The following is a 72,089-nucleotide window of genomic DNA, read 5'->3' on the forward strand; positions in this document are numbered from 1 at the left end:
TGGTCTCAGGCTGACCCCCTGGGGAGCACCACTTCTGTCCCCCAGTTGGAACTGGCTCACTCTAACCTTTCAACCAGTTTAATGATAATCATATTGAGTGGGTCCCAGGAATCAAAAGTTTCGAAGCCAACAAAGATAAATTCCAACTATTGTTTTCCCCCTTGATCTACTAGGTCTGCTGCTCTGTCACAAAAGATTAGATTAGCTTGACCAGGATTGAACTACATAAAGCCGGACTGGTTTTGGTTTTTTTTTTTTTTAAAGTATCTTGTTTCCTTGAAAGACTATAGCTCTCAAATTTTTCCAAGTTAAGAAGTCAAATGTCTTTTTCAAAGTTTTCTTTTCCAACAGGCAGAAATAATTCTAAATTGGGGTTGACCTGAATCTTGGAAATGTGCTTTGGCCTCCAACAAAATTTAAAATCAGTGGGGGTTGGGGAGGAAGGTTGTTCTTTCCATGGCGAATGTATTGCCTGTGTCGGGTTGGGAAGAGGAGGAGGGGAAGTGAGGCTGTGACCGGCCAAGAGGGCTGGGGCACACAGTCAGCATTCGCCCAGTCAGCTTAGCAACTACATCAGCCATCTACAAAACCCAAGGACCTATCCCAGAGACTCAAGTAGCTTGCCATTGACTCAAGTTCAAGTCCCAGTACCTTTACGTGCTTGTGTCACAAATGAAGCCTCAGAATGTGATGAGGTCTCAGCAAGATGGGGAGGCGAGAGGTGGCAACTGAGACACGCCTTGAAAGTTGGTGATGCAACAGATGGGGAGGAGAACGGGAGCTTGCACAGTCCAGAAAACTGATTATCAGGAAAGGCCCAGAGGTTAAAAAAGGAAGATTCTACTCATTGTGCCTGAAATAGGACAAGTAAAGAGGATGCCCTGCACTCCCTGAGAAGCTCCCATCTTGAGAATAGCCTTCCTTCTAGGATGAGGCTAGAGAAGAAGGAAACCCTAGGAAGTTTCTTAGCAGGAAGGGCCGTGAGTGGAGTTGTGAAGTTAATAGAATCCATCAAGCTACTATCAAGAATTTCAAGACACAGGAAGCTGGGAGACTGGTTAGGAGGGAACCTTTTATGGAAGTCCAGCTGAGAGGTGATAGGGCCTATAAGAGAGCCTGGCTGTGAGAATGGAAAGGAAGACAGTGTGGAGGGAGAATTCTGTGAGGCTTAACAGCTGATTGCACCGGAGCTTAGCTTTTAAACTTGAAGGTTGTTTTTAATCGGGAGCAGCAGAGCAAATAGTGAATCTGATTTTAGAAAGTTGCATTTGAGATGCCAGGTAACAATAACCGGCAAAGACGTGGACATCTAGATCGGGTCCTCAGGAAAGAGGTTGGTGCTAGGATTCTGGAGTCATCTCCATGGAATCTGAGGAGTGAAGGAACCTGGGACGGGGCAAAGCACAGAATGAAAAGGTCCGTGGACCAAAACTTGGGGAGCATGAGGCAGCAGCGGAGGAAAAGTCATAAAAGGTGATGTTGGAGCAAACTTCAGAGGAGAACTTCCTCCTCCCAAGGAGAAATCAGACTAGAAACATTCATCTCCTGCTTGGACCTAATCTCCAGTCTGACTCACACTTAAGAAACCTCAGGCTGGCCCAAGAAAAAGAGCCTGTGTGGCCAGCCCTGGGGCAGAGGCTGGAAAGGTGAAGGGCAGTGTTAACAGATAGCACATGGAGTCTTCAACCGTGCACTCGGGTTTCTAGTAACTGAATCCATTGTTAAAACTACCAAAGGAAAATTTCTCAGTGAAACCTGGAAACTGTTGTTCGTTGGCAATTTTGTTTGCTTGGCCTCAGAAGCATGACTTGCTTAAATGTACAGGCAATGTTTCGTGAGAACCCTGGGGAAAAACAAAACGCATTTCAAGTGTCACCAAATGGATATGTGTTGGTTCAACTGAACCATCGTTATGCACCAGAAAGATGGGACGGGGCCAGCTTCCATCAGTCTGCTCAGGGGGACAGGCTCCTATCTGGTTCCCTCAAGTACTAAACTCACATGGGGCCAAGAACTGCTCCAGGCAGGTCCCCAGGTCAAGACGGATGTCACTGCCCTCCCCAGCTCTCCCAGAAAACATCAAGGCAGAGCTGGGTGTGACCGCAATCCTAGGTACTATTTATTATGACTCTTCCTGGGGCTTGTAGTTCCTACGTTACAAGAGCTACTTCAGAGCCACTTAACACATTTTCTTGACTGACTATCTCTTCGGGAAAGCATTGAGAATGTGCAGTCACATAGTCCAGAATCCTACCCACGGAGTAATTATTTCTCATTTAACTTGCTCCATTTCTGTAGAGCACTTACATGATGTCTTCCAGGAGCTTCTAACAAGCTTTTTGCTGTAATCGTTGAAACCTTTCTAACCACTAGCCAAAAGCAAGAGAATTGATTAGCAAGAAAAACAAAGCGTCTTCAGCCCAGAATCTAACTTTCCTGTCAGGGTGATTTAAACCATGCTGCAGGGAGAGATGAGTGTTCATAGCAGCCTTGAAGAATGCCCCCTTGCCTTGCCCACACGTCCTGGGTGGTCCACCTGGACGCCGCTCAGCAGGCCTCCCCGCCCCTGCAGAGGAGGAGCCTGGTTCCTCCATCCTAGTGGTCTGCCTGCACGGATGCTGTCACCCTAGCCAGCCTGGCTCTGTAGGGCCTGCGTGGTCCAGGAGGCCAACAGGCAGGTAGGGTCCTGGCGCTGACCCAGGCACACAGCGTCCTGCAGCTGTAGGGTTCTTGTTTAAGCGCTAAGTGTCATGGATTGAATTATGTCCCCCAAAAAGATAGTGTTGCAGTCCATTAATAGGCATATTCCAAAAATGTGACCATATTTGGAAATAGGGTCTTTGCAGATGTAATCATGATGAGGTCATATTGGATTAGGGTTGGCCCAAAGTTCAATCACTGGTGTCCTTATAAGAGAGACGGAAGAACACAGGGAGAAGACCATGTGACCACAGAGGCAGAGATTGGAGTGATGCACCTACAAGCCAAGGAATGCCAAGCAATGCCTACCAAGACAGCTGCTCGGAAGAGCCGAGGAGCAGATTCTCCCACAGAGCCTCCAAAAAGGAATCAACCTTGTCGACATCTTGATTTTTGATTTCCAGCCTCTGGAGCTGTGAGAGGATAAAGTTCCGTTGTTTTAGCCACTCAGTTTGTGATACTTTGTTGAGGCAGCCCTAGGAAACAAACACACCCAGCGTCTGCTGTCACGGCCTGAGCTCGAATCCAGCTCTGCCCCTCACTGGCCCTATCGCCTGGGCCTTTTTCTTAACCTCCAGAAGTCTCAGTCCCCTCATGTGTACACTGGGAGTACTAGCAGTACCTATCTCAGGAGTACTGTGAGGAATATATGGGAGGACACACATAAAGCATAAGTACTGTGCCTACTACATTGTAAATGAAGAGATTGCATTAGGTTGAATCATATGAACCTGCTGTTACTCAACTGTTTGTGACCTACAAAAAAGGCAATTTCCTATGGTGGTAGCAGTACCAACACCAGAGTCTTTGTTTATAATATGTTTGGTTTTTCCAACAACAATTCTCAATTCTGTCACCAGTTGGTTGTCCTACAATTCAATTCAATTCTGACACCACTCAGAGTTAGCACAGAACAAACAGGTTAAGGGCTCAGTCCCACAAGACTACCCCCACTTCAGGGGCCAGTTGCAAATGGGGGCCCCAGGCTACCCACACATCTGCTCTGCTCAGCTGACTACAAATTTAGGGGTTCCCGCTACACCCCCACTTAGGTTTAATAATTCACTAGAACAACTCAGAACTCAGGTAAACGCTACATTATGATTACAGTTTCTTATAAAGGATACAAATGAACAGCCAGATGAAGAGGTACATAGGTCCAGGAGGGGGCAGACGGAGGTGGCACACAGCTTTCCGCGCCCTCTCCAGACACATCACCCTCCCAGCACCTCAATGTGTTCGCCAACCCAGGGGCTCTCCAAATCTCGTAGTAGTTCTAGAGTTTATGGTGGTTTTATTATGCAGACGTAATCGCTTAAATCAGTGGCCACTGGTGAATGAACTCAATGTCTACCCACTCTTCCCACCTTGGAGGTTGGAAGGAGGGTGGTTGAAAATTCCAACCTCCAAACATGGCCAGCCCCTCCCTTGAAACTATCTAAATGCCCACCCTGTGTCACCTCATTAGCATAAACTCAGGTAGGGTGGAAAGAAACTTGTTATGAATACCAAAAGATACTCTCACCGCTCCAGAAATTCCAGGAGTTTTAGGAGCTATGTGCCAGGAACTGGGGGCAAAGACCAAATATATTTTTTTTATTATACCACAAATACCTACTGTGTTGCAATTAATTATTTGTACATCTGAGGACAGAAGTCCTGCTTTATCCATCTCAGTAGTCCTAGTCCTAGCACCTCATACAGAGCCAAGCACACAGTAGATGCTCAATAAATGTGACCTGAATGACCTTTGTGCTCTTCACATATCGCCTGGTGGTCATCTCATCTGTGAAATGGAAAAGGACTCTCCCAAGTCTTCTGTGCACTAACGGGTTTTTTCCCCTGCTCTATTGCTTCTAAAGGAACCATGAGGACAAAGGAATTTTCTTTTTTTTTTTTTAATTTTTATTTATTTATTTATCTTTTTTCCCCAAAGCCCCAGTAGATAGTTGTATGTCATAGCTGCACATCCTTCTAGTTGCTGTATGTGGGACACGGCCTCAGCATGGCCGGAGAAGCGGTGCGTCAGTGCGCGCCCGGGATCCGAACCCGGGCCGCCAGCAGCGGAGCGCGAGCACTTAACCGCTAAGCCACGGGGCCGGCCCAGACAAAGGAATTTTCTAGTCACGTGCCCTTGGACCCTTTGCTTTGATCAACCTCACCTGTATGCAAAAGTTACTGGACAGACTAGAAAAGTTTGTAAGGCACCTCGCAGATGCTCATTCTCCCAATCTCAGAGTATCTGGCCAGTCTTGGAAAATCAAGAGAGAAAAACAAAAGTTAGCCGTGTGCAAAAGGATGAGCGTTGAGGCAGACACAGAGAACTTTAATCTGACCCCTATAACACCATTTTCTTCTGGCTTGAAGTGACAGTGGAAAGCTTATCCTTTCAGGAAAAGAAAACAAACAAACAAAAAAGAATCAATAGAAGTTTTTATGGTTCAGAAGTTGCCTTTTATTTTCTACCCCCTTGCTCTGACTTCAACCACGGCATTGTCAGATTTTCTGGGATTTACCAGCAGGATGGATGCTAAAGGGTCTTTGCAATTTCCCTGGAAGTGGACCTACGATGCTCTTCTCATGACGGCCTCTGGAGCCCAATCCGCTGCCCTCAGCATGTCTGAAGTGGAGGGAGGCCCTCGTGGACGGAGAGCCGGGAAACACAGAGCCTGGCCAGGGAGTGAAGAAATGAATACGGCTGTCACGGAAGGAACTAGATGGAGCAAACGCTGCAGCCCCCGGGGAGATTCCCTAACCACAGTTCCTCCAGCTGCTCCAACTTCCTGCTCCACCACCGCCTGCAGTCTGTCCCCGAAGACGTTCCCGCAGCCAGCTGACAGCCCAGGAACCGTTCCTCCTTACCTGCTACAGACGCGATAGAGTGCATTCTGGAGAAGAGGGATTGGCCGGATTCCCCTTTCCGGGACGGAGCTTTTGGGAACGAGTTCCACTCACACCTCCAGGTTTTAGCTCAGTGAGCCACAGAATAAGAAGTTTGTGCAACTTGGGCATTTCTGGCCTTTTCTCAATGAAGCAATGTCCTTTTGAAATGATTTATCTTAGAGGGGAAGAAGTAGTATTTTATGTATGGGAGGGAAAAAAATCAAGTACCTTCTAAGATCAGTTAAATGTCAGCTAAAGAGGAAAGGGTGAGGTTATGGTGGACTAGAGAAAAATGCACAAAATTGTAGGATTCGCCAGACCAGTCTACTTTGCTCTCCTTGGCAGCGGAGGCTTGTAGGCTAAAGTAAATTTCTTAATCAGCCTTAGGGTTTCCAGTGTTTTATCATTGTATCAGATCTGTAAAGCAGATTCTGTTGCAATCAAACCAGTTACACACTGGAAAATTTGAATGGCAGGAAGATAAAAAAGGAAAGGAGAAGAAAAAGGTTCTATATTTTTAACTTCAAGTGAGATCTATTTAAAGAACATACTCCAACCTTAGGAAAAAATTATTTAAAAGACTAGAATCCTTGTGCACTGTTGGTGGGGATACAAAATGTTGCAGCCACTATGGAAAACAGTATGGCGGTGCCTCAAAAATTAAAAATAGAACTACCATATGATCCAGCAATCTCACTTCTGGGTATATATCCAAAAGAATTAAAAGCAGGTTCTCAAACAGATATTTGTACACTCGTGTTCATAGCAGCATTATTCACAATAGTCAAAAGGTGAAAGCAACCCAAACATCCATTGACAGATGAGTGGATAAAGAAAATGTGGTATATACATACAATGGAATATTATTTATCCTTAAGAAGGAAAGAAATTCTGAGACATGCTGCAACATGGATGAACCTTGAGGACATATGCTAAGTGAAATAAACCAGTCACAAAAGAACAAATTCTGTATGATTCCACTCATATAAGGTACCTAGAGTAGTCAAATTTATAAAGACGGAAAGTAAAATGGTGGTTGCCAGGGGCTCCTGGGGGGGCCAGGGAGAGGGGAAGAGAATGAGGAGTTATCGTTTAATGGGTACAAAGTTTCAGTTTGGCAAGACAAAAAAGTTCTGAAGATTGGTAAGATGGTGTTCCATCCATAAGTAGCCATAGCAGAAGGTCTCTTTACCTGATGTCATCCTTGCCTGTGTCAAGAGAAGAAGAATCACAGGAAAAACACTATGCGCTGATGCCACATGCTGGGCACTGAGGATGCAAAGGTGACCAGGACATACACATCCTTTCTCAGGGGACTAAAGGCCAAACATTCCAATGGAATAATTTGTTTATGAACATGCCAACCTAAAAGGCAAATTCACCAGTTATTTTACCCTCAAAACGAGTTTCTTCGGGAGTAGCCAAAAGAATTGCAATTCAGGATTTGCAGGCTATAGCGGACCACAGGCAAATCTGGAAAACAAAGGAGGGGAGCTGCTTTTATAGAGAAAAAGGGGGAGTAGGGAGGGGCTGCTAAATGACAGTCTATTGCCGGAAAGTAACAGTTCAGGGCGCCAATGGCTTCTCATTGGCTGAGCTGTGGCGTTTCTCATTGGCTGGGCTGTTGCCGGGTAGAGAGAGAAATCTTCCTTCAGTAGTAAAGTAGTTTTACTTCCTACAAAGTAGGAAGGTAAATCTTCCTACGAAGATGCAAGACAACTCTCTTTCTGTTTGGTGTAATTGACGATGTGTGATGCGGCGTGAGAGCTCCCCCTACAAGCCTTCCCAGCTCAAATTTAGTTAAGGTTTCTTTATTAATTTCCACAAACACTACAAAGATTGTTGCCACACGTCCCTTCTAAGTGACTAGCAGTGCCTGCTCTGGCTTACCACAGTCTCTCCAGCTCCCAGACTGCACCCCATACATAGTGTCAAGCATGTTCACAGGGAAATACGGCACCGTTTCCCCAGATGTGTCCTTTGGAACGTGAGATGCTACTAGAAAAGTACTCCACGGCCAGAGACTGTTCCCAGTACACCATTAACACCCCTCAGTACTGACGAGTACTCAGTTCTGAGCAACCCTGGGAATGCAGCTGCTGTTTGCTTCACAGTGTGTTTGATCTCGGCTGGACCAGGTGCTCTTCTTGAATCAGGGTTGAATCTTGGTTTTCTTCCTCCCCCTGGAGAGCTTGACGCCCCCTAGGTATTCAGAGCACATGCACATTTGTCTTCCTGCCAAAGTTAAGGGAGGAGTTTACCCAGTCGAGAACCAGCTTTCTGACTGGCCTGGGGTGGAAAGTAATGGAAGCCAGAAAGATTTTTCTCTAGTCTTCTGGTCCTTCACCTCAGTCATAAATGACCTGAGATATGACAAGAAACCACAAGGCTGAGGCCCTGGTGGGGAACTGCCAGCCCGCAGGCAGCCCAGAGTCAGCTGTGGGCTCAGACAAACCTAGTGGAGACTCCAAGGGCAGGCGGCAGGCTACCAGTAGTCCCAGGCCCTGCACACGGGCCCAGGTGCTAACATGGATGTCACCTAGCAGGAAACAGGACACCTCTGAGCTCCAAGATCTTCAGGCCGCCTATTCACAGCCACACTGACACACCTGAGTAATAGCAGTCCAACCACAAATTGGTACAACCGCCCTGTTGCTGTTTCTACCGACTATTCTTGCCAGGTCACAACGGAGGTTCCAGGCACTTAGAATCCTCGGGTGAAACCCCATTCTTCTTCTTCTTCTTCTTCTTCTGTAGCTTTATCTTGTCAATCTTTAATTGTGTATCATCTCATTCATGTATTTTCCTCACACACACATGCCTTCCCCCATCTCCATTCCCAACATTCTCCTGGATTTACTATCTCCCTGGGGATCTTTGAGCTCTGACCAGGTCATTCCTACTGTTTTCCCACCTCCAACATCAGCTCCCAACCTCATTCAGCCCCCATTTCCCTGGGACCCCTCAGGTCTAGCTCTCTCCACAGGGCCCCAGAATTGCCCTACTGAAAGAGCAGTCTCCTTCCCACCACTGAACACTCAGAGTGCCAGGTCCCTGTTAGGGGCACTCACCATTCACGCCACTACTGGAAGCAATTGGAAGGCAAGGATCTTATCTATTCATCTTTGTATTTCTCCCCCCAAGTGCCATAACCCCATTTTGTGCTCAGAAAATGTTTATTGAAAAAAAATACACGCAACTCAACAATAAAAAGCCAAACAGCCCAATTAAAAAATGAGCGAAGAATTTGAATAGACATTACTCCAGAGAAGATCTACAGATGGCCAACAAGCACATGAAAAGATGCTCAACATCATTAGTCATTAGAGAAATGCAGTCAAAACCTCAATAAGATACCACTTCACATCCACTAGGATGGCTATAATAATAATTTTTTTTTTAAACAGAAAATAAATGTTGGTGAGGATGTGGAGAAGTTGGAGTTGGACACTTGGGCATTGCTGGTGTCCATTTATATGGAATGTCCGGAATTGGCAAATCTGTAAAAACAGAAAGTACATCAGTAGTTGCTTAGGACTAGGGGTAGGGATGGGAGTGTGATAACTAAAGGGTACAGAGTTTCTCTATGGGGTGATGAAAATGTTCTAAAATTGACTGTGGGGATGGTTGTACATAGCCGCGAATATATTAAAACCATTGAATTGTACACTTTACATGGGTGAATTGTATGATATGTAAATTTCAATAAAGCTTTTTTAAAAAAAAATAATAGATGAACATATTTAATAAACTTTTCACACTCAAGTTTTTGCATCCGCGTCTGTGAAAGTCATGCAGTATCCCAAAAGTCCATGGCGTATCATCATTTAAAATTTGCTGGGGCCCAATTTGAACTCCACAAGCCAAGAAGTCTGCCTACTTGGAGTCTTTGGACCTGGTGGGAGACCAGACGCCAGCCAGATTCCCTCACCTACGTGGCTTTAGTGCTCTTTCTGCATTAAGAAAAAAGGGAAGTGTTAGAAATTCTAATACCGCTGTGTTGCTTTGTGAACAAAACGGTCTCGGTCAGGGGGCAAGGGAGCCATAAAATCAATCGGTATAAAAATATGATGATGATGTTTACTAGTTAGAGTTCCGTGAAAGGCTTTGAGTTTACAAGGGAAATATTGAGAGTCTAGTGTGTTTAGAATCCTGGCTTTTGGGGAGGAGAAGAAGTCACCACGAATCTAGGGGCAGGGTGTCCAGATTTGCAGTGCTCTTTTCACAAAAAAGTGCCTCCAACCTGCTATTGGTACCCAAAGAATCACATTGGCCGGAGATAAAGAACTTTCCATACAAGTACCAAGCCTTCGGGGTCAAGGATAGCCCACCCTGGTGAGTGAATGTCATCTAAGACTCCTGGGGTTGGCTATGGACGATTAGGGGAGTGAAGCTTTGCTGGTGGGGACAGTGTTGGGCTGATAAATTTGGGATAAGCAAGAGAAGCAACGTGATGGCAGTGGTGATTGGATCCTCCCACAGCCGCAGGCAACACGGTATGTTTACAGAATAACAAAACAAGTCTTCACTCTGTATAGTTGTTGACGCTATTAGTTCCTTTCCACTCTTGTGTCCATCCCCCAACACACACACACACCTTAAAACAGCTGTTCCCTGCTCATGAGTGCAGGGGAAGGAGGCCACAGACTAGAAAATCTTTCAGTAAAGAGTCTGTAAGCAAATGCTCAGTCTCACAGGTAATAAGGGAAATGCGAATCAAATCGCAAAGAAATACCATTTCATGCCTATCAGATTGGCAAAAGGTAAACAAATCTGACAATCCGAATGGTTGTCCAGGGTGTGGAGCAACAGGAACTCTCATAATTGCTGGTGGGAGTGTATAAACTCTGACATAACCAGTAAAATTGAAGCTGCACGTGGTGCATGACCCAACAACCCCACCCTAGGTAGAAAGCCTGGAGAAATCCTTGCACATACTCACGAGAGGATGGGAACAAGACCGTCCACTGTAGTATGTTTGTAGAAACAGATTGGAAATGACCAAAATGTCCATCAAGAGGAGAATGGATACATTGTGATATTTTCCTTCAGCGGATTATTACAAAGCAGTGAAAAAAGGAATGAATTATTGCTACATGTATCAACTTGGATAAATCTCACAATGTATTGTTGAATACAAAAAGTAAATTGCAGAAAGATGTATTATATGATGTCATTTATTTACAGTTCAAAAATATGTAAAACTATTTTATGTTTATTTATGGATGCATATATTAAATAAAAGTATAAAAGCATACATGAAATGTTAAGCACCAAATTCCAGATAGTGTTGACCTCAGAGAAGGGAAAAGAATAGGAGCAGATGAGGGCTGAGTACACAGGGGCTTCAACTGTATAATGTTTTCTCTTTCTTTCTAAGTTTATATATCTGAAGGAAGAATGGAAAAAATGCTAAGATCTAACAGAATGGGTGGTAGAGAACTGGATGCTCTTTATATTATCTTTTTTTTGTTTTTTGCATGCTTGAAATACTTTATAGTTTTCTAAAAATCAAAAGCTAAAAGAAAAGAAAAGAAATGCACGAATCTCTTCTTGTCTTTGCCTTCTAAAACCCTATGAACTTAAAAAATTCCATAGAGGACAGGAGAGGCGTAGAAAAAGAATTTGAGATCAGAGAGTTTAAGAGGGTGAAGTGATCGCCCTCACCCTTGCACCATGAAAATACTTCCAGGGCTGGGGCCTGGTAGGAGAAAGACGGAGAAGCCATGACAAAGAATATAGATTCTGTGGTCCCTGGATAAAAAGCCCTTGACCCTCCCCCATGCAGGTGCCTGGGGAGGCAACAGCCAAGACAGTTTTTTGGGATTTGAGTATAGAAAAGACTTGTGCCCCTTTCCCAGGGACAATGTCCCTGGGACAATGCTGCCTCAGCATGGCATGGAGGCCATGAGTGGGTCCAGGGCTCTAGTCGGTCTCCGGCATGATTATTGTGATCTGAGTATGGAGCTAGGCAAAGCCATTAGAGAAACAGAGAATGCAACTGGGTGTCATCAAATAGCTATAAGAGTAGTGGTCCTACTAGACAGGAAGAATATACGGGGTGGAGGATTCCAGAATCAGGCAATAAATAAAGTGAAGCAACCTAGGCATCGGGAGTTGCAGACTCAGACCAGATGGGAGACTTGGGCAATGCTATACTCTGAACCCCGGAGATTCCAACGCCCTCTACAAGGATGGAGTTCCTGTCACCATAGTTCAGTCTGTCTGTGAGTGTCACGAGGAAATCTGGATCCTCTGTCCACGGTAAACCCTCTGCTCGCTGTATCACCTCGTCTGCTGAAATGGAAACTACAACTTGCTTAGTTCGACTTTACTGTTTCCTCCATGAGTAAGTGTCTTTGGACCTTGGGAAGAGTTCAAATTAAGTATTAATACTTTTCTACGAGCTTTTGCAACAATTTGTGTATATTGGGCATTTCGAGTGTTTGTAATGTTTAAGAGGAGTTGGCATTAAAGAATCTAATATATTAGCCTCGTGATTCCAATTTAAAATGTGTAATTGAGTAATTATTTAGATTTGTGATTTTACTAGATTTGTAAACAATACTGGAATGTTTATGAGAACTTGAGATGCACTATATTTTTAAGTTTAATTCATTGTACTTGTTAGAATTGTTTTAGTATTTGGGAATGTTCTGGTTGTGAGGTGTTTGAAGTGCTTATAAATAAAACCAAATATATTAAATTTATAAATCCAATTTAAAATATATAAGGGATTTAATTAACAAAATGTAAAAAGCCCCTTTAAGAGTGATTGTTAGAATTTACTAGCTTTATAAATAAAATAATGAGAGTTGTCAGTTGAACTTAAAAGCTTAAGGAAAATTAGGGGTTTTTTCAGTGTATTACTTAAATAGAGTATAATTTTTAAAATGTAACCACAAACAGTGTCTCTTCTACACACAAAGCTCCCTTCAAGGACATTACAAAAATCAACTCACACTGGCCATAGCACTTTACAGAAGTGGCAGAGGGGCTGCCCAGGGCCATGTGGTAAGGACAGAGGACATGTAGGGACACCAGAGTGTGCTGACGTCAAGGGCCGTGTATTCCTCTCCCTAACCCCTGCCGCTGCATAAGCACAGGAGCTCCATGGAATCTTTTGTCCACCTTTTTATTATGAAAATTTTCAAACGTACAAAAATTTGAAAAACATATAGTACAATGAACACTCGTACACCCACCACCTAAATTCAGCAGTTGTATACTTTTTGTAATATCGGTTTTATTTACCTCTATCTATCTATCTTACAGAACCATTTCAAAGTAATTTGCCAATATCATGACACTTTATCTCAAAACGCTTCCGTATAAATCTCCTACAAATAAGGATATTCTCTTATATAACCATAATACCGTATCACACCAGACAATGTTAACGATGGTTTCCTAATGTCGTCTAAATTCCGAGGCCATATTCAAATGTTCTCAAATGTAGGTGCAAATGATTTTTAGAGATGGGCACAGATTTGGAGGGCGAAAGGTCAGAGCTCTGGGGCCAGCGGCATGGAGGGGAGCTGGGCTACTCTCTCCTCTCTTCCCCTCTCTAAGGCTTCCAGATCTCCCTGATGTCCCTCAGATCTCTGAGGCTTTCAGATCTCAGCCCACAGCCTCTTATCAGCAATTCTTGTAGACAACATGAGGAGCACAGGGACTAACAGGCTGAACAACCCACTAGTCCAAATCAGTCAGTAGTTCGAGGTGAGGCCTAGTAGAGGAGCTTGAATTTGAAGCGGCGGAAAACTCGAGTTTCCAGTCTTTGCAGCCCCCACCCCTGATTTACCCAACTGGAAGCTGGTGGACACTGCTGAGCATCCCCAGCAGAAGCTCTGGAACTCCTCAGGGAGTAGAGCAGGGAGCCCTGTGTGTGTCTTGGGCCTGTCCTGGAACTGCCAGGAATCTTCCTGCCTTGGGCTTGGCTTCTCCACGCTGGATTTCTACACGTATCCATTGAATGACGAGCACAGGCTGGCCTCTCTCGCGTCAGTCGCTGAAAGAGTCTGCTTAAAGATCTCATGAAGCCCATCAAAGCCTGTGTGCACTGTGCTGGCTGCAGAAAGTGTTCATTCACCCACTATGCAGATGAGGGCACAGCTACAAGCATGTAGCCAGGATTTGGACTGCAGCCCTTGCTCCCAGGGCCAGCCTAGAGTTCCTGCAGCTGGATGAAAGGGTTATCATAAGTGATTAACCTGTCCTGCCGTCAGCACGAATGGCTCCTACCAAACACCCTAGATGTGTCCCTTAGACTGGAACCAGCTCCCCCTGCCCTCCTCCTCATACTCCACTCAACCCGCTTCCTCGCCCTGGCTAGAATGTTTTCCACGATCTAAAATAGTTTTTACTCATTGGGGCAGGAAAAAAGGCTATAAAATGGATAAAGTAGAAGTTCAACATGACTTTCTTCTTGTCCCCAAAGTAAGAGACTTCCTGCCTAGGAAGGAAGACTTGAAATGAGGGCGTGAGAGAATCAAGGGAGCTGAAGAAGTCGCGGATGTGGAAGAGGAAGCCATCCTTAGGAAAGGTTTGAGGCGGATTTCTCTAGAAAGATTTTCTGGAGTGTTGGGTTAGGTTGAGCAAGCCTCATGCCAAAGGGGCTGAGGTCCAGTGTGGGACAGGGCAGGACTCAGAGATGGTGTGGGCCAGCCCGAGTCTGGTTTTCCTTTCTGCCCACAGTGCCCAGGGAGCTGTGGTCTGGGGGACTAAACTGGGCTTTCGGATTCTACTTCTTCCATTCTGTGTTCCCGGCCCTGTGTCTGATGATCAGAGATGCACAGTTTCTAAAGAATTTCATCAAAGTCTTGTTGGACACGAGAGGAGCTATTAACTGAGACCACACTCCTTTTGCTTTGGAGGCTGATGAAGGCAAATAACAGATAAGAGAGATCTTATGTAGTTCAAATGGAAGACTGTCCATAAAGAACTCTGAGGAGGATGGTGAGCAGAGCAGAACAAACACGAGCTTGACAGCCCGCGTCCAGCTGAAGCCAAAATACAGAATGCCAAGGATAATAATAGCAGACCCTTACTGAGTGCTAGCTTTCATATATTAACTCATCTAATCTTCACAACAACGCTGTGAGGCAGTTACTATTATTAAACTCAGTTACAGGCAAGAAACGGAGGCACAGAGACATTGACTCATGTAGCCCAAGGTCGCATAGATGGCGTGGAGCCAGGATTGGAACACCCATAATCTGGTTTCAGAGTCTGCAGTCTTAGCCACTTCTCTCTCTCACTTGCCCTCCCTCTGAGTCAGGGGCCCATGTCCCTGTTTAACAGAGGAGGTGGGCTCCAATTCCTCTCCCACACTTGGAAGTAAAATCGGACCCAGGAAACTAATCCCAGAGATGAAGGGAAAACCAAGGGAAAGAATCACACTTTCCAGATGCATTTTCCCGTGAAGCACAATCTCAGACAAGGCAATCAAATCAAGTCCTACCTCTGGTTCAGTGACATACAGTGACTGAAAAGATGCTCAATGTCATTAGTCATTGGGGAAATGCAAATCAAAACCACAAAGAGATACCACTTCACACCCACTAGGATGGCTATACAGTAGTAGCCCCTTATTCATGGTTTCGCTTTCCACAGTTTCAGTTACCCTGTGGTCAACCGCAGTTCGAAAATATTAAATGGAAAATTCCAGAAATAAACAATTCATCAGTTTTAAATAGCACACCGTTCTGAGTAGCGTGATGAAATCTCATGCCATCTCGCTCCTTCCTGCCCGGGATGTGAATCATTCCTTTGTGCAGTTTATTCACATGGTACTGTGTAGGAAAAAACATAGCATACACACAGTCTGGTGCTATCGGTCATTTCAGGCATCCATTGGGGGTCTTGGAACGTATCCCCCGAGGGTAAAGTACACATTGTAATCAAAAAGACAGAAAATTAGTATTGGCAAGGATGTGGAGAAATTGGCATTCCCACACATTGCTGGTGGGAATATAAAATGGTGCAGCCATATTGAAAAACAGTCTGGCAGTCCCTCAAAAAGTTAAATATAGAGTTATCATATGACCCAGCAATTCCACTCCAAGATATACACCCAACAAAAGAATTGAAACCAGGGACTCAGACAGATACTTGTTCACAAATGTTCATAGAAGCTCTGTTCACCATAGCCAAAAGGTGGAAAGAACCCAAACGTCCATCAACAGATGAACGGATAAACACCATGTGGTATATCCTTACGATGGAGTATTATTCATCCATAAAAAGGAATAAAGTATTGACACATGCTACAGTGTGGATGAACCCTGAAAACGCTATGCTAAGTGAAAGGAGCCAGATACAAAAGGTCATATATTCTGATTCCATTTTATGCTATATCCAGAATAGGTAAATCCACAGAAACAGAAAATAGATTAGTGGTTTCCAGGGGATGGGGGGAGAAGGGTCTGGGGAGCAATTACTTAATGGATACAGTTTCCTTTTGGTGTGATGAAAATGTTTTGAAACGATACAGAAGTGATGGTTGCACAACATTGTGAATATATTAAATGCCATTGAATTGTTCATTTTAAAATCATTAATTTTATGTTATCTGAACTTTACTTCAATTTTTTTAAAAAAGCAAAAACAAAACATCACGTGTAGAAGAGGCGAGAAATGTAATTTGGCATCTGTTCTTCTGAAAACCTGGCGGTTTGCGCCGAGCGTGGCTGAGCGTGAGCCACAGACGCCGCCGTAATGACCACCAACGCGGAGTGGGCTTCCTCTGCCCCAGCCCTGCCCTGGGGCTTCATTCGGATCAACCCTTCTGTCCTCACCGCCCTGTGACGGCCAGGCCCAGGGGCTGGACCGGGAGGAAAGGGCAGAGCTGGGATGTGAACCCAGGCACTCCGCACTAGAGTTCATGCCCTACCCCAAGGAACCCTGCTCTTCCCTGGTCACAATGATAATGTGGAGTCGCAATAGCCAGCATTTAAGGGGTCCTGATCGTGTGTCAGGTATGTGCTAAGAAACTTGATTACTCACACCCGCATTCCACAAATCTCTGTCCAGTGCCTACTCTGTGTCTGTTGCTTTTCTAGGCACTGGTCACATCAGTGGACAAGACAGACGAGGTCCCTGTGCTCATGAAACTTACCCTCCAGGAGGGAGAGACAACGCACGAAGAAATGTGAGTATTGCGTCAGGTAAGGGATAATCGTGGAAACAAAGTAAGGGATAGGGAGTGACAGGGTGCGCTGGAGGGTGGCTCGCTTAGCAGGAGATCTGAGGAGACTGCTCTGAGGAGATGACATCGAGCAGATTTGAATGAAGTGAGGGAGAAAGACCGGCAAAGACCTAGAGGGGGAACAGCTCTGGCCAAGGGACCAGGAAATGCAGAGGCCCCGAGATGGGGATGAAAGCAAGCTTGGGGAGCAGCAGGCAGTCCTGTGTGGTTGGGTTTGGGGGCGTGGGGTGAGGGGGCAGAGGCCATCAGATTAGTACACAGAAGTCAGAACACGTGGGGACTCACAGGCCATGATGAGAAATTGCCTAACGAGAAGCCAGACACTCTCTCAATTAACTCTGACAAACAACCGTGTGAGGCAGGTACTGTTATTATCTCTGTTCTGTAGAAGAATCTGAGGCACAGAGAGGTTAGGTAACAAAGTCAAGATTCCACAGCTAGTAAGTTTGGAGCTGGGATTTGACCCAGGTCCTGTGACCCCGGAGCCCTAAACTATAAACAAACAAACAGAAACCTTGCTACAGACCTTCTACAACGCCAGCTCTGCCTCAGGCTGTGTGGCTTCAAGCTCCCAGTAGAAGCACGCACATGGTTTGCACTGCATCTTGGGTAGAACTTGAGAAGCTAGGAGATGCCCAGAGAAGGACAGTGATGTTAGCCCTCGGCACCCACCGTCTCAGCTTAATCCTCTCACAGCTGGTTGGTTTCCCAGCCCCATTTTACGGGGTAGGAAAACTGAGACACACACAGTTCTTTAAGTTGCCACAAGTCCTAAGGGGTGAGGTAGCGCGGAGCTGGAATTTGGACCCAAACAGCATCAGACCGGATTTGAGGTGTCTACCCACAGGCCCACATTACCTTTATCCCTGGCCCTGTGGGCATTAGACTCCACGAACTTACAATGCCGTCTCTTCTCGTCCCCCCCGCACCGCCCACCCCTGTGGGAGGGCTGAGACCACCCAGCCCCCAGCTTTTCCTCCTGTACCCCTTTGCTCCAGGATGGGTCTTCCCTCTTCCCCGTCAGGCTAAATCCTCAGAGCTCTCTTTCCTCAACACATCGCCTGTTGCCTGATCTTGCCAGGCTGCCTCGAACCTATTCACGCCGTCTTCTCCATACCCAGAGCCCCACTGACGCTTATGTTCTCTCACTCACAAACTGGGAATGCAAAGCTGATCAGACACGGCCCCACCCTCACAGAGCTTACTGTCCAGCAGAAACCGATGAGTAGACAGTTCGTATATGGTGAATAAGTCCACGGGAAAGGAGGGCACAGGGTCATGATTACAAGTTGGGGAGAGGGTGAGGGTGGACATCTAGGGAACCTGAGGAAGTCAGGGAAGTCTTCCTGGAGGAGGTGATGCATGAATTGCAGGACAGCAGGGACAACAGACACTGGCCAGCTCATTTGCAGCTCTCTGCAGTTTGGCTCTGTGTATCAGTCATATCTCCCCAGTCCTGATCCCCCAAGAATCCTGTCGCTCTGCACACTCTCTACCCGAAAACTTGTGCTCAGACAGTAACTGGCAGAGCACGAAGCAAATGTTGACAGACCTGAGTTCAAATCCCCATTCTGACACAATCCAGCAGCCTTGGGCTTGTTGCTTAATCTCGCTAAGCCTTGGCTTCCTCAGCTGTGAAATCATGAGAATAATGCCTACTGTGTGTCACTGTTGAAAGAATTAGCAATAACCTGGCACATGGCAGCTATTTAACAAGTGGTTGCTCTTAACATTATACCGTTTGTTCTGCCTGAAATACCTTTTCCCCCGAAACCTCGATTTCTTTAAGAAATCATCTGCGATCCAGGAGTTGAAACTGATATCTCCATCTCCAGACCCGTTGCACTTCTCTTAGCGCACATCTCAGAGCGCGTCAGTGATGTATGGCACGTCTGAATCTCCTACTAGAAACTCAGCTCCGGAGAACAGTAACTGTGTTTTATTCTTTTCTAACCTCTCAGTGCTTTGCCCAGACCCTGGCTCATCACCAGTATTTATAAGATTGAAATATAGACCAAACCCTGTCCTGGGGAATGTCTGGAGCAAGTGGGGGTGGGGGTGTCATGGTGGCCACAGGCCAGAGCAGGAACAGGCCAGGGAACCAGGACCCAGGGGTTGAATGTGCAAGGAGCTGGGGGGACAACATAGGTTGGATCCCGAAAAGGTGGAAAAGACAAGAAAGAGAAGGTGGAAATTAATAAAACTAACACGCTTCCAATTGTCTGAACTTATAAATTGAAGTTACTTTGCTTCACGTTAAAAAAACCTCCCACGGAGTGGGCCTGGTGGCGCAAGTGGTTAAGTGCGCGTGCTCTGCTGCAGCGGCCCAGGTTTCGCCAGTTTGCATCCCGGGCAAGCAGCGACACACCGCTTGTCAAGCCGTGCTGTGGCGGCGTCCCATATAAAGTGGAGGAAGATGGGCACGGATATTAGCCAAGGGCCATTCTTCCTCAGCAAAAAAAAAAAAAAACAAAAAAGAGGAGGATGGGCAGATGTTAGCACAGGGCTGATCTTCCTCACACACACAAAAAAGAAAGAAACCTCCCACAAATAGGCAATCCCTAAAAGAGAAAATTTAAAGAGACGTTAAATATATGAAAAAAATGGCCAAACTCATTAGAAGTCAAAAATTAAAATTAAAATAAGACACAAGATCTCAGAGTGGTAAAGACAAAAAATACTGTGTATGACCCTTGGTGGCCCTCCCATCCACTGCTGGCAGGATGTGAATTGATCTAACATTAAGATGTGCATACATTTTGATTCTAAAATCTTACTTCTAGGAACTTCTCTGGAGGAAATTATCAAATAAGTGTGTGATAACATGTATGAAAAGGTTTTATTACAGCATCATCTATAATAATAGCAAAAAATGGCAAACAACTGAATGCTCAATGATAGGATGCTATTAAATAAATTATGGCAGAATATTATGTAGCCATAAACATGAATGCGGCAAATCCGTATTTCTTAACATTGAAAGATGTCCATGATATAGTAAAAGTAAAAAAAGCAGGTTACAAAATAATATGATCCTATTTTTGTATTTGTATGTACATCTACAAATACACAGAGAATTTTAAGTCTGGAAGAATATTTCCTGTGTACAGTGATTATTTGTGCACACTTTCTAATTATTCTGCAGTAAAACCAAAGAAAGTTGGTTTTCCGCGCAGGCCATACGTGGTGAACGAGGTGGCCGCTTCGCTCTGTGCTTTGAACACTGACAGCCCTGGTGCTCCTCAGAGATCCAGGTTTCGTGGTCCCCATCACAGCAGGAGTCTAAACACCAACAGAGAAACTCTTCTCACGCCAGGGCAGGTCAGGCAGGGTGGAGGGCCCTTTTCCCCTCTCTTGTCTGCAGCTCTGCACTGGAATTAGGGGTCACACACTCCCACGAGCAGTCAGTGCAGCCCATGGGCCTACCCCACAAAGCAGGGGTGGGCCACAGGGGAGGAAAGAACGTGAGACCCCTTCTCCCAGGAGGTCGAGACCTACTTGTCATGACAAGTTGTTACAGGGTCAGGCTTCCCCTGCTCAGATAAGAGAAACCTGATATCGGCTTTGGTATTAACTGTTTATCAGCCAGTGTTGGAATTCCTCCCTGCCCTGGGCACATCTCTGAGCATGGCATCCCTAGGAAGCTGGCTCCAGGCACCAGCATGTATTTGAAGTAAATCCTTGGGTTGAACTTGCTCCAGGCTGCAGGAAAGTGGAGATCTCTCTGGATGAACGGAGAGGCAAAAAGGATGGAGTTTAGAGGAAAAGGCAGGAACACTGTGCCTAGGGATATGTCCTACTCCCTCTAAGAGTCCATCAGAACTTTTTCTCCTATTATTCATTGACGGGTAACACCTCCTGCTTGGTACTACAGGCATACCTAGTTTTATTGAGCTTCACTTTATTGCACTTTGCAGATAGCGTGTTTTTACAAATGGAAGGTTTGGGGCAACCCTTCATCCAGCAAGTCTATAGGTGCCATTTTGCTCACTTTGTGCCTCTGTGTCACATTTTGGTAATTCTTGCAGTATTTCAAACTTTTTCCTTATTATTGTATTTGCTGTGGTGATCTGTGATCAGTGACCTTTGATGATACTATTGTAATTGTTTTGGGGCGCCACAAACCGTGCACATATGAGACAGCAAACTTAATCGATAAGTGTTGCGTGTGTTCTGACTGCTCCACTGACTAGCGGTTCCCCAGTCTCTCCCCCTCTCCTCTGGCCTCCCTATTCCCTGAGACACAACAATATTGAAATTAGGCCAGTTAATATCCCTACAATGGCCTCGGAGTGTTTGAGTGAAAGGAAGTCACGGGTCTTTCATTTTAAACCAAAAGCTAGAAATGATTAAGCTTAGTGAGGAAGGCTGGTCAGAAGCCAAGGTAGGCTGAAAGCTCTTGCACCAAACAGTTAGCCAAGTTGTGAAAGCAAGGGAGAAGTTCTTGAAGGAAACTAAAAGCGCTGCTCCAGTGAGCACATGAATGATAAGATAGCGAAACAGGGGCCGGCCCCGTGGCTTAGCGGTTAAGTGCACGCGCTCGGCTACTGGCGGCCCGGGTTCGGATCCCGGGCACGCACCGACGCACCACTTCTCCGGCCATGCTGAGGCCGCGTCCCACATACAGCAACTAGAAGGATGTGCAACTATGACGTACAACTATCTACTGGGGCTTTGGGGGAAAAAAGGAGGAAGATTGGCAATAGATGTTAGCTCAGAGCCGGTCTTCCTCAGCAAAAAGAGGAGGATTAGCACGGATGGTAGCTCAGGGCTTATCTTCCTCACAAAAGAAAGAAAGAAAGTGAAACAACCTTATTGCTGATATGGAGAAGGTTTTAGTGGTCTGGATAGAAGATCAAAGCAGCCACCACATTCCCTTAAGACAAAGCTAAATGCAGAGCAAGGCCCTACCTCTCTTCAATTTTGTGAAGACTGAGAGAGGCGAGGAAGCTGCAGAAGAGAAGTCTGAAGCTAGCAGAGGTTGGTTCATGAGGTTTAAGGAAAGAAGCCATCTTCATAACATAAAAGTGCCAGGTGAAGCAGCAAGTGCTGGTGTACAAGCTGCAGCAAGTTATCCAGATCTAGCTGAGATCATTGGTGAAGGTGGCTACACTAAACAACAGATTTTCTTTTTTTTTATTTATTTATTTTTTTTTAATTTTTTTTAATTTTTTTTTTTTTAGTTCTTAGGTGGTTTTTTATTAATTTCAATTTTGAGATACTTCATTCTGCTGAAGTGGTAGCAACTGGCTTTGTCAATAAATTTCTTTTTTTTTTTGTTTTTTTGTTATAAAACAAGTTTTTAATTTTGTTTATTGCAGTAACATTGGTTTATAACATTGCAAAAATTTCAGGTGTACATCATTGTACTTCTATTTCTGCATGGACTACATCATGTTCACCACCAAAATACTAATTACAACCCATCACCACACACATGTACCGAATTATCCCTTTCACCCAAAACAACAGATTTTCAACGTAGACGAAACAGCCTTCTATTGGAAGAAGATGCCACCTAGGACTTTCATAGCTAGGGAGAAGTCAATGCCTGGCTTCAAAACTTCAAAGGACAGACTCTCTTATTAGGGGTTAATGCAGCAGGTGACTTTAAGTTGAAGCCACTCACTTACTATTCCAAAAATCCTAGGGCTCTTAAGACTCATGCTAAATCTACTCTGCCTGTGTTCTATAAATGGAACAACAAAGCCTGGATGACAACATATCTGTTTACAACAAGGTTTGCCGAATATTTTAAGCCCACAATTGAGACCTACTGCTCAGAAAAAAGATTAATTTCAAAATATGGCTGCTCACTGATAATGCACCTGGTCACCCAAGAGCTCTGATAGATATGTACAGTGAGATTAATGTTGTTTTCATGCCTGCTAACACAACATCCATTCTGCAGCCCATGGATCAAGGAGTCATTTTAACTTTCATGTCTTATTATTTAAGAAATACATTTTGTAAGATTATAGCTTCCACAGATAGTGATTCCTCTGATGGATCTGGGCAAAGTCAGTGGAAAATCTTCTGGAAAGGATTCACCATTCTAGATGCCATTAAGAACATTTGTGATTCATGGGAAGAGGTCCAAACATCAACATTAGCAGGAAGTTGGAAGACGTTGATTCCAACCCTCATGGATGACTTTGAGGGGTTCAAGACTTCAGTGGGAGAAGTAACTGCAGATGTGGTAGAAACAGCAAGAGAACTAAAATTAGAAGAGGAGCCTGAAGATGTGACTCAACGGCTGCAATCTCATGATAAAATAATGGATGAGGAGTTGTTTTTTATGGATGAGCAAAGAAAGTGGTTTCTTGAGATAGAATCTACTCCTGGTGAAGATGCTGTAAAGATTGTTGAAATGACAATCAAGTCTTTAGAATATTACATAAACTTAGTTGATAAAGCAGCGGCAGGATTCGAAAGGATTGACTCCAATTTTGAAAGAAGCTCTACTGTGGGTAAAATGCTATGAGACAGCATTACATGCTACAGAGAAATCATTTGTGAAAAGAAGAGTCAGTTGATGCAGCAAACTTCATGGGTGTCTTATTTTAAGAAATTGCCCACCGCAGCCTTCAGCAACCACCACCCCGATCAGTCAGCAGCCATCAACATCGAGGCAAGACCCTCCACCAGCAACAAGATTACAACTTGCTGAAGGCTCATATGATGGTTAGTATTTTTTAGCAATAAAATATTTTTTAATTAAGGTATGTGCATTGTATTTTTATACATAATGCTATTGCACACTTAATAGACTATAATGTAGTGTAAACATAACTTTTATACGGACTGGAAAACCAAAAAAATTTGTGTAACTCACTTTATTGCGATGTTCACTATTGCTGTGGTCTGGAACCCTGCAATATGTCTGAGGTATGCCTGTGTTGTCTTTTCATGTATTTTCAGGCATTTCATTGCTCACCTCCTTTATTGGATCCACCACGTCCTGAGGGAAGGACCAGTTTCACTGATCTCCTTATCTCACACCTTCAGTATGACTCACGGTGCCTCGTGCAGTGAAATCATTCCTTCAATACCTGATTATTAAGGGCCTTCTAGGTGCCAAGCATGGTTATAGGCACTGGAGAGTCTGAGGTGAACAGGACAGACAGGCTTCCTAACTTACTGAATACACACTCTGTTAGATGAACACCAGAAAACACAAAAAATAAGCATGAGAATATGGTGCTAGATACCCATTTGATTTACATAATTTCAACTACATTTGTTGCAATTCTCAGTAAGAGAAAAATAATTTCAATAAGGCTAACAATTCCACCTGCCCTTGGAGCCCATGAGCCCACATCCGGAGAAAGTCTGAGATGGGAGAAGTGAATCTGCTCTTCCCTCCTGAGCGTCTCACCATGCTGAATGCGATTCTGATGTTGATGTAGTTTTTCATAAAGCATCACTCTTAAGTGAAAGCCAACTGCTTCATCTGGTGTCTGACCAAAGGAAACAGTGTTGTGTTCCAACTTGGAAGAACAACAGTTCTGTCAAACTTACTGAGATATGCCATGTGGTTTTTCAACATGGTACCTCCCTGGGGAGGTTTCAAGGGTCACATTGATTACTTGTGATTTCCACAGTACATGTGGACTTTAGACCTGATCCCTGAGAAAGTTTGACCCCCCTGCATGCATGCTATCCACTAACTCGATATCTGGCATCCACTCACTCAATATCGTTTTTTTTGAAGTCCCTACTATGTGTCAGTAACTATTCTATACACTGAAACTAGAGAGATGAATCCACAGCACCACTCTCAAAGAGTGAACAATATCTTATATTTTTGTATGATATTTTACATCTACAAAGCATTTTGTAATGCCAATCTAACGTTTTATCTGCCCAGCATCTCTCTCCTTTTTCTGGGAATTGTACCCCGTTTTAGGAAATGCTCTTTCCCACACTACAACCCTGAGTTTTGAATGGGAGCTACCACCGTTTTCCAGCTGCTGCCTCCATGCTCACATTTAATTGGCTGAAGAGGGGCCACCAGACCAATATTGAGCCAATCACAGTATCTCATCCCTCGCCCCTATTGACTATGGAAAAATCCCCTGCTCTAGCCTGGTCAATCAAGGTTCCAGGCTTTGTCCAACTGGAACGAAGAGAAGAGATGCAGACCTTTCTGGTGAGGAAGCTCTGAGATCTGAGATGTGGGAGCAGGCCACGCTTCCGTGGCCGTGGGGAGGAGGGCGACCTGAAGGAATGCACCAGTGTTCAGATGGGAGCAGCAGTGAGAGAGATGCAGAGACCTCAGAGCCGCAAGTGTTCTCCTGCCCTGAGGATTCCCCGCTAACTCGCGATTTCCTATAAATTCTTTTTACCTGAGCTAGTTCAAGATGGCTTTCGGTTACTTGCAAACGAAATGTCTAAAATCATCTTTTTTAGGTATCTTATCATTTGTACCTGGCCCTGAGGACGGAGCTCAGAGAGGTTACGTGAGCTGTCCGACATCCCTCTACTACTAAAGGAGCAGCAAGAATTTGAAAACTGCTTTGGACCCTGGTTCACGTCTTTGACCCTTTAAAGCTTTCCCTGCTTCTGATCTCACCCACTATGGCATGCGCTTTGCGCATTCTGGTGGGTTTATTTTTCACAACGCAAAGCCACGCATGCCACATCCATGTTTCAATGCTCCGGGGACGCCTGGTCACGGCAGCGACTCTACCGCAGGGCTCCTGCCCACCTTTCCAGCCCACCACCCCTCCCTCCGGCTCGTGGGTGCTCCCCGACAACTCCCTGAGTGAGTCACCCCCTCTCGGGCTCTGTGAGCATGCTGCTCCCTCTGCCAGGAGCCCCCGCCTGCCCACGTTGCTCCAGTCCCCGCGCAACCGCAACCGGGAGCCTCCCTGCCGCCCACCAGCCCAGCCAGAGCCACGCCTGCTCTTTCTCCGCTCCTTCCTCGGATCTGCCTCTAACAAGGCACCAGTCTCGTTCTTCCTGCTTCTCATCCTCTGCCTTCCGGAATAGAGATCCATGGGGACAGAGACAGTAGCGTCATCTACCTCTAGCCCCCCCGCACAGTGCCTGGCACATAGTAGGTACTCAATAAAAGTTTGCTAAGGGGATGAACAAGAGTATCAGGAGTAGGAAGGCTGATGCAAATATCATACTTCGTTAATAATCGGCATCAGTTTGGGGGTCAAGGGATGTGATGCTGTGAAGCCCATGATAGCTGAACGGGTGAATCTGAAATACCTTTTCAGAGATTCATCTCCACTCTGTACCCAATTAATGCTGAGCCATTAGTTCTTTCTGAAGCTGCCAGAATCTATTAAGCCATTTAACTTATCCTCAGGCACTTTGGGATCAGTCTCAAGGGCATTTTTTCAGGCCTGGGCAGCCAAAGCTTAGATGACTTAAGTGGTGAGCTTTCTATCACTCCCGCTGGGAACCCATCCCGCGGAGCTGAGCTTTAATGCATCTATGCACTGTGAACTCAGAAAGCTCCTAGAGCTGAGACTGCAACCAGCCCCAATCCTTAAGGAAATACTGATCTGGTGCCCTTCCTAAGGGCTGACCTTCTGAGTAACTGGAACAGGAAACCACCCTCTGTGGGGTGATTGGAATGGTCCCAGGAAAGTCCCCAGGCCTAAAGGACTCCCCTCAGCAGTTCCCTACAGCGCCTGAAACTCCCTCCATTAATCACTTAGCAAACATTTATTGAGCACCTATCAGGTGCCAGGCGCTTGGAGATTCTGACTCGAATCCTTGCAGGTTTGTTATTTTGAGCTAAATTAGGCTTTATGCTGAGCTCAGCAGCGAATGTTCCTTTGAGGGTAATCCACTAAGCATTATCGGTCATCGATACCATCCTTCCAAGGAGACTGCTGAGGCAGGGGGCAGCTGCATGGGCGGGGCCTTAGGACAGACAGGGGTGCAAGTTGCTGGGGAAGGAGAAGAGGCGTGAGCCCTAAGGAATACAGGTGGACTCTGTGTGTCGTGAGTAGCCACCCCTGGCGAGGTGACCATTTCCATTTCCCCGCCCCTGCAGCCCTAGGGAGTAGCTAGATCAGAGACACAAGTAGAGTGGGTGTGTCAAATAGACCCTGTTTATGGGATTAGCCTGTATTCCACAGCCCTGTCCCACTTTTATTCTATGGAGCAACACGCCCGATTTGCATTGGGAGTGTGGAAGCAGACCTGAGCCTCCTGGTTTGGGCATTTAATTTAGCCTATGGGAGCAAAACCCAATTAGTCAGGGCCAACTGTAAGCAGCAACAATAATAACACAATAGCTCTAGCTATTATTTATCAAGTACCTACTAGGTGCCAGGCACTGTACCAGATGCTCTATAATCAGTTTTTCATCATAATGTCAAGAGCATGCATTTTTAAGAAACCAGGGCTTGGAGAGGCTGTTAGTTCAAGGTCACACAACTGGCCAACAGCTGAGATAGGTTTGCAACCCAGTCCCTGTGCAACTCCAGAACCCATCCTCTTTACTGCTGGGCTGCAGAAATCATGAGTGGGGTAAAGTTAACTTTTAGTACCCTCCTTGTCTAGACCCTAAGGAGGCAACATGAGTGATCCCATCAGAACTTGGGAAGGGGAGATAGGTTTGTCCTCTGAGAGCTGATTTATAAAATAAAGCAACAATGAAGAGTCACTCTGAAGAGGTGGAACAGCTCAACCATTACCTGATTAAAGGTATGGAGAGGGGAAGAGGGTTAGATGGTCAGTCGGGGACTCCTTCAACGGGTGAAGTCAGGGGCACATTCATCCATGTTTTTGGCTCTGTCTTCTTTTTTGTTTGCTGAGAAAGATTCACCCTGAGCTAACATCCACTGCCAGTCTTCCTCTTTTTGTATGTGAGCCACTGCCACAGCATGGCCACTGACAGAGGAGTGGTGTAGGTCCACGCCTGGGAACTGAAGCTGGATCACCAAAGCTGAGCACAACGAACTTAACCACTGGGCCTCTGGGGCTGGCCCTGGCCCTGTCTTCTTAACACCAAAAGAAAGTCACGTGCAGCTGTCAGGGTAGTTTTCCCTCTGGTGGAGACAGATGTATCAGGAAGTATTACAGCCTGATGAAACCAGCCACCATCCTCTTCTAAACTCTTCTCCTCCCACTGGGTGTTGATTCCCCACAACATGCTGCTCAGAGGCCACAGATATCTGCTCCTTGATGGTTACAGCTTACTGTAAATGAACAAACTAGACTTGCGGTTATTCATCCCCTCTTGTGAACTTAGGGCCTAGCACCTCCAGATATACCAGTAATAGGCCAGACCCTGGACCACGGGCCCTCCTGTGAGTTCTGTCTGGATGCTGAGCTGGCTGGCCCCAGGCAGACCCTCTTGCTGGTCTCAGGCCTTCTTTAGATGGTCACAGGCCCTGCAAACTCTCTCTCCCTCCCTAGGAATCCATGCCTTGGAGCTGGCCCTGGTCCTCCTGTATTCCTCAGGGGAAACCCAGGGATGACCTGTTACCCACAGGAGTATGTGTGCATCTTGTCAGCCTTTCTCCATTCCCTTTGGACTCTGCCTTCCAAGGTTTCATGCACCTTCACTTGCTAAACCAGTCAGTGTGTCACCTTTCCCAGGCATTAAAAATTGAAATAGCTTCTGAGGCATCAAAAATCATTGCAATTTTGTATTATATAAAATATATCATATATTTATAGTATATTATTAAATATTGTAGTATATATTATTTATAAATATATTATACATAAATATTATAGAGTTATAATTAAATTCTAGAACTTTTCAACACATAAAAACAGAAGGGTATAATGAACTCTCACATTCTCATCACCTAGTTTCAAAAATAATATTTTCTCAATCTGGTTTCGTCTATCCACCACACTTTTTTACTCTGAGTATTTTTAAAGCAAATATCATGGGTCCGGCCCCGGGGCATAGTGGTTAAGTGCGTGCACTCCGCTGCTGGCGGCCCGGGTTCAATCCCGGGCACGCACCGACGCACCACTTGTCAGGCCATGCTGTGGCAGCGTCCCATATAAAGTGGAGGAAGATGGGCACGGATCTTAGCCCAGGGCCAGTCGTCCTCAGCGAAAAGAGGGGGATTGGTGTGGATGTTAGCTCAGGGCTGATCTTCCTCACAAAAAAAAAAAAAGCAAATATCAAAGGACATATGATTGCACCCACAAAAACTTGGGTATGCATCCCTAACAGATAAGCACATTTTAAAAGACATAACCATAATACCATTATTATCTTTAACGAAATAAACAATAAACCCTTAATATGTTCTAATACTCAGTCCCAATGTTCAATTTCCCAGATTATTTCAAAGATGTCTTATTACAACTGGTTTTTCAGGAAGTAAATAAGGTTCATGCCCTGCATTTGGTTGTTATATCTGTTTTCATCTAAAGCCATCTTTATTCCCTATTGGTTCTAATACCATTTATTTGCTGAAGAAAGTAAGTCATTTATCTGGTAGAATTTCCCCAAATTCTGGACTTGGCCAATCATTTCCTCATGGTGTTGTTAACTAGTTCTGCTATTGCCAGTATTCTCTGAAAACTGCTAAGTAAGCTTTAGAGCAACAACATCCACTGGAAATAAAAGGCAAGCCCCAGATGTAATTTTATATGTTCTAGCAGCCACATTAAAAAAGCTAAAAGAAATAGGTGAAATTATTTTTAATAATATATTTATTTAATGTGAAATAGCCAAAATGCTATCATTTCAAAATGTGATTAATACAAAAAATTATAAATGAGATATTTTATATTCTTTTTTATATTGCATCTTCAGAATTGGGTGTGTATTGTATACTAACAGCACATCTCAATTCAGAACAGCTCCATTTCAAGTGTTCCGGGGATGTATGTGGATGCCATATTGGATAGGGCACATCTAGAGGCTTGTTTAGATTCAGTTTTAAATTTTTTATGTGAGCAGAACACTTTGTAGGTGTTGCTGTGGGTTTCCCATTTTAAAATTCCATGTCAGCCTTTCACCAGATAGTTTTAGCATCCATTGATGATCATTTCTAAACCCATCATTCTACTAGAGGTTACAAAATTCATGATTTTCTAATTCTATTATTCCTTCTGCATTTATAAGGGAGAATTCTTACATAAGGATGACCTTTACCTTACCAGCTCTTTGGTTGCTCTGAAATATATAGTTCATGCAGAAAAGGGAGGATATGTGCTTATTCTATCAATTTTCAGAGATATGAGTTGTTACTCAAACCTCTAATGGTGACCAATAAAGGGCTCTCTTTTTATCATTATGAACTCACAGTTTTCTGTATTTGCTGCCTTTCAATACATTGCAGTCATTATTCTTTCTGATGCTAAAAATTTCCCATTGTTGGTCAGTAGGACTCTCCAGCTGGCTCCTGGGCCAGTTTTTGATAGTTTTCCTCTTTCTGGCACAATCCCAGAGGCTCATCTTGAACATTTCCTGCTCTAATCAGAAATCAGCTATTTCTCCAAGGAACCCTGGGTCCTTCCAGTGTTCCAGGCATCTTTAAAGGATTTCGCTTGGGATGATAACATAACCTAGAAGAACTGAATAAAATTGGTAATTAGAAGCACCAGATGACTGACGTAGGATGAATATTTTCTTCTTTTTAGATGGAAAAGGGTAGGAAGAGAGGAGAAAGGAAGATTTCAGAGGTCCTTGCACGGCTCTACCTGCCCTGCTCGGCCCTTTCTCTGAATCTCTACTCTCCATACCCTCTGCTCTTAGGACTAAAACTTTCTATTGCTCTTAAGTGCAGGTGAAGAGTCAGCCAACTCAGAACCCAGGGGCCCCACCTGACCTCCCTTTGCGAAGAGCCCAGAACCTTTGTCCAAAGTTGCATCACTTCCCACCCAGCCCTTCCTGAGCCAACTCCCTGATGTCTCCGGGAGAACACAGCCGGCCTCATCCCAATGACATCAGGGAAACTCTTATTTCCAGCAGTTTCTCCTTCAGCTGCAAAAATGTGCAGCGGTAGACGGGGTGTGGGCTTTTGAAGTCTCTGCAGGAAGCAGGGTTGTTTTCTCAGCACCACATCTGAGCGCATCTTCTGTGAGAGCTGCAGTTGCTCAGCTGGTGTGGAGCCCTCCCATCCCTCACCCTGTCCACCGCCACACCCGGATGGTCCGGGGAGGACAGACCCCACACCACGTGGTGGGTGTTAAGGAAGACAGAGGATGGGTGCGGAGGAACAAAAAATAACGGAGGCTGGTGAGAAGGATGCTTCATACTCCTCCTGGTCTTCCTGAGTGTTCTTTGTTTCTCCCACCACCTGTCAAAAAGGCAATAAATATCACTGCACTTAAACTTACATCAACCTAAGAGAGGCCCTCAAGGCTGGCCACACTCCACCCATGCGTTCGTGAATCTGGACTGGCCATTTCATGTTACATGTTACCACAGTTCCCTGGCACTGTTGGCCAGAAATGTTTATCGTCACAACTTCTTCACTGTGCCCCTTAATCTCAGAAGACAGGAAAAAAGAAGTCCCAGCCCAGTAACGCTCAGACACCTGCTAATCCGGGCGCGGAGCTCAGAGGACAGTCACATGGGTTGTGGGCCTCCTGGGTGCTCTCCCAGGTGTTCTGTTTCCTCCTTCCAGCAGTCCTGTGGACAGATACTGTTACCCCCATTGTACAGTCAGAGAAGTTGAGGATCCCTAGAGGTTAAGTCATTGGCCCAAGATCACACAGTTGGCTCAGGTCAAGTGTCAATGTCTCCAAGGGCAGGCTCTCTGTTCCCCTCTGCTCTCCATCTGTGTCTCCTTTCCAGACTCTGCAGGCAGCACTGGGGAGCCACTTTGTCAATGAATCCTCTTACTTGGGACTAGAAAACCTGTAACATATTTCCCTTTCCTTTTAAGAACAAGAAATTGGATAATTGTCATTGCTATTACAGTATTAAAACCACCATACCATGGCTTCTCTTTTAGGCCTAGAGAAATAGACACTCTGTGATATGGCTAATGTAAACAAGGCAAAATGCAGTAAGTCAGATTGAAGCTGGGTACCTGAGAGTTACCATAAATATTCAATAAGATTACCTTTGACTTTGTTGTGAAAAGAAGTTAATCTTGTCAATTTGCTGTTTTCTTGTTTAACCTGAGGGATAACTCAAGGGTCTAAGGATTTATGAGCTTGCTTTACAGAAGAAAAAGAACACCTTCAAGGATCACCAGATAACCAGCCCCCAGCTGACGCCCAGAAGTCAGATTGCCCAGGGGTTTATTGGGAATGAAAGAAACACCTTTACCCCTTTGTTTCTCTGAAATTTCTCCTGCCACACCCCTTAGCTCTATAAAACCCCCTGCTTTTTTTCTCTTATTAAGGCAGATTTGAGAGAACCTGTACTCCCACCTTCTGATCTTGGCCAATTGGAATAAACCTTTCTCCATCTCCAAGCATGATGTCTCAGTGTTTGGCTTACTGCCCGAGGGGCACATGAACTTGAAATTAAGATGTTCAGTATCAAGATCACATCCCTCCTCTGCTCAAGGATCCTCAAATATCTTCTCATCTCAGGATCTTAGTCAAGGTCCTTACAATGTCTTTCAAGGTCCTGCACTATCTCCTCCCAGCCCTCATCTGCCTGACCCAGCTCCCATCACATCTAGGGACACCTTTCCCATCATGTTCTCTGTGAGTGCCACCTCCTGGGGGTGTGCAGGGCACAAGATGCTGCAACTCCCCCCTTGCTCAATCCACTCAGCCATGTCAGCCTCTGTGCTGTCCCCTGACCCCCAGCCACGCTCCCACCCCTGGGCCTTTGCACTTGCTGTTCTAGTGCTAGTGCATGGTGGAGGCCGGATTCAAACCCAGGCGTTGGGTCCAGGGCCCATGCCCTTCACCATGTCACTGTGCTGCCTTTTCCCATTCAAAGGTTTTCACATGGGACCTCATCTTTCCCTTTTTCAGGAGAGATGCGCAACAACACCAAATACTATCACCTTATTTTTCAAACCCCTAAATCATTTGTGGGTTCTCACATGAGGTTCAAAGCCCTGGACATTAGGTAGAACTACTCCCGCTGCTTCTCCAGTAATCGAAGGAAGCTCTCAAAAGTAGGATGCCTCCCAAGCACCTCCTAATGGGTTCAGGGTTGTGTTCCACTTTCTTATCTTAAGCCTGAGGGAGCTTAACCCTCCCGTTACTTGACACCTCTTTCAAAGGCTGTTGATTTTTCTTTAATCTTGAGAAGCCCTTGCGGGGACAGGCAGGTTTATCCTGCCATTAGCTTGGATCCATCTGCACATGGGTGATTGCCCCATCGAGACTCACACTGGAGTTCACACTGGCTGCCATTGGGTGAGGATACCTTCCCTCAACCAGGCACTTTGTGTTTATTATCTGATTTCATCTTTGCTCCCCTTTATACAGTGGCTCTTAATATGCCCCCTTTACAAATGAGGAACCTTGTCTAATGTCACTAAGATTTGTACCTAGACCTGATTCCAAAGCTCATATGTTTTCCAATTAGCTGCCCTGCCTTTCAAAAGTAGGTAATTTCTCCATCTCTCTCAACCCCCAATTTCTGGGTTTGTGACACATTAAATGCATAGAAATGCAAAGACACAGGGCAATTCTTCTATGTCTGGATGGAGTTCAGTCTCTGTTAGCCTTGGAAGACACCCCATAGGAGGCTGGAATCTGGGATCCAACCAAGTCCAGTGTTTATCAAAGTGTGCCACTGTTCAGGATTCCAGAGCATTTTGGGTGATATTCAACATTTTTTATTTTAATATGCTTTAGAAAAAAATACGACTAGCACACGAACCAGTTATTTAAGGTATTAATTAAGATGCAGCTATGCTTTAATAAGGAAATAATGGTACAACTGGTTCACAGATGTGGCGAAAATCAAGACTGTAAGTGACAAATCTGTGAAGTTTGTTTACTCCAATGTGTAATGAGCAGACAGTTCTCCTGTCCCCCTCACATCCCAGCCAGTATACTGACTTTTTAATGAGTTAAAGATGATTGTAGAACAGTATTGGGTTCTCTAGATAGAATTGTCTATTGCTGGCTTTTATCACTATCCAAAAATGGGTCTGTGGTTTCCTTGTTTCCGGCACATTAAAAATAAAATAGCAAACAAAATAAAGAAATCTTTTCCCCTTCACGTAGACATCTCATGAGATTTACTGAAAAACTACCTTTCATGCTACGAGAGTTTATGGGAAACCATAATCCATCTCAAGAATAAACAGTAAATGGAATGACAATTTTCTAGGAAGTGCTATGTCTGACTGCGGTAGCAGCAGCAACGAGTTGAGAGAGGTTTTTTTTGGCAGCCGAGGAGGCTTGGAGAACTGTGAACTGTGATTAAGACAGCATTCATGCGTTTATCTCCGTGGGAGTGGGGGAGTGCCTTCTGTGAGGCATGAGGGTATCCGTCTTATCTGGGGATTTCCTTTGGCATTACAGAAAATGGTGTTGAAGTGCCTCCATTCCCCGGAAGGAGAGGTGAGAGGCCGGCCAGGGCGGTGACTCAGTGGGGTCCGGATTCTCACTCGTGATCATTCTCACTGATATTGACTCAGAAACCCTGCTGAAGTAATTCATCTGTGGTTCGAAGGGCAGCTGGGTTTCTAAAGCCGAGCTCCTCAGCCGGGGAGAAATGCACTCCGTTTTGTCCCTTCCTAAGTAAAAGCCTTGATAAGAAAGCACAGTGGTTCACAGAATCTCTTAAAAACAAGGCTGCTCCGTGTGCAGAAATGCAGCACTATTGGCTACAGCAAAAAGTTGGAGACAACTACATTGTCCCTGAGTGGGAGCCTGGTTTAGTATGTTGTGGTATGTCTGGTATGCCGTATGATGAAATACGATGAGACTATTTTCGAAAGATTACACTAGATCTGGGTGAATTGACAGTGGAAGGCATCCAATATGTTTAAGTGGAAAAGATAAGCCACAGAACTGTGTGTGGAGTGTGATCCACTTATCGTGTGTAATACATACCTATGTACGTCAATGCGTAGAGAAAGGTCTGGGAGAGAATTTGGCTGCAGAAGGGGTGGGGGAGGGCTGCTTGATGAACTCGGGGTGCGGGGTGGGAGATGGGTCCAATGACGCTGCCTCTCCTTTCACAATTTGCTGTTCTATGCCAGGAAGAGAGACATTTGACTTAATAGGAGAGGACGAGTAGGTAACTACGCTTGTTCCCAGGACCCACTTTGGGAAACTGGAACTTTGCGCCGTTTTCAGGGACTGGGAAGAACCCACTCTTAGACACTGCCAGGGGGCCTCACCCACCGTCTATGGAGGTGGTCAGACTCACTGTGCCCTGAGGACCAGCCAGCCCAGGGCGGAACTGAAAAGGGTGGGCCTATTCCACCCTTGGGACTAGGACCACTTCCCCTCGCCTCTTCCGCAGTGTTCAGGGTCCCCTGCCCTGTACCTGAATTCCCCGGGGCCACCCCTCTTCCCTGGGCATTTCCCTAAACTCAAGGGCTTCCCCTCCCTTTATCCTTTGGTCCTAACGAGCCATCCCTCAAATAACCAATAAACAAATTCCAGGCCTCTCTGCCAGGCAACATATTTGCATTTTAGCTGGGATTTTCTGGGAAAAACTCCTTACCCGGAACAAAGCCACTCATTCTTTCAAGATGCAGTTTGTGAGCACCCGCTCCAGCCCAGGTGCTAGGAATTGATGGTGAGCCTGCCCAGTGGAGGACGCCCGCAGAGTCGGAGTCTGGCAGAGGCGGGGCTGGAAGGGGGGACTTCAGACAAGAGGGCAGTGGGTGCAAAAGATGTTTTGGGAGAAATGAGCTTCATCAATGTGATCAAGGCAGATCCAGTAGGCACTGCCCTAGCATTTGTGGGAAAGTGTGTTCCTGGGAGCAATCAACTTAGGGATAAAAGAGCTGGGTTCAAATCTTGTCTCCACCGCCTACCCACTGGGTGACCTTGGCAAATCAAGTCACATCAACACATGATTTCCTGATTCATAAAATCGGGATAAAAACAGTGCCTGCATCCTAACCCATGGGATTCTAGTCACACTTACTGAGATGTGTTGTAATTTACTTTCCACATCACAACGTCCCAGATGAATGTTGTTAGGATGTCTACTAGCTCTTCCAGGAGGCGCACTGTGGCCTTGTGGCTGGTGTCCCCTCTGCCTTAGGGGGCCAGCCCTGTGACACAGCAGGTTGGCACAGTGGTCAAGTGCCAACCAACAGTGGTCAGGTGCACAGACTCAGAGGCCAGGAGTCTGGGTTCAACTCTGTGACCTTGGGCAGGTGACTCAACTGCTGAGGACCCCAGTTTTCTCATTTTAAAATGGAAACAATACGGCAACTCACTACACAGGCCTGTTAAGAGGATTAAATCCAAGTAATAGCAACATAGGCGGTAAGCTCCTTGACATTGGTCTTGGCGATGAGTTTTTTGGATTTGACACCAAAAGCAAAGGCCACAAAAGCAAAAATAAATGAGTGGGACTACATCAAACTAAAAAACTTCTGCACAGCAAAAGAAACCATCAATAAAATGAAAAGGCAACCTACTGAATGGGAGAAAATATTTGCAAACCATATATCTGATAAGGGGTTAATATCCAAAATATATGAGGAACTCATATAACTCAACAGCAAAAAAATAAACAATCCAATTTTAAAAATGGGCAGAGGATCTGAACAGACATTTTTCCAAAGAAGACTTACCGATGGCCAACAGGTACATGAAAAGGTGCTCACTATCACTAATCATCAGGGAAATGCAAATCAAAACCACAATGAGATATCAGCTCACACCTGTTAGAATAGCTACCATCAAAAAGACAAAAAATAACAAGTGTGGGCGAGGATGTGGGGAAAAGGGAACCCTTGTGCACTGTTGGTGGAAATTGTAAATTGGTGCAGCCACTATGGAAAATGGTATGGAGGTTCCTTAAAAAACTAAAAATCGAACTACTGTATGATCCAGCAATTCTACTTCTGGGTATTTATCTGAAGGAAACAGAAACACTAACTTAAAAACATATCTGCACCCCCATGTTCACAGCAGCATTATTCACAATAGCCAAGACATGGAAACAACCTAAGTGTCTATATATATATATATATATATATATATATATATAATGGAATATTATTTAGCCATAAAAAAGAAAGAAATCCTGCCATTTGTGACAACATGGATGGACCTTGAGGTCATTATGCTAAGAGAAATAAGTCAGATGGAGAAAGACAAATGCCATATGATTTCACTTATATATGAAATCTAAAAAAAAAGGCAAGCTCATAGATACAGAGGACAGATTGGTGTTACCAGAGGTAGAGGGTAGGGGGTGTGGGTGAAATGAGTAGAGGGAGTCAAAAGGTAGAAACTTTCAGTTACAAAATAAGTCCTGGAGATATAATGTACAGCACGGCGAGTATAGTTGATAATACTGTATTGTACATTTGAAAGTTGCTAAGACAGTGAATTTTAAAAGTTCTCATCAGGGGTTGGCCCGGTGGTGTCGTGGTTAAGTTTGCGCACTCCGCTTCAGCAGCCCGGGGTTTGCAAGTTCAGATCTCGGGCGTGGATCTGTGCACTGCTTATCAAGCCACACTGTGGCAGCATCCCACATAAAAAGTGGAGGAAGATGGGCACAGACGTTAGCTCAGAGCCAATCTTCCCCAGCAAAAAGAGGAGAATTGGCAACAGATGTTAGCTCAGGGCTAATGTTCCTCACCAGAAAAAAAGAGAAAGTTCTCATCACAAGGAAAAAAATTTGTGACTATGTGTGTTGATGGACGTTAACTAGACTTATTGTGGTGATCATTTTGCCATATATACAAATATCGAATCATTGTGTTGTACAGCTGAAGCTAATATAATGTTATATGTCAATTGTATCTCAATTTTTTAAAAAAATCCCTGTAAAAGCAGATGAACAGTGCCTGACTCAGGTTGGTTCAGTGTGAGCTATTGGCAAGGACCACTGAGCAAGGGTTATGCACTTGACGATGACTAAAGGTGGCTGGGGGGTGCGCTCAGCACCCTGGTTATGAAAGAATTCTCCTTCATTTCCTAGCAGAAGGAGCCATGTAGGAGCCATGCATGACTGGTAGTCCTTATCTCTCTGACTATAGCATTAGTCACAGATAAAAATGTGTCAAATCCCAGGATGCGAGGCTTTACATTTTTTTCTGAAACAAGAACGGGGTCTAAATAATAAAACTATGCGAGGCTTTACACTTTTCTCTGAAACAAGAACGGGGTCTAAATAATAAAACTAACAGTAGGCTATTTAAAAAGAGCAGAGCTAGGGATTTCTACAATCAGTTTTGAAGATAAACAGAAACCAGTGGAAGACAGCTATTCTAAAATGAATCAAATTTATGAAGCTGTTGAATTCGGAGAAACCGAATGTCTTCCTGCTGATCTAGGGGGTTCCAGGAATACCAGGGGCTTCCAGTGTCACTCGAGCAGCATTGACCTCACACCCAGTCCTGCTGGTCCTGGACACAGATGGGAGATACAGGGAGGCAAGACATTGCATTATCTATCTTCCAGCATCAGCAATGAGGCCTGTGCCAAGTTGGTGAGCAGTATAGCAATCAAGCATTTGGGATTTCACAGAAAGTCTTGAGTTTTGAGGCCTGGGATGAGTAGGGAAGGATTCAAGGGGGAATGGGCTCTGAGTCAGACAGTATGATGAGAAGAGCCTTCCTCCCAGGGAAGATCTTTGGTACCAAAAAAGGATCCATTTTAAGCCTCTTTAAATTTGATATGAGATGGACTGGAAAGGAAAGAATAGGGGAATTGGGGGAATTAGTACGGCAGAGAATCAGCGAGCTAGAGTCTCTTAGACACAGTAAAGCCAGAATCTGTCCACTGGCATCAGCTTCCTGGGAAGCTGGAGACCTCAGGCCTCAGACCACCATGTCTGTAGCTAAAGATACAAATTCAGACAAAGGGATACAGGTTTAAATGTACCTTCTGGACCAGGCCTCAGTTCATTTTCCAAAAATAATTTATCAGATGTTCCAACCCCATAATATGTCCTATAAACTTGGAGACAGTTCAAAACATTAAACAAAACTCCTGTGTGGGTATTTGTGTGACCCACAGGAGAGCATTATATATAGACTTGTGACACAGCCTTGTGCAGTTCAAGCTTTGCTGCTTTTCTTTGTTTTTTTTTCAGTCAGAAACTAAGTGAGGATGTGCATTTCTAGCCCCCAAAGAGAAATTCCATCTAATAGCAAAATGTCGGGGCATTTGCAGTTGTGGTATGGCCGTGACTCTGGGAGGGGGAACCCAGTTCCAACACAATGGTGCCACCAGTAGCTCCCTGTTCAAGACAGGCCTGAAGTTCAATCAGCGAGTGACTGAACTGTCCATGGTCATTGATGGGAACAAACGCACCAACTGGGGGAGCACTGCTTCCCGAATCAGTCATTCACCATGAAGCCTGTGGGTTGAATACCTCCCTCCCCCAAAAAAGATATGTCTACCTGGGACTCGTGAACCTGACCTTATTTGGAAATAGTGTCTTTGCAGATATAATTAAATTAAGGATCTTGAGATGCAATCATCCTCGATTAGGTTAGACCCTAAATCCAATGACTATTGTCCTGATAAGAAAGGACAGAGCCATGTGAAGTCAGTGGCAGAGGTTGGAGTGACACATCTATGAGCCAAAGAAAACCAAGGATCACTGGCAGCCACCAGAAGCTAGAAGATGCAAAGAAGTCTTCTCCCCTACAGCCTTCAATGGAGCGCAGCCTGCCAATACCTTGATTTTGGACTTCTGGCCTCCAGACCTCTGGAGGAGGTACTGAAGAATGAAGAATACATTTCAACTGCTTTAAACCATCCAGTTTGTGGTAATATTACCAGCAGCCTCAGGAAACTAATACAAAGCCCTTGAATTTTCTTAAATGGCAGCTAACAGAAGACGTTATTTCAAAAGGGGTTCTTTTTTTTCGAGGAAGCCGCCCTCCCACCATTAAAATTGGCCAAGTACCATCTTCAAGATCAGAGAGCACAGGGCTGAGGAGGGACACAGAGTAGAAAGAGGCTGACACTGGAGTCGGAGCCCCAGAGCTACTCCTGAGCTCAGCCCCTGGAGGAGTCAAGTCACCTCTCTCCCTCATCTGTCAAATGGGAATATTATGGAGAAGAGCAAACTAGATAAATCATGGGAACACACCATGTCAACCTAAAGGGTTGGCTGCCCCCTCTACCATCTTTCTGATCTCGAGAGCCCCTCTAGAAAGAGCCCCGGTTGAAGTTGTAGATCCAATGGCTGTTCAGCTGTAGAGTTAGTGCAGAAGACAGTGTGAGCTCTGCGGTTGGACTGCCTGGCTCCAGGTCTTACAGCTTTGGGATGCTGGGCAAGCTCCTTCCCCAAGCCTCAGCTCCTTATCCATACAGCAAAAATAACAATAAAAATATCCAGCCAATAGCATTGATCATAGGCCGCACGTAAGGATGGAGGAACGTAATACAGGGAAGATAGTTAATTAGCATAATGCTTGGCCCATAGTAAGCTCTTGAAAAAGTTGCCTGTCATCATCAGTACCATTACTCAGCTCTGATGATGGAGGCTCCACGCATGTGGCTATGAAGCCATCACCTCAACCTCAGGCCTCCCAGGTCCCCCTGCTTTCCCTTCACCTCATCCACCACAACCTGCCTGATCTGAATGCAAATGTCATCACCCGGATGAGGTAAAAGTAATAACCCAACCAACAACAATTGGGATGTAGAGCTGGGGACGAGGGGGTGCAGGAGGCAGAGGAAGTGCACGCACTTTGCCGTCACTCATCACAGGTTTTCACTTGCTACAGGCAAATCTGAGAAACGTGACCAACAAATGATAAGGAGTTAATTTTTGTGTATGGTGTAAGGTAAGGGTCTACTTTCAGTTTTTTGCATGTGGCTATCCAGTTTTCCCAACACCATTTGTTGAAGAGACTTTCTTTTCCCCATTATATGTTCTTGGCTCCTTTGTCAAAGATTAGCTGTCCATAGATGTGTGGGTTTATTTCTGGGCTTTCGATTCTATTCCATTGATCTGTGTGTCTGTTTTTGTGCCAGTACCATGCTGTTTTGGTTACTATAGCTTTGTAGTATATTTTGAAATCAGGGGGTGTGATACTTCTAGCTTTGTTCTTTTTTCTCAGGATTCCTTTAGCTGTTCGGGGTCTTTTGTTGTTCCATATAAATTTTAGGATTCTTTGTTCTATTTCTGTGAAAAATGTTGTTGGAACTTTGATAGGGATTGCACTGAATCTATAGATGGCTTTAGGAAGTATGGACATCTTAACTATGTTAATTCTTCCAATCCAAGAGCACGGAATATCTTTTCATTTCTTTGTGTCTTCTTCAATTTCTTTCAGAAATGTTTTATAGTTTTCGGTGTACAGATCTTTCACCTCTTTGGTTAAGTTTATTCCTAGGCATTTCATTCTTTTTGTTGCAATTGTAAATGGGATGGTATTCTTAATTTCTCTTTCTGCTACTTCATTGTTAGTGTACAGAAACACAACTGATTTTTGTATGTTGATTTTGTATCCTGCAACTTTACCATATTCGTTTATTACTTCTAAAAGTTTTCTGGTGGATTCTTTAGGGTTTTCTATATATAAAATCATGTCGTCTGCAAATAGTGACAGTTTCACTTCTTCCTTTCCAATTTGGATCCCTTTTATTTCTTTCTCTTGCCTGATTGCTCTGGCTAGGACTTCCAGTACTAGCCACTATGGAAAACAGTATGGAGATTCCTCAAAAAATCAAAGATAGAACTACCATATGATCCAGCTATTCCACTGTTGGGTATTTATCCAAAGAACTTGAAAACACCAATTTGTAAAGGTACATGCACCTCTGTGTTCATTGCAGCGTTATTCACAATAGCCAAGACTTGGAAGCAACCTAAATGCCCATCAAGGGACGAATGGGTAAAGAAGATGTGGTATATATACACAATGGAATACTACTCAGCCATAAGAAACGATGAAATCCAGGCATTTGTGACAACATGGATGGACATTGAGGGTATAATGCAAAGTGAAATAAGTCAGAGGGAGAAGGTCAAATACCGTATGATTTCCTTCACTAAGTAGTGGACAATAACAACAATAAACAAACACATAGGGACAGAGATTGGATTGGTGGTTACCAGAGGAAAAGGGGGGAGGGAGGAGGGTGAAAGAGATAATTCGGTACATGTGTATGGTGATGGGTTGTAATTAGTATTTTGGTGGTGAACATGATGTAATCTATGCAGAAATGGATTTATAATGATGTACACCTGAAATTTTTACAATGTTATAAACCAATGTTACTGCAATAAACAAAAAATTTAAAAAAAACAAAAAAACAAATGATAAGGAGTCCAACATCTTCATTGTTTTCACTAATGAAGAGGAATTTTTTCAGAGTTAACATTTTTGTTCTGAAGAATCACTTATCTAAAGTTGAGCAATACCTTCAATCACTTTTTCTTCTGTTAAATTTAAGAAAAATTGAATTTCTAATTTAAAACGCCCATGTATGGAATAATTTCATTTTTGTAAAGTTTATCTCTCTGACTGAGCATTTTTCTTCCACTGGTTCTATAAGTCTATACACGTACAAAGGTATCCTAGATGATGTTCAGCAAACGTTGACAATGGTATGTTATGAGGTGATTTTCTTTTGTACTTTTCTGTGTTCTTTGAGCATGTATTTAAAAAATGTACTATTTTCACAAACAGTTATTTTTAAAAGCTTATCTGTTGGTACCTAGAATAGGCAAATTCATAAAGACAGAAAGTAGACTAGAGTTTACCAGGGGTTGGGGATAGTGGGGAATGGGGAGTTATTGTTTAAAGGGTACAGAGTTTCTGTTTGGGAAGATGAAAAGTTCTGGAAATGGATAGTGGTGATGGTTGCACAATGTTGTGAATGTATTTAATGCTACTGAATTGTACACCTGAAAATGGTTAAAATGGTAAGTGTTATGCGATATATATGTATTTATTTTACCACAATAAAAAGAAAAGCTTATCTCTTGTGTTTCTCATCCATCCGACACTGTGACAATAAATGCCTAGGTAGCCAATATGGCAGAAGAGCCTGGCCAATGGGCTTGCTTCTCCGGTTCAGTATTTGCATAAATGAAGCCTTAATGCTTTAACCCGGAGAAGAGACTAAAGTGGGGATTTCAGGATCTTAGGCAGGGCCCAAGGAAGAAAAACCTGCTAGATAGCTTTGAGTGGAGGAGAGGAGTAGAGTTGAAGACAATCTTTCCTGTTGCCCTTGAAAGCCCAGCAAGTAGGTGGGGGATTTCTTTTCCTTTTCCTTTGCAAAACTGGCCAAGAAGTGCTGAGCCTCGGAGCTGCTCTTGGATCCCTTTGCTCTATATACTCCCATTCAGCTAAGAGTCCTGTGTTTGGCCCGGTGATCCAATAACCAATTCCAAGTTTACATCTGTTTGTCTGGCCTGGAACCTGTTATCTTCCAAGGAAGTGCAATACTGTACTATTTTCTCTCTCTGAGGAAGAGGGATGGATCAGCAAATCGTGGGCTGGAGACAGGAACTGAGGGCCCGCCTCCGGCCTGTCAATTCCAAGCCTCTCAGAACCTCTGCTGTACATTGCTGCCATAGCGACTGCTGGGGAAAACACCTGGCTGAGAGGGAACCTGCCAAAGCCCACTGCAGCAACAGTGAGGGATGAAGAGGGTATTTCCGGGACAGTCAGCGAGCAATTAGAGACCAAGAGGCCAGATCTGAGCCAGCTAGCCCCAACAGTCTGGAAGTGTTTGACCCAGAGTCTAAACCACAGAGGCTGAAAATACAATTAAAAAAATCAATATAATTGTTTTGTAAGTGCTAAACACCAAAGGACTCTTTGTAAGTTCCTGTCTCATTCTTTATCCTGGGGCATGATGACCAATGAGAACGCTGACCCCCATTCCTGGACCTTCATGGGGTTTATAATTATAGCAGATCCGCTGAGAGCTCGCAAACACCCCGGCCCAGCCAGGCGGAGACCAGCTGTTTGCACAGAGACCTCGAGGAGAGCTGGGCCTGCAGACAGTAAAACATGTTCTCATATTAGCGTCTTGCTCATGAGCACTGCTCCGCTACACTGTTAACATAAGTCACAGGAGGCAAAGTGGCTTCCCTGGGTGTGTTTCTCCTCTCCACTCCCTTTTTTTGAAAAAAACACGGAGTTTTAAGTTTCACGTTCTGTGATCTAACTTCCCATTTCCCACTCACAAACAAATGACATCTGGCCACTCTCAACAATAAACTTGGAAAGATGAGACATTTCCTGTTAGTTCTCCATGTAACCCCTGCTTAAACTTTCAAATTCCTGAAAGAATTGCCTGAAAAATAAATGGATCATTAAAAAGTGAGGAAGAGGAGGGGGCAGGGGAACCTACTACAAGGGCCCTTTGACAGTTAATGCTGGTAAGTTTTTACTAGTATTGCGACATTTTTTTTTTTTTTTTACCATGTTTTAGCACTGAAAGATCAAAACAGATTTGTTATTCTGCACAACCACTTTGTGGAAATAGTAATTGGAAAAACCTTCCATCAGGCTGCTGGATCCAACATCCCAGCTAATTGCCCAATTCCTTTAAGTGGCAGCAGAAAATATTAAAGTACTCATCTGGTTTTTAGCACCCTGCTTATCTATCCACTTAATTCCTAAGACATTGCATATGGCCTCACAACCTCAACAGTTACACAACACTTTTCGCTGCTTTCAAATCTACATTTCCAAACCTAACCCTTCTTCTTCATCTTCAGCTGCCAGTTGAGCATTTCTTCTTGGAGGCCCTGCCTTTTTCTCGTATTCAGCGTGCCTAAGACTGCTTACTGCTCACCAGCCTCCCAAAGCCAGCTCCCTTTGCCACGCTTCCTCTTTCTCTGGCTGATTTCGGCTGTCTCCAAGACCCGGGCTCAAGCCATGGCGTCACCATAGAGGGCCTGGGCTCTTCCCCTACTCGGCCCACCGAGACACCGATCCACACTACACATCACACGCGCCCCGTGTTCCCCTTCCCACAATCGCCAACCTTCTCTGGGCGCATGCTTGACAAGTCCAATGATTTCCTAATAGGTATTCCTCTGCCACTTCCTGTCTCCACCCATCCAGGAGACACCGACAGCCGGTCCTTCTAATATGCCACTCTAATCCATCATTTTCCTGCTCAAAATCTTTCAACATATACCCAACACTTACACGGAGCGTGGTCTTCACGGGCGTATCAGCGGGACAGTCACACGAGGCCCTGTGCTCAGGAAGTCTCTGCACTTGGTTTAATGCTCTGCTGCACTGTCTTGAAACTCTTAAGAATTTTTGAACAAGGAACCCTGAATTCTCATTTTGCATTGGGTCCTCTTCCATGCTAAGTCCAGACTCCTTAACTTGGCCTTAAGAACTGTCGCAATTTGGTTGGCCCCTCTCTAGTCTAGTGATTAGATCTTGACATCAACCCGCCACTCCAGCGGTTCATGTTGATGGTCTATTGTAACTGGAACGTGCCACGCTCGTTCCTGCTTCCACTTCTTTGTTCATCGAATTTCTCTCTTCACCCACACCTTCCCTACTCTCCTCCCCCGCTCATTTCAATCCTACTCATATTTCAATGACCCCTCCACCCCCAATCTCTCCCTATACTCTACTCTATTCCTCTGATAATGATGGTCAGCTTCAGTTGGCTCTTACATGCTTATTTTTGTTACTCTCTCCTTTTACTCCTTGAGCCTTGTCCTTCCAACTAGTAAATATTTGGGTTTGGGGAACATGTCGTATGTGTCAGTGCCATCCCTACAATGCCCTGCAGGGTACATGGGTGAAAAATCAATTGATGAGCTATTTTTCTCCTGTCTCTAGCCAGGGTGTTAGAATGTCTCTGCTTTATAAATGGGTAACAGATGCAAAGTGGGTTAAAATTTACTCAAACAAAGTGTAGAAAACTGGAAATATTCATTGAGTACCTCTATATATTAATTCGATAAATATTTATTGAATGCCTGCTTTGTGCCAGGCACTGGTCTGCTCTAAGCAGTAGAGAGGCAGCTGCTAGAGTGGTGCTAGCTATTTGGGTGTCACATACAACCCCAGGGATGTCGCTGCCAGGCCCACAGAGGCAGGCTGCCCACCACTCTGTGCTGCCCTCAGGTTCGTGGGGAACATTCTTCAACTCCCAGGTGAGGCCGTCACAGCCGTGTCTGCTCTGGGGTCTTGGTACCCAACTCCTCTTGGGCTCAGCCAGAGGCCGGCTCTCAGCTCTCATCTCTCTCAGGTTCCTCAAACATACTGGGGTTTCTGCTGCCAGCTCTCTACCTGGGACATGGCTTATGGGAATGATGAGCGAGGAAGAGCAGGGGACACATTCTTACTCTCGTTGTTTCCTCACTTATTCTCCACTAACTCGAAAAATCTAATTCATAAGGAATTTGTCCAAATCAACGGTTTCTGCTCTGAGTTCCCTCGAAAACCCTGTCTTTCCAATTATTCATTTCCTGAAACAATGAACACCCCTCTGTGGCTGCCTATTTGGGGTGGAGCAAGCGTTATGGGGTAGAAGGAAATATTGGGGAGCGCATAGGTTAATATCTTAAAATTATGTAACATCTCACACTCCTCCAATGTAACAAACATTGATAGAGCACCCCTTTCACAAGACAGGCACTGTGCTGGGTGCTGGACCAACCACATACATAACAATGGTGACGGCCCCTGCCCTGTGGGGCCTACAGCACGGTACAGAGCTTCCAGTCTAGGGGGAAGGAATACAGACCCCCTCCCGCACTAAGGAAACTCTTAGTCAGCTCTTCTGAAAACTGTTGTCCCAAAGGGAAATGACTTCTTAGACAAGAGCAAGAGGAACTACTAGACTTTCTCCTGTAAATACAGATAAAAAGAACAGACACCTGGTGGAAACAAAAACCTGGTGTGGGCCACACACTTACGAACATACACACACACAAATATGTGTTCAATAAAATACTATGATTTCTTTGAGCAGTGACATTCTTCTTCCTTAAAATCTCCTCCATTAGAGTTCATTCCGCTTCAAGATTTGGAAAAGAATGTGGGCACCCTTCCCTCCCTTATGCCCTTTCTGGAAGTAAAGGGATGGAGGACAGGGGTTCCTGGTGACCTCTCACAGGCAGGTGTGTTTCTGCCCCCTAGGTTTCCAGTGCTGTGGGCAGCTGGGGAGGCAGCTGGCTGTCCACCTGAGAGGAAGAAAAGGTGAGCCAGAATGGAGAGCGGGAGCCAGGCTCTGCAGCGCTGGAGTCCACCCTTGGGGTGTCAGGCAGGAAGCTGCTCGCGTGGTGAGTGGAAACAGTGCTTAATTCCTTCCTCAGATGGTGCTGAGGAAAACACTGCCCAGAAAGATCCTCACAGGGAGCTGGAGGAGACGCACCAACACAAGGAGGCCAGCTACATTCTGAGAAGAGCGGAAAAGAGAATTGTGAAACTCCCCAGCGACCCAGTACAGAAAGAGGGACTGGCTTTTCCAACGCCGCAGGATCGCATCCGGAAAATAGTAATTTTTATTCAGATTTATTTATGATCACAAAGGAAAGGCATGTTGATTTCTGGTTGTCTGGTGAAGTGTTTCTGATGATGGGATTTTTTAAAAAAGATAACGTGTCGTTTATTAAGCTACACATGGGAAAATAAATATGTTTTCATGTTCATTTCAGAAAGACTGCATTTTTCTCACGAAGTTCTTACCAAACCAAAATCAGAATCCAGCCACAAGGGAAGACAAAGGCATTTTTACATGCGTCGGTATTTGTTGAATACCCATGAGGTTCTCGGCATTGCTGGCCGCTGAGGATAAAGGCAGGTAAGACAGTCTAGGTCGTCAAGGAACTTGTAGCCCCTGGGGGGAGGAAGATAAAGACTCAGATTGAGCGTGAGGAAGGAGGAAGACAGGGCTGAATTCCTGGAATAGCTGGCATAATTTGACCTGCTCAGACTCTCCAACAGCTCCCATCTTGTTCTGAGTAAAAGCCAAGTCTCTCAATGGCCTCCAGGGCCCCACGCCGTCTGCCCTGGCCCCTTTCCTCTGGGCCTCATTCTCTCCTCTCTCACTGCTCCCTCCCTCCACACCAACCATACAGCCTTCTCACCAGACCGACAGCCTAGGGGCTTTCAGCTTGCTGTTCACTGTTTCCTGGATCACAAAACTACGAAAAGCATAGGCGGACCCTCCAGGGACCCCACTTTGAGAACTGCTGCATAAGAATTCCATGCGAGCCTTGTTAATATCCAGCTCCCCAGCCCATCCCCCAGAGACGCTATTTTAGTGATTCTGGAGAGGAGCCTGGAACTCTGCATTTTAAAAAGCAGCCTGGGGCCAGCCCCGTGGCGGCGTAGTGGTGAAATGCGCGGGCTCTGCTGCTGGCAGCCCGGGTTTGGATCCTAGGCGTGCACCCATGCACCGCTTGTCAGGCCATGCTGTGGCAGCGTCCCACGGATGTTAGCCCAGGGCCAATCTTCCTCAGCAAAACAGAGGAGGATTGGCATGGATGTTAGCTCAGAGCTAATCTTCCAAACAAACAAACAAAAAATAAAATAAAATAAAATAAAAAACAGCCCAAGTGATTCTAATAATGTGGCACAAGGCCATCCTTTGCTAACATAACAGGAAGCTATTGAAAGCTTTCAAACTGGGAGTGACAAGATTACATTAGGCCTGCAGGGAGGTCTGGGGGCCACCGTTCTAACCTCCAAAAGATCATGTGGGTCCAAATTAGGTGCCAGCTAACTACGTCCTGTGGGTGAAATCCCGCTCTCCACCTGTTTTTATAAATAAAGTTTTATCAGAACACAGCCACACCCATTCTTTTACGTAATTGTCTATGGCTGCTTTTGTGCTAGAATTGCAGGGTTGAGTAGTTGTGGCAGAGACTGTGTGGCTGGCAAAGCAAAAAGTATTTACTCTCTGACCCTTTTCAGAAAAAGCTTCCACCCCCTGGTCTAAACCAAGGACAGGAAAGCAGAGAGAAAAAGTGACCAGTATTTAGAGACAAGATCAGATGAGTGGATGGGTGAGGTGGGGGGAGGGAGAGAGGAGCTGAGCCCCTAAGGATGAGCCCTGGGTCTCCAGCTCAGACCACTGGGTGAAGGTGGTACCATCAAATGAGATACACGTTGCTGGGAGAAGCCCAGAGTTTGCTCGAGGATGGTAACTATGTTTGGAACATGTATTCCATATATTCTCCAGGCTTAACGTACAGTTTCATTGAGATTTTCTGTAGTTTCTCCCCATCAGGTGGTATTTTCCTCTCATAAATGAGACCAACAGCTTTATCAGAGGAACCCCAGGCCCTAATATAAAATTCATTACCTCATGTATCCTCATCACCCAATGAAAAGGTACAATTATTTCCATTTACAAATCAGAAAAATGAGGCTTACAAGCTAAATAACGCGCCCAAGGGCAGATCTGATTCTAGAGTTCTTAACATTGTCCTCTGCAAACTTGAAGATCTACTGCATACTTTGCAAGGTTTACGAAAGTGGTTTTTAAAAGACCACTCCCGATGACAGTAATGGAGGAGTCCATTGTTTGTGTGTTTCCACCCAGAGCTCGTCTTACCTTTGCTTCCTGTTTCTAAGTCAGTTTCTGATCTGTAACAAAACATTACACTTAATCCCTTCTACAGTAACTGAATATTTTTGTTACCAGTTGTTGTGGAGCCTGGCCAAGGCTTTTGATAAACTAAATAAAATAGATGACATCCACTGGTAATTTGTTCACACTGACTGATGCCGTCAGACCTGCAGTTGGGGACCCAAGGTGACATCCGTGGTGCCCCCCGTAGCCTGAGGGAGGAGACTGAGTGCCCCCAAGCTGAGGATGGCCCCGCTGACTTCTAGTACAAACACCATTTTTGTCACATGGAAGCCTGAGTTTATTTCACAGCCAAGAGGAAGGAAAATGAAATCTTTACTCACTCTATTTCTTCTCCCTCTCAGCTAAAGAGCACTGCAAAGCTGCTACCAGGCAATCAAAAAGGAAGAGAATTGGGTTTATTTACTGTTGACTTCAAGAAAGACAATACAATAATCTCTTGCTAACCTGGACTACTGTCCTACAAAAGATTGAGATTGAAAAAGAAGGAGAGGATAGCAACAAGAAAAACAGTAAAATGATATCAATTTGTTTTTGGCAAGGAAGATTGGCCCTGAGCTAACATCTGTTGCCAATCTTCCTCTTTTTGCTTGAGGAAGATTGTTGCTGAGTTAACATCCGGGCCAATCTTCCTCTATTTTGTATGTGGGATGCCACCACAGCACGGCTTGACGTGTGGCGTGTAGGTCCACGCCTGGGATCCAAACCCATGAACCCTAGGGCGCAGAAGCAGAGTGCTCGAACTTAACCACTATGCCACCAGGTCAGCCCCTAAAAATTTTTTAAAAACACACAGTAAATGACAGTTCTAGAAGATATGCAATCCCAAATTTGTTATTGTTAAGGACCTGTCCGGTACATAGCTCTTCCCTTATCTTGCCCCTCCCTGTCTTCTCATTGCAAGTAAAATAAAATCCAAACTCCGTACTGTGGCCTACAATCCCCTAATCACCTCCATTCTGGCGTCTGTGGGATCCTCAAGGCCACGATCCTTTCCACCTCAAAGCCTTTGACCCTCAGACTTCTCTGCTACTCATCCTCCAGCAGTTGGCTCCAATTTGACTCAAAGAGGCTGCCTGGGGCACCAGTCGCTCTCCCAGCGTCTTTGGTTTACTTCCTTAGTGGCATTATGAGATCAGCAGTGCTCTTGTTTATGTATTTGTTTAGTTGTCTGTCTTTTGTCTGCCCCACAAGAATGTAAATTCCATAAAGTTAGAGACTGTGTTTGCTTTTTCAGTGAGACATCTTGAATGCACAGAATAACGCTGGGCATATAGTACACGCTCAAAAACTATTATTTGAATGAATGACTTGGCTTTTTTTCCTCCACTTTTTTTTTAATGTTATATAGTCTCTGCATCTTTAAAGGTTTTGGAACCAGCCCTTTCTAGCTTGAAATTTTACATCTTTGCAGTTATATTTTACTTCTTCTCATTTTCAAAGTCTTTAGAAATGGCTATGTGATGTTCCCCAAATTAATCTTTAAGTTTAAAGTAACTTTAATTAAAATCCTAAAATGATTTTTCATAATACTTGACAAACTGATTGTAAAATTCACACAGAAGAGTAAATGTTTGAGAATCACTAAGGCAATTTGAAAAAGTCTTAAAGGGAAGAAGAGTAGATAAAATTTGCTCCATGAGAGATCAAGACATATTACAAAGCCAAGGTAATTAAAACAGCATGGTATTGATACAGGAACAAATAAATAAGAGATCAGTAGCATATGAATCTACTGTATATGGTAGGGGTGGTGGTAGGGTGTATGGTATATGGTAGGGGTGATGTTACAGTCAGTGGCGGAAGGGTGGATTATTCAATATATGGAGTTGGGACAATTGGCTACCCATGTGAAAGAAAGTAAAATCACCATCTCCCATCAGACACATCCACCTTCCCACCGCCTCCCCTGCAAAATTCCAGATGATTTTAAGACCTAAATGTAAAACATAAAACTTTAAAATTATTAGAAGAAAATGTAGAAATTATCTTTATGACTTTAGGTAAGAGATGATTTACTTATTGCTAGACGATAAAAGCAATTTTCAGATCAGGCCCCCGAAATACAAACTATAGAGCAAAAACTGATAAACTTCAGTACATCAAAATAAAAGATTTCCTACTCAAAAGACAGCATAGACAATGTTAAAATATTAGCAACACAGTGAGAAAAAATTTGCAACATATGTAGCAAACAAAGGATTGGCAAAAAAGAATATAAAGAAAGCTTATAAATCAACAGGAGATAAATAATGCAATTTCAAAATGGTCAAAGAATATAAACAGATAGTTTTTAAAAGAGGAAATACAAATGGCCAATATACATATAAGAAGTTACTCAGCCTTGTTGGTACAACACAGGGAAACGTGAATTAAAACCATGAGGCCCTCTTGCACGCCTATAGGATTGGTAATATTTAAGGTTGATAATATCTAGTGCTGGTAAAGATGTGGGGAAAGGAAAACTTCAGTCTTTCAATTGTAGATTAGCATCTCCTGGTTCTCAGGGGCAGCGATTTAACTGTGTTTATTATCACTCAGAGTTCCTACTCCACAACCAGCAATTACACTTCTAGGCATCATCTCTAGAGAAACACCTGTACCTAAGCACAAGGAGGCATGTGCAAGACTCCCAATGCAGTGATGCTCATAAACGTGAAAATTATAAATGTATATCACTAAGGGAAATGCCTAAATAAAACAATGCACAGTGCATTCAGAGAAATGAATCGCATCTATATGTATCAATAGAGATAACCCTCAAAACATATTGCTAGGTGATAAAAGCCATGTTCGGATTATATGTACAGTGTGGTAATCATTTATACAAAAACATCTGCATGAAATAATACTATGCATTTTCTGCAGGTGCCTGTAAATGTATGTAAAGTTTTACGAGTGGTCTGGGTGTATATCCATCAATTCATAACCATGGTTTCTTCTGGAGAGGGGAGCAGGGTGGTGAGACTGTAGCAAGGGGATTGAAGAAGAGATTAGCCATCTATAGTTTCTATTCTGCACCCAATTCTCATGTGTGAGTTTTTTCTCTACCATCAAGCAATTAACTCAGTTCAGTTCAATTCTGATACTATCTACATGGAGATAGCGTCAGATCCCACAGGTTAAGGTCTCATTCCTACAAGACTGCCCACCCCCAATTTCAGATGCCAATAGCAAGTCCAGGTTGTCACCTGTGCTTCTGACCATCAGGCTTTAGATCAGAGGTTCCAACAACCCCCCTCCTTGGGTTTCACTAATTTCCTAGAGCAGCTCACAGAACTCAGGAAAACATTTACGTACTAGATTACCAGTTTATTACAAAAGGATATAACTCAGGAACAGCCAGATAGAAGAGATGCATAGAGCAAGGCGTGTGGGAAGAGGTGCAGAGCTTCCATGCCCTCTCTGATCCTGCCACTCTCCCCAAATCTTCACATGTTCACCAACTTGGAAGCTCTCCAAACCCCGTCCTTTTGGAGGCTTCATCATAGGCATGATTGATTACATCATAGGACATTGGTGATTGGACTCAATCTCCAGCCCTTCTCCCCTCCCCAGAGGTCAGGGGTGGGACTGAAATTTCCAAGCCTCTAATCACATTCTTGGTTTCCCTGGCAACCAGCCCTCACTCTTAGGTTACCTAGTGGCTTTCCAAAAGTCACCTATTAACATAACAGACATCTTTATCGCTCTCACCACTTAGGAAATTCCAAGGGTTTTAGGAGCTCTGTGCCAGAATAAAGATGAAGACCAAATATATTATTTCTTATTATAAATCACAATATCACAGCAGTGCTCTGAGGTTTTGGAAGAATGTGCTCATCTATCTTTTACGTAATTAAAAGATTAAAAAAATAATTTTCATTGAAGAAAATAAATTGGTCCTTGATGAATTAGGTACAGAAATTGAGGGTAAGCCATTGCAAACTTTAGAGCAATTTGACATTGCCCCAACATCCAAGTTCAGGATCAGTGGGCTCATCTCAATAAAGAGGGTGTAGGCCAGTTGTGGAACTCAGGGAGAGTTTTCTGCAGCTGGTGGCAGAAGAGGAAGGCAGGAGGATTCCAGGTGAAAGAAAGATTCAAGATGCTGCTGGTGTGAAGACGGAGGGGGCCACCTGAGGAGGAATTTGAGTGGCCTCTAGAAGCTGAGAGCAGTTCCCACCAAGAAAACGGGAACTTCAGTCCTATAGCCACAGGGAGCTAAATTCTGCCAATAACCTGAATGAGCCCAGAAGCAATTCTTTCCCTGAGTCTCAGGATAAGTCCAGCCAACATCTGGATTTCAGCCTGATGACACCCTGAGCATAGACTCCAGTGGAGCCCATCTGGCCTTCTGACTTCCAGAATCGTATGCTAATAAATGGGTGTTATTTGAAAAACAACAACAACAACAAAAACTTGGGTCAAATGCCAGGGCCAATGGTATGTTTTCCTAGGATGAGTCTTCTGCCCATATATTGGGAAGGTGGTACCCACATATCCCTTCCTTCTGCTCTGTTTTTCTTTTGTTTAAGGCTGTGATTCTTATTTGGGGCAGGATGAGGGGGTGGGGGTGCTACCTTCCCAGGAGACAGTTTAAAATGTTTGCAAGAAAAAAAAACCCTGCAGGTATTTGAGATTACCATTTACTGTGAGCATTGAAGATGCTAAACACTAACCATCATACAATGCAGGGACCAGGCTGCTCCATGATCTGTCCTGCCAGTTGAGAAACATTGGCCTTACACGGACCAGATTGAACTTCACGTATGTAAAAAAGGTCTGAGATTTTCTTTTCTTTTTTTGGATCTACAAATTTAAAATCGGTTACACATTTCCATGTGGGCTGCTCTTCTATGCTGATAGGCCCTCATCACCATCTGATAAGATTCACTAGTGGCTGAGCCAAGCTTACACATCTCTCAAAATCAATGGGTAGGAGGAAGGGTTAGTGCCATTGGTGGCCAATATCACACCCAAATTAGTCTTGTTGACTTGCGGGTCTGTGCAAATTTATGAGGAAGGCCCCAGGCAGGGCGTAGAGCAATGAGCTGCTGCTTCTGGTGTAATAGATTTGCTGCTGAGTACATGTTATTGGAAATGGAAGCTGGAGTCTGGAGAAAGGACCACGATATCCTGGGGTGCAGGGCAGTGTGCGTTGGCAGCCTGAACTCGGCCCCACGATAACTCAGCCCTCACAGGCAGTCAGGTCGGAGAGATTTATGGACCCCAAGGAACGCGTGCGACCAAGGCTGCTCAAAGGAGGCGATACATTGTGAGGTTCTGACTGTCAAATAACATGTTGGGGTTTCTTCAGTGGTCCCAAGACTTCGAGATTACATCTTTAACACATCAATAACTTAGCCTCTGGTTAGCAAGGTTCACTGGGGCATGACTAATCAGCGGATGAAAGTGTCTTTGTGGGGATTAACTTTAATGAAAAGAAAAGGGATAGTTATTTGGGGAGTTTGAAATCTTCCATAAATCAAAGCGAACACTGACAAAGCAGGTTCATAAGGTAAGAATGAAGCCATTGTGGGGAAAATTAAGGAACAGCTACTTTTTATATAAATCACAGGTCAGGGCTACACTGGTTGAGGATTCCATGGGAACAGGACCACTTAACTTCTTCAGGTGCAAAGGAGTGAGATTTGGGGGAAGCTCAACTCTCCTTAAGGGAAACCAGATGTCCCGTGTCCTCATTAACCCTTTCCCACCAACTGGCAAAATATCTGTCAATGGGCTTATTGAAACTTTGAGGGAGTGATCTCCACTTATTCAAAATCCAGCTTTCAAAGTGCATCCTGAACCCATTCCTTCCCAAAGAGCCTTGTAATTCAAAGTCTATCCAGGAAACCGTGGGAATGACTCCAGATAGCCCATGAAACGTGGAAGAAAGATGACTCTCTGTCCCACTGAGTGCTTAGGCTTTAGACTCATAAGAAGGAGCCAAAGAGGGACTCTACTGTAATCAAGTGATTAAAGTTTACTCCACCAGTAATAGGTAAAACTGACACCATGTCCCACCTGATACAATGCACTGAGAAGGACACAACAGCACCAATGTTGTGTTCCTGTCAAAAATGTGTAACTTGAATCTAATCCTGAGGAAATTACTGGACGAACACAGATTAAGGGAAATTCTACTAAACAACTGGCCTGTTCTCTTATTTAAAAAATCAATTTTGTAAAAGACAAAGAAATTCTGAGGAACCATTCTAGATTAAAGGAGACAAAAGAGATAAGACAACCAAATGCAATGTGTCATCCTGGACTAGATTCTCATCAAGACAAAAGTATTTCTATAAACAGTAATGGGACTATAAGTGAAATGTGCATATGACCCATGTTTTAGTAACAGCCTTGTATAAATGTTAAATTTCCAGAATTTCGTAATTATATGGTAGTGATGTAAGAGACTATCCTAGTTTCTGAGGGATAGGCATAGAAATATTTTGAAATTAAAGTTCATGATGTCTGCAAATTTTCCTCAAAGAGTTCAGAAAAAATTACATATATTATACATACCTATATATATATATATATATATATATGGAGAGAGAGAGACAGAAATGTAGCAAAACATTAACTAATAATTGGCGAATCTAAATGAAAAGTATGTAAGAATTTATTGTACTATTCTCACAATTTTTGTGTGGGTTTGAAATTTTTTCAAAAAAAAAGTAAAACAATAAAATGAGTCAGATATACTTTAAGAACAATAAATACAGGGGGAAATTCACATAATCCTTAAAATATTTTTCTGCTACATTCTGATTGCTGGAGTCAGTCACAGTTTATCAGAGAAAGTGTGTAGTATGAAAGAAATGGTTCATAGTATCAGTTAGGAATGTTTTTGACTTCAAGTTTCATAAACCTAACTTACACAAATATAAATCTACATTTCTCACATCAACCATTCTGGAACAGGGGAGGAGATTCCCAGGCTTCTATCTTTTCACTATGCATTTTTAGTGGATTGGCTTTTTGCCTCATGGATGCAAGATGGCTGCAGCACTTCCAAGCATCATGTCTTCTTTCCAGGAGGATAAAAGGTGGAGGAAGAAAGAAGAGGCAACATCTGTTTAGAAAAGCAAAAGCTTTCCCAGAAACTTCCAGAGTGCAGTTACAGGTAAATATGTTCAAAACATGTCTATTCTCTAGTGACCCCTTCTCTTGACCATGAAATTGCGCATTATCAAACACAAAGAAAGGATGGTAACTAGGAGCCTGGAGACTGAGTTCAGCCCTGGTTCTGTTTTTCACTTTGTACATGGCTTAACACAAGCTACTCCACCTTTCTGGGCCTCAATTTCCTTATTTTTAAAATGAGAGCTTTAAACTGGATTATCTCAAGTTCCCTTCCAGCAATAACAATCTTTGATTGTATAATATTTCCTATTGTGTAAGGGTGCTTTGGTCTGAAGTGCACACAGCTCTGACTCAAACTGCCTTAAACCATTAGGAAATTTGTTGTTTCAGAAAAGAAGAAGGCTGGGTAGGCCCGGATTCAGGGGGTTTGACTTAACTGCTTAACAGCATCGCCATGAGCATTTCAGGTTCTTCCCATTTCTCTGCTCTGCCCCTGCTGGACTGGCTTCATCTTCATGCTGTTGACGCAGCTATTCCGGATGATGGATCCAGATAAGACAACGTGCAGAGGAAGAAGAAATAGCATCTAGTCCCATGGTTTCCCCGCTGGAGAGATGTCACTTTCCCAGCAGCCTCCTAGCCGACTGTTATGTCTCACTAGACAGAATTGGCTTGTGTGTGGGTCTTGAACCATCATTGAAAGGAGGATGAAATTACCCAGTTGGTTTAGATTAATTGGCTTAGGCTAATCATCTGAGGTCAAACTGATTTTGGGTCATCAACCATAAAGTATTTGTATTAGTCAGATTTCTCCAGAGAACCAGAACAAATAGGATATATATAGATACAGGTATACAAGAGAAGATTTATCATAGGATTTGGCTTATGCAGTTCTGGAGGCTGAGAAGTCCCACAGTCTGCCGTCTGCAAGCTGGAGAACCAGGAAGGCTAGTGGTATAATTCAGTCCAAGTCCAAAGGCCTGAGAACCAGGAGCTCCGATATCTGATTAAGGGAATTCGCCCTTTCTTCTCCTTTCTGTGGATTGGATGGTGCCCGCCCACCTTGGTGAGGGTGATCTCTTTACTCAGTCTACTGAATCAAATGTGGAATTTCTTCTGGAAACACCCTCACAGACACACTCAGAAATGATGTTGTATCAGCTATCTGGTCATTCCTTAGCCCAGTCAAGCTGACACATAAAATTAACTGTCACAGTATTCTTTACCTATAATGGGGATCTATTTTGGAAAACAATTTTTCTTCCAGATACCACAGGAGGGTTCATACATATCAAAGGCTCACATACATTTGCTCATCCCCCTAAATCAACATTGGCCACTTCCACTTTAACCAAAGAAATATCCCTTCATTGACTGCTTTAAGAAATAGTCCAAAAGAAAATACCCACACAGGCCTAAAAGGGAGTGGATGTCTCTAGAGTTTGTTTACTTTAAGCCTACATTCATTCATTCACATACATAATTCAACAAATATTTATTGAGCACCTGCTACAGCCGGGCGCCACATAACAACGTTTTGGTCAACTATGGACCACATATACAACGGTGGTCCCATAAGACTAGTACCATATAACCTAGGTGTGTAGTAGGCTATACCATCCAGGTTTGTGTAAGTACACTCTGTGATGTTCGCACATCAATGAAATCGTCCAATGACACATTTCTCAGAAGGTATACCTGTCTTTAAGTGACACATAACTGTATATTCCAGGCAGTAATGAAAAGCTGTAGTCTCTGCTCTTAAAGAACTTACATCTTGGCGGTGAAATAGACACCTTAACAAGTACAGTATACGTCATTAATGGTAAGAGTTAGAAGGAAAGAATACCTAAGACTTGGGTGACAGCACAAAAGAAAATTGCAACCATCTCAGATACTTAGGATTCTCATGACATTAATCATGCTATAAAATATAAGAAAGATGGTTGTGTGTGTGTGTTTGTTGAGGTTATCATCCTTTTGTTTCTTTTATCCGAGATTTAAAAAAAATAAAACTCTATATTTCTTTCAAATGAAAAGTTAAGCGTTCATTTCAGCCCCGACACTTTCTCCTTTAAGAAGTCTTACAACACAGAAACTTATTTTTCCCTATACCTGTAGATTTTCCCCATCAATTCCAGTGGCCACTGTTAATAGTTAAAAACAAGAGACTCTTTAGGCTCAGTTGTTAATGAGCTAACACATAAGACTTACTACATGCCAGACACTAAGTGCGTTACACATATCACTCATTTATTCCTCGAAGCAACTTTACGATATGGAGTGAGGAAACTGGGCTACAAAGGATTAAATAACCTACTCAAGGTCACAGAACCAATAAGTGACAAAGATGAGATTCAAAAAGAATTGGCCTGGCGTCAGAGTCCATGCTGTTACAACTAGGCTGTGCTGCCTTTCACGGTGACCTATAGCAATAGAAACTGGACCTCAAGACAGATAATAGGTTTCAGTCATATACTGTGTTGCTCACCTAATTCATTCCTACAACAACTTATGTCAAGTAGGTATGAAAGAAGAATCCCAGTTATTCATAAAACATTACGCATCAAAAAAGAGATCACAAGGGAAATAGAATTTATAAAATATCTTGAACTGAACCACATTGGAAAAACACACCATATCAAAATTTTAGTTGCAGCTAAAACATGCTGAGAGGGTAATTTATAGCTTTGACCACTTATATTGAAAAGGAAGAAAACAAAAAATCAGTAATTTAATCTTCCATCTCAAAAGATAGGGGAAAAAAAAAATTCAAACCCAAAGTAAGGACAAGGTAGGAAATAATAAAGATCAGAATGGAAATTAACAAATAGAAAAAAGAAAAAGAAAAGAGAAAATCAAAGAAACCAAAAATTCCTTTTTCAAAAAGACTCACAAATGTGAAAAATCTTTAACTAAATTGACCAAGAGAAAAAGGAGGGCACAAAATACCAAAATCAGAAATGAAAGTAGTATCATACCTAGAGACCCTCCAGAAATCAAAAGTCTTTTAAGGGAATATTACGAACAACTTTATGCAAACAAATTAGATGATTTAGATGAAGTGGTCAGATTCCTAGAATGACACAAATTACTAAGAGGGATTCAAGAAGAAATTTTGAAAACCTTAATAGAATTGTAAAATGTAAGAAATTTGAATTAGCAATTAAAAATCTTCCCACATAGTAAAGCTCATGCCCAAAAGACTTTATTAGTAAACTTTATGAAACATTTTAAAATGAAATAATATCAATCCCACACACAATCCTTCAGAAAATATAGAAGGAGGAAACAACTACTAATTAATTCATTGAGAGCTGTATTAACCTGATACCAAAGAGAGCTACAGACCAATATCCCTTATGAATAGATGTATAAATGTTTAACATAATATTGGCTAAGTGAATCTGCAAACATGTCAAAAGAATTATGCACCATGAACAAGTGGGATTTATCCTAGTAATACAAGATTGGTTTAAAGTTCTAAAGTCAATCAATTCATGTAATATACTATATAAGTAGAAAACAGAACAAAAACCACATGAATATCTCAAGAGATGCAGAAAGAGCATTTGACAAAATCCAATGCCCATTTATGATGAAAACTCTCAAGAAACTAGGTATAGAGAGGAATTTCTTCAATCTGATAAAGGGCACCAACAAAAACTAACAGCTAACTTTACATTTAGTGCCAAAAGATTGAATGTTTCCCTCTAAGACTGGGAATAATGCAAAAATGTCTGCTCTCGACACTTTTATTCCACTGAAGGTTCTAGCGAGTGTGATAAGACATGACAAATGAATTAAAAGAACACAGACTAAAAAGGAAGAGATAAGACTCTCTTTGTTCACAGACATTCATATGAAAATGCAAAGGTCCTAAAGTAGACAAAGAAAATTGGAAAATTTCAAATCTTGTTATATAAAGCTTAATTTAAAAAATTATTACACTAATGCCACAGTAGACCAGAATATGTAGTATTGGCATAAGGATGAACATATAGATCAATGGAGCAGAAAAGAAAATCCACAAATAAACGCTTACATTTATGGTCAATTGATTTTCAAAATGTATCAAAGCGATTCAGTGGGGGAAAGGTTATGTTTTTCAAGAACTGATGCTGGGAAAATTGGATATCCAAATGTGAAAAGATAAATTTAGACCCTTACACCACACACAAAAATTAACTCAAAGTAGACAGATAGATAGACCTAAATGTAAGAGCTAAATCTATAAAATTCCAGAAGAAACACATGAGAAAATCTTTTTGACCCTGCGTTTGGAAAAGATTTCTTAAATGTGATGCCAAAAATATGATCCAGCTGTTATAAAAAATAAAAATAAATAAATAACATGAGCCAAGAAAGAAAAATGTTGGTAAATTGGGCTACATCCAGAATATATAAGGAACTCTTAAAACTCAACAATAAGAAGCAACTCAAGTGTCCATCAATGGATGAATGGATAAACAAAGTGTGGTATATACATAAAGTCGAATATTATTCAGCCTTAACAAGGAAGGAAATTCTGACACATGCCACAACATGGATAGCCTTGAAAATATTATGCTAAGTGAAATAAACTACTCACAAAAGGACAAATATTGTATGATTCCACTCATATGAGATTCCTAGAGTAGTCAGATTCATAGAGACAGAGAGTAGAATGGTGGTTGCCAGGGGCTAGGGAGAGGGGCAAATGAGAATTTAGTGTTTAATGGGTACAGAGCTTCAGTTGGGGAAGATGGAAAAGTTCGGGAGATGGATGATTGCACAACAATGTGGATAGGCTTAATGACAGAACTGTACAGTTAAAATGATTAAAATGGTAAATTTTATGTTATATATATAGTTTACCACAATTTTTAAAAATTGAAAAAAAACTCAATAGTAAGAGGACAAACAACCCAATTTAAAAATGGTCAAAACATTTAGATAGATAATCACCAAAAAGACATACGAATGACTAATAGGCACATGAAAAGATGCTGAATTTGATTCCCAATAATGGACATTCAAATTAAAACCAAAATGAGATACCAGTACACACCTACTATAATAGCTATAATTCCAAAGATTAACAATACCAAGTGTTGGTAAGTATGTAGAGAAACTAGAGTTTTCATACAGTGCTGATGGGAATATGAAATTATATGACCAAACTCTCATATTAGCCCCAAACTAGAAACAACCCAAATGTTCATCAACGGGTGAATGGATAAACAACATGTGGCATAGCCATATAACAGAATAATAGCAACAAAAATAAACAGACTATTGATACAGGCAATATCAAGCAGGAAGATCCAGCTACTAATTCCAAGTGAGGATTCCACTGGCAAAGAGCATAACAATGCCAACCACCCCGAAATAGGAGTCCACAGACCTCAGCCCACTTCATCACCTATGGGGTCAGAGTTGCCAAGGAGGACTCAACATACAAGGTGCTGATTAGAACAACTCTTTATTCATGGAAAGGAGAAAATATGCAGCAAAATCAGCATCTGTAGCATGTGCCAGTCTCCCATGGCCAGCAAGTCCTCCCCATAACTGACACAGGGCAATGGACTGCACATGCCCCTCTCATGCTGCAGGCAAAGACCTGTTTCCCTTCCCATGGCGGGTGAGGGTGGGTGAGTGGGCAGATATGCTAGTGGGGATGGCCAGGTGCCATACGATGCACATGCATAAGCAGGAAAGGAAGTTCACTACACACCAGAACAAGGAAAGATTTCTCCTGAGAAGGAAGGATTTGGGGCCAAACAACACCTAGGCACCTGGCTTCCATGTAAGGAAATGTTCCAGGCGCAGGGCATACTGATTGGGCAATTTGGGGGAAGGGCGACTGGTTGCATGATGGCAGCTTCCCCAACATGCAACAACATGGATGAACTTCAAAAACATTATACTAGGTGAAAGAAGCCAGATACAAAAGACTGCATATTGCATTTATATGAAATTTCTGGAAAAGACAAATCTATCAAGATGCAAAGTAGATCAGCAGTTGTCTGGGACTGGGAGTGGGAACATGGATTGGCTAAGAGTCATGAAGGAACTTTTAGGAGTGATGGAAATGTTCTAAGACTTGGTCATGGTGTTGGTTGCACAACTGCATACATTTACATACGTCAAACTGTATACTTACAATGGATGGATTTTACGGCATGTAAGCTATACCTCAGTAAAGCTGTTACAAAATTAAAAAGACTATGGAGACATAACACCCAATATAAAAGAATAATTCTTGCTTAAATCCTGGATTCAAAACAAAAACTATGACAGAAAATATGGCAACATTTGTGGAAATTTGAATATGGGCTATATATTAGGTAATATTATGGAACTGATCATTTTTGTAGGTGTGATAATGGTATATGGTTATATAAGAGAAAATCTGTCTTAAGAGATGCCCACTGAAGTATTTAGGAATGAAGTCTTATGATTCTACAACTTATTTTCAAACGGCTCAGAAAAAAATAGAGCTAGAGGTAAAACAAATGTAGCAAAATGTTGATATCAACATAGATGAAGGGTAAATAGATGTTTGTTGTGCTAATATTCAAGTTTTCTTTACATTCAAAAATGTTCCAAATAAAATTTGGGAAAAGAGCAAGAATTCCATGCCTTGGCACAATAATGAAACTGCAGAACACCAAAGACAAACAGGAGATCTTAACAGCAACCAGAGAAAAAAGACAGATTGTCCACAAAGGAATGACATTTAGAATAACAGCAGATAATAACAGCAGAGAAACAACAGAAGTCAAAAAGCAGTGGAATAATGTCTTCAAAGGTTTGAGAGAAAATAACTCCAACCCACTCTTGAGTACCCAACAAAACTATCTTTCAAGAATGAGGATAAAATTAAGATATTTACTGAGAGTCTACTGCACGGAACCTTTAATAAGAAACATCTAAATCTAAAGGACTGTACTTCAGCAAGAAGGAAAGTTAAACCATAAGGAGTTTGAGATAGAAGGAATGTTGAGAAAATAAAACAGAAAACATATGTGCAAAAAATAATAGTAATAACAGTCATAAGTACATCTAATTTGTTAGGTTGAAAAAAAGGACACAACTAAAACATTGGACCACAACAGTGTATAAATTAGAAAGGGGAAATCAGAGGGAAAATGTGCTAAGAAGCTTGCATTAATTTGGGAGGACAATTAATATAGTTTAACTTTAGACTTTGTTAAGATAAATGTGCATGGTAATACTCCAAGAGAAAACACTAAAAGAATAGCAAAGAAATATATAAATTCCCAATTAGTAGAGAGAATAAAAGTGGAAAAAGAAAAAACCAAAATACTTAATCATATTTATATATATGACTTCATCATATATATAAATGATTCATAATCATATATATAAATGATTCCTGTATATAAATATATATTTCAGAAAGGAGAACAAAGAAGAATAGAAAATGAGGAATTACAGAATTAAAAAATAAGATAGAGAAACAAGTCCAGGGGCCGGCCCGGTGGTGTAGTGGTTAAGTTTGCACGCTTTGCTTCGGTGGCCTGGGATTTGCAGGCTTGGATCCTGGGCATGGACCTACACACTGCTCTTTAAGCCATGCTGTGGCGGTGTCCTACATACAAAAGAGAGGAAGACTGGCACAGATGTTAGCTCAGCGCCAGTCTTCCTCAAGCAAAAAGAGGAAGATCAATAACAAATGCTATCTCAGGGCCAATCTTCCTCACCAAAAATGAAAAAAAAGAGAGAGAGAGAAACAAGTCCAATTATACTAACAATCACAGTAAATGGAAATAGATTAAACTCATCAGTTAAGAAAATAGAGATAGTCTAACTGGATTAAAAATAATCCTGCTACATGTTGTTTACTTTACAAGAGATACACCTAAAACAAAAGAACACAGTAAATTTAAAAGTAAAAGGATGGAAAAAGCTAAACCAGGCAAATACCGACCAAAAGAAAGCTGGCACAGCCATATTAATAACAGACTTAGGACAAAAAACATTTTAAAGTGTAGATGATAATGATAATGATTCAGTTCATCAGGAAGAGAGAGCACTTCCAAACTTGTATAAACTGGAACTTCAAAACATGCAAAGCAAAAATTGATTCATTTCTTATTAAAGAAACTGTAAGAAGACATTTATAAGTTCACCATAAGAGTGGGAGATTTCAACACAGTTTTTAATTATTGATAGATCAAGCTGACAAAACATTAGTGTAGTTATAAAAAATGTGACCCACACAAATAACAATGTTCTAATGGCCATGTCTGGAACTCTATGCCAAACAATCAGAGAACAGATTCCTCTCAAGACTATGAAGCATTCCCCACAAATTGATCATTTGTTAGTCCATAGCAAAATTAACAAATGTCAAAGTTTTGGTATTTCTTTTTTCCTCATTGAAATTAAGTTAGAAGTCAATAACAAAAAGATAAATAAAAAAAGAAATGAAACAATACTTTGATCTGGACTTATTAATAAAAATACTTCAGGGGCCGGCCCCGTGGCTTAGCGGTTAAGTGCGCACGCTCTGCTACTGGCGGCCCAGGTTCAGATCCGGGCGTGCACCGACACACCACTCGCCCAGCCATGCTGAGACGGCGTCCCACATACAGCAACTAGAAGGATGTGCAACTATGACATACAACTATCTACTGCGTCTTTGGGGAGAGAAAGGGGGGGGAAGAAGAAAAGGAGGATTGGCAATAGATGTTAGCCCAGGGCCAGTCTTCCTCAGTAAAAAGAGGAGGATTGGCATGGATGTTAGTTCAGGGCTGATCTTCCTCAAAAAAAAAAAAAAAACTTCATGTCAGATTTTGTGGGATGTAGTAAAAGCTTTACTTAGAGGGACATCTATGCCTTAAATATTTGCAGTAGAAAAGAAGAAAAGCTGAAAGTTAAGTTTCCAATTTGAGAAGTGATAAAAAGAACAAAATAAATCCGAATAAGATAGATAGAAGGATGATAAAACTAAAATAAAAGGAAAGATACAGTAGAGAAGATCAATAAAGCCAAGTGAAAAACTTCTTGTCACTTGTCAAGACTTGTCAAGAAGAAAAAGAAAGAAGGCAGAAAAGATGTAAAGAATGAAAAGGGAGACGTAACAGATGGAGCCAAAATTAAAAACATAATCAGAAAATACTATAAACTGCTTTGAGTAAGTAGATTTAAAACAGGAGAAATGGTTAATAGGAAAACAAGTAAAAAAATGACCCCCCCAAATTAAAAAATATTAAAAGTCCTAAGGCTAATCTAGAAATTGCATCAATAATTTCAAATGTCCCTACTTCTGATATCTTCAACAAATATATGATAAGGCTGTAGGGGAGAGAAAGAAAGAAAGAGCGACATATAGATTGAAAGCGAATCCAGCAACATAGCAACCAAATCGCAAATGCAATGTATAGACGTCATTTGAATTTTGATTCAAACAATAAAACTATAAAAAATTTATGTATAATTGGGGAGATTTGAACACTCACTGGATACTTGATGGTATAAGGAATTACTGTTATTTTCTTGTTGTGATGATTACAGTTTGGTAATGTTTCTAAAAGAGTCCTTAGAAATGCATACTGAAATATTTATTAATGAAATGGTATGACATCTAGGATGTGGAAGTATTGGTGAAAAAAGATTGGCAATGATTTGATCGTTAGCGAAGGTGGGTGATGGGTATATGGGGCTTCATTATTCTATTCTCTTTACTTTTTTATGTGATTGAAATATTTTATAACAAATAATACATACATAATGCATATATTAAAATTTCATTTGTATATCCATATGCACACATACATATCTGCTGTTAGAGAGGGTGAGGAGTAATGAGAGCTCTTACACATTACTAGTAGGGTGTAAATGGGTCCAAAAATTTTTAAAAACAATTTGGAATATTTTTTGAGAATTTAAACATCTGCATGTCTCACTAACCAGCAATTCTACTCTTTGCACATATGCAAATTGACAATGGAATGGAAAAACTGCAGCGTAGTCACGCAATGGAATATTATACATCCATGAACATGAATGAACTATAACTACACTCAACACTGATGAATCTTGAAAATAATGAGTGGAAAAAAACACCCTGAAGACTACAATACAGTAGCATGACACCATTTTTATAAAACTCAAAAACAAGCAAAAGTAAATAATATGTTAAGTAAGCATACATACAAATATAGTTATGTATACATACCATCAATAAACCCCCAAGTTCAGGATAATGATACCTCCTGGGGGAGGCCTGGGCCTCTCAATGGGGAAAGAACATTATGTATATGCATTATTGTCAGTATCCTAGTTCTTTGGCTGGATGATGGGTTCATTTATATTAAGTTTTATAATATAAATATGTGATATAATGTATATATATTTAAATAAATATTTTAAGACAAATTTTTTAAAATGAAAAAATCCTATGCTGCTATAATTTGTCGCTCCTTGAGGGATTGCCCCCCTCTCTCTCTGTTGAGCTGCATTTCATCTCTTAGAGATCATAGGGTTAAGTGCATGCCGCTCGTGACTCCCGCGATTATTCTGTGGGTTTGAAACGGAGCATGTTTACCAGGCCAAGAGCCCGCCCGCTGGCACCTCTGATGGCTCTCTCTCGCTATTCATCTCACTCAGTTGTTATTTTTTCCCTTCTGTATTCAGTGGCTTTATAATGTTCCAAAATTTTCCATAAAGCTAATTTCCAGAAGAATGAGTTACTAGGTTTGGATAGCAAGCTCACTGGCTGGCTCACTGCCCCCGCAGGAGAAGCAGGGAGCTGCCTGGCTGACCTTGCCACTTATGTGACCTGCCCAAGGCTCTGGGACACCACCAACCACGTCTCCCAAAGAAAAGCCGTCTCCATCTCCACCTCCTCTAGCTGGGTCTCAGCCCTCACCACTTCCCAGCCTTGAGCAACCACATAGGAAGGCCTCCCGGGCTCCTCGAAAAATGCCTGCCAGTGGACAAGGGGTGGGTAGTCAATGGACGCCTGTCCCAGGCCAGCATCCTAGGTTGAACCCTACTCCAGAGCCGGACCCTAGTCCCACACCCAAATCCAGCCCCCCACTTACACTTGCGAATAAAGTTTTATTGGCGCACAGCCACACTCATTCATTTGCATATTGTCTATGGCAGCATTCACGCCACCATGGCACCGTTAAGTAGCTTTGACACAGACAGTGTGGCCCACAGAGCTCTTTACTCTCTGGCCCCTTACAGAACAAGTTTGCTGACCCTCTATCCCAGTCCCAGTGCCCAGGACTCTGTGTCTACCTCCTGAGGGGAGGCTCCAGGATCAGACCTGTTAGCTGCCGAGAGGCAGTGTGGTGGGGAAAGGTTGTTGTAAACACCCACCTCTGTTCCACCTTCAGAAGACCTGGGTTTGGGTCTCTAGTCTGCCTCTGACTGGCAAATCACCAAATTTCTCTCTGCCTGCATCTGCCCATTTGGCAGATAGAAAAAACAATATCTGCCTAGTCTACCTCTGCAGGTGAGGATCAGATGAAATACCATATTTCTGAGCTTCTCAGACTAAAAAGCACCAACTCTAGAGAAGCGATTCTCAAGCTTCAGCAGGCATCTGATCACCTGGAGGGCTTGTTAAAACAGAATTTGCCTCCCTGCCCCCAGAATTTTGGTTTCAGTGAGGCTGGGTGGGGCCCAAGAAAATTGGCTTTCTTACAAATTTCTAGGTTGTGCTGTTGCTGCTGGTCCAGAGACCACGCTTTGGGAACCTCTGCCACAGACTAGTGAGCGATTCTCCATCGTGTCTGCACAACAGAGTCATCAGGGAGCTTCCAGATGCCCAGGTCACATCTCAGAACAACTCAGTCAGACTCTCTGGGAGGGGCACCCATTTTTAAAAGCTTCCCAGGTGATTCTAACACGCAGCCAAGGCGGAGAATGATTGAAGAGAGCATTAACCAGGCACATTGGGAAGAATATTGGGGTCGTCTTCTTGTTTATTTGTTTATTGATGCTATGTCATTTGCAACTTTTAAAAATCAGATCAAATACAGATACCTTACAGATCAGAATGCAAAATCTACATGAATTTTCAAAGACATTTTCTGTTGGCAATGAACTGCTTACTGCTTTAAGTTCCATCCTGCTACCAAGGGAAGCTATAATTTATGTGAAAGCATCTTGCATTTTGGAAGAAGCCAAGACTGAGCTGGGCAATCTTTGTCTAAATCGCTCCATGAATTTGCATCTGATGCAGCCATTGGTAGGATTTCCAGGGCTATCCCTTCTTGCAACCAACTATGAATTGACTTCCTCTAAAATGCACTTGGATGTATTTATTTCCTCCACTGGCCGAGCCACCACCATGTCTCGCCTTCCCCTGCAGTGGTCTCCTAATGAGACCTCTAGCTGTGCTCCCCTGCACTCCTTACCAATAACAAGATGGTTTTATGAAAGGTAAATTTGATTGCGTCTCTTGCCCCAAAACTTCAATGGTTTCGCATTGCACCCAGAATAAAATTTAAACTCTTTACTTGGTTTACAAGTCCCAGCCGCTGCCCACCTTTCCAACTTTATCTTGGTTTCTTCTTTTCCAAACGCCCAAACCAGGCTTCTCTCATCTCCTAAAAGAACCCAAGCCCTTCCCATCTAAGGCTCTTCATCCACTTCAACATTCTTCCCCAAATCTCCTCATCTTACAACACTCAGCTTAAAAATGTCACTGCAGACAGGCCTTCCCCACCGCCTCATCTAAGGCAGGCACTCCTGCCACCAAGTTACCTTCTATCACATCTCGTCTTTCACCTTGTCCCTTTACAACAATTATCACAATGTGTAATTATTTTGTTTTCTTTTCTTTCTTTTTTGGTCCATCTACTCATCTAGAATCTACGTTCTTAGAAAAAAAACTGAGTCATTTGTTCATCATGTCCCCAGAACCAAACGCACTCGGTAGGTACTCGATTGTTACATCAGCCAACTTTGACTTCTCTCTCTTGTCCACACAAGTGACGTGACATGCAGGGGTTGGAATGTCCATGTCCATAGGATGCACTGGGGGACAGGAGTGAATGGGGGCCAGGCCTCTGAGGAGACACTGCCACTCATTCCTGCCCACTCCCGCCATGTAGGCCCACGGTTGGTAGATCTTCCAACATTTCAAGAGATGCAGACAATCCAGATCTCATATGATTTTAAAATCTTGGCACCTAAACTAAACTGAACTTGAAAAAAAAAAAACACCTCTGGGAGGCCAAACAAAACACAGAACACATCTGTGGGCTGGACCCAGCCCGAGGGCCGCTAGTTTGCAACCTCTGCTGAAATCCAGATGGACTAAATCTATGGCTCTCCTCTGATCTACTAGCCCGGTTACCCTATCAAAGGGAAGAATGAGGTTAGATGTGGTTTGGATTATCAGTGTTTCCTAAGAAAAGATAATCTTTGAACCGTGAATTTGACTCTAGACTTCAAGGGCTATAGGCGCAGTGATGGAGAGAGCTCAGCCAGCCTGCCATTCACTGAACATTCCTTCATACCTGGTATGTGCCAAGGACAGGGCAGCCCTTTGGGCAGTGGCTAGAGATCAAAGCCTTAAGCGACATTGCTCCTGCCCAGTCCCCCAGCCTCCCTCTGCCCTCCCTGCCCAGCCCCCTTGGAGCTCTGGCTTCGCTCCTCACTTCTGACCCATCTCACCACCCCCTCCTGGCTCCTTAGGAATCTGCTCACCCCCAAGGACACCACCTCCTCCCCTGCAGCCCTGTCAGAGGAGATGTTCATCCTCCCAGCTCCCCCTCCCTGGCAGTGGCACCACTAAAGGTAAGCACAGTGGTTTGGGTGGTGGCCAGCCCGGGCTGTTTTGTTTTATTATGCTTTATTTTACTATGTTTCTTTCCTCACATATCTATCCATCCAACCCTCTCTCCATCCATCAACACATTTTCTTTTCTGATGCCCTTCAAAGGAATCTGCAGACGTCAGTACCCTTCAACGTGCACATTGTTAATATTCATATTATTCAATATATTCACATATTAATATTTGTTAATGAATTTTATTTTGAGACAAAAATCTACCTTCAATGAAATGCACAAATTTTAAGTATATAGTTTTGAGGTTGACAAATGCATACACCTGAGCAGCCCAAACCTGTATTGAGCTACAGAACATTACCATCACCCCAGAGATTCCTTCACGCCCCCTTCCCAGTCAGCCCCACTCCGGCCCCTCAGAAGCAAGCGCTGTTCTGATGGTTCTCACTATAGACAAGTTTGCCTGTTCCAAAACTTCATATAAAGAAAATCACGCAGCATGGATTATTGTGCAAGGCTTCACTGAGTATAATGCATTTGAGATTCATCCAAATGATGAATTTGTATGATTCATCATATGTTTATCTAATTTCCTATTGATGGGCACACGGGCTATTTACAGTTTTGGGCTATTACAAATAAGGCTGCTGTGAGCGTTCTTGTCTGGGCATTTCTGTGTTCATCTCTCTTGGGTAAACACTCAGGCTGGAATGGCTGGGTCGCAGAGCAGGTTCATGTGTCACCTGGTTTTGATTGGGGTTTCCATTTGGTCAAATGATAGCAGCAATCACACCTGAGTTTCTCCTGTGGGCCAGACCCAGCTGGATATGTCCAGAAAATGAAAGACAGACCTTGCCTGCAAAGAGCTTGCAGTCCAGTGAGGGGGACAGACATGAACCTGTGGCCACTTACATGACAACATGTGGGACATGGGGCTCACCCTCTGCCAAGGAGAGAATGAATGAGGCAGCCCAGAGGTGGCATGCCTTGGGGCAGGCAGAGGCTGGAGAATCCAGGAGGGCTTCACGCAGGAGGAGGGACTTGAGCTGCACCTGGAAAGGGGGTGAGGAGGGAAGGGGGAGGGAAGGACTGTTAGGGAGGAGAAGATAAGAAAATATGGGAGCAGGACAAGGCCAGGCCTGTTCAGAAGACTGAAAGAAGGCAAGGTGGCCTGGCCCAGAAGCATAGAATCAGGTCACAGGATGGTTGGGGCTCAGATCATTGACTATCTGGCTATAAATTTTCAGGTTTTGAAAGGTTCTCTTCCTTCCTCTTCTGGGGCCTGGTGAGCTGGGTTATCAATAATTTTAGCCCTTAAAGAATACTCCAAAAATACAGACACAACTGTGGAATTGTTAAGTTCCTTAGAATTTCCCGTTGCAGAAAATCGAGTATGTCATTCCAACACTGCTCTAGGATGTTCCAGCTTTACTTTTAGTTTTCCAGTTAGGTGGATACGCTTCACAAGAGCTGCACAGAGCAGGAAATGTCTTGTCTTAGATCAAGTGGGGACTGTTATTGCTTCTTAAATGCCCCAGTTTGTGAATTTGGGTGCCCTGCTCTCTGCCCCGCGTTGCCTACAGGTCTAAAGGTTAGAAAGCAGGATTTTGGCCAAAGTAGTTAAAAGAGAACAGCTTTGATGCTTGTGTTCCATTCTTAGCCGCCTGGTCCACAAAACAACATCCTCCAAACGGGCTGGCAGCGGGCTCTGGGCTCCCATGTGACAAGAAGGAGCCTGTGCTTCCTGCGTTTTGCATTCTTTTCTGGTAGGACAAACCATCTCCTGACAAAAACAAATGTCTCCACTCCCCATAACCTGTGTATCTTTTCCAGACTTAGCAAGGGCATTACCCTCGACAAAGCTTAGGTCTCTGACTCAGAATCCTATAAAGATG

At 43.3% G+C, this 72,089-nt stretch overlaps 1 long non-coding RNA gene across 1 annotated transcript; it reads right to left on the minus strand.

Moving 5' to 3' along the window:
• Nucleotides 1–29,438: 29,438 nt before the first annotated feature.
• Nucleotides 29,439–45,224, minus strand: LOC131396558 (uncharacterized). Its single transcript, XR_009216584.1, has 3 exons — nt 44,941–45,224; nt 31,276–31,370; nt 29,439–31,035 (listed from the first exon to the last, which is right to left on the minus strand). It is a non-coding gene; the product is annotated as an uncharacterized LOC131396558 (long non-coding RNA).
• Between the last annotated feature and the right edge of the window lie 26,865 nt (nt 45,225–72,089).

Source organism: Diceros bicornis, chromosome 33 (assembly GCF_020826845.1).
Source record: "Diceros bicornis minor isolate mBicDic1 chromosome 33, mDicBic1.mat.cur, whole genome shotgun sequence".
Classification (NCBI taxonomy): Eukaryota; Metazoa; Chordata; class Mammalia; order Perissodactyla; family Rhinocerotidae; genus Diceros; species Diceros bicornis.